This window comes from Cupressus sempervirens, chromosome 8 (genome assembly GCF_028749045.1).
Source record: "Cupressus sempervirens isolate cs-2001-9-10 chromosome 8, ASM2874904v1, whole genome shotgun sequence".
NCBI classification, from domain to species: domain Eukaryota; kingdom Viridiplantae; phylum Streptophyta; class Pinopsida; order Cupressales; family Cupressaceae; genus Cupressus; species Cupressus sempervirens.
The window spans coordinates 7,360,377-7,432,465 of record NC_143125.1 but is presented as its reverse complement, the minus strand read 5'-3'; the positions used below and the strand labels follow the sequence as shown (position 1 = coordinate 7,432,465).

The following is a 72,089-nucleotide window of genomic DNA, read 5'->3' as shown; positions in this document are numbered from 1 at the left end:
AGCCACAAAACCTCCTGACTAGCTAGCACAGCTACCCTATACTTTGCCTCTATAGATGATAATGCATGAGCATGTTGCTTCTTGCAAGACCATGTGATAAGACTAGAACCAAGATAAAATGAAAATCCAAAACTAGAATTGCAATCATCGATATCACCAGCCCAATCCAAGTTTGTGTAACCAACAATGTGAGAATCCCTTGATGTGGTGTATACCATAATATGTAGTGCCCTAAATGTACCTCAAGATACATTTGGAATCTTTCCAATTAATCTCATATGGATCATGTGAGAATTGAGAGACAAGTCCAATCACAAAGGAAATATTAGGACATGTGTGTTTCAAGTACAACAAACTACCAACAAGTTGTTTGTATAAAGTGGTATCCACTGTAGGAGTAGTGCAAGTGGTAGACAAAACAATACTTGACTGAAAAGGTGTGGGAGAAGGCTTGAAATCAAGCATGTTGAATCTATGCAACATATTAAGAGTATACTTCTGGTGGAGTATGGCTATCCCATTATAAGACTAAACAACCTGTAGGCCCAAAAAATAGTGCAGAAGTCCAAGGTCTGACATCTCAACTTGTTCTCTCAAGGCTTGCTGAACACTTTGTATCATGGAGGGTGATTTACTTGTAATGATGAGATCATCTACATAAAGGGCAAGTATCAATAAGTTAGCCCCATGACGCTGAATGTAAATTGTAGGATTGGAATGACACAGAGTGAACTGTGAATCAAGTAAGAAGGAATCCATCTTCTCATACCAAGCTCAAGGGGCCTATATGAAAGCATATAAAGACCTCTGAAGCTTCCATACCAATGAAGAATCCTTCACAAAACCATGATGCTTCTCCATATAGATCTCCTCATGAAGGTCTCCATGCAAAAAGGTACTTTTCACATCCATTTGAAAAACTATCCATCTCTATGAAGTTGCAAGAGAGAGTACAAGGCAAATAGAATTCATCTTGGCAAAACATGGGAAAAGGTCTCAAAGTAATCAATGCCCTCAACCTGTTAAAAGCCCTTTGCAACAAGACATGCCTTGTACCTATTAATATAAGCATTTGCATCATACTTGGTACAAATAACCCATTGACACCGAACCAACTTTCTTCCTTTTAGAAGAGGACAAAGATCCCATGTGTGGTTCTTCATCAAAGAAGAGTACTCCTCATCCATAGCCCTATCCTACTCTAAGTTTCCTGTCACCTATGAAAAACTTTGTGGATCATCTAAAATGACATGACTTAGGAGGCTAGTACTAGAAGTCTAAGCATGAGTGCGACAAGAATCTTTATGATCACCTGCCATAGGTCCTGCTACATCAATAGTATCATGAGCCCACTTGGACACTCACAGAACAATTGGTGGAGGTGGTGAAGGGAGATCAATATCAAGATCTTCCTCAGTGATCTAGGTGGATCTTGAAGACCTAAAAAATTCAGCCCACTCAAAATCTCCCAAAATTGGCATCAATGTATAGAGCATGGCAAAACATTCCTGACACAATGTGAAGCGCATCAAGAGAAATCTGTTTGCTCAAGATATGCTTGGTTAAAGGTTTGGTCAGACATGTTGACCAAAAAGGTGAAATTTGACCATCTCCAAAGTGGTCAACAATGGATTTCAAATTGAAAAGCTCATTGAAAGCTTTCCAATGGTGTTCATTTTATTAAAAAAAATGGAGTCCGTATGTGAAAGTTATGGTGGTTTAAAGTTCAAGATAAAAGGTGGGATTTTGACAACATCATCATTATGTCATCATGCTGACTTGGAAGATTTTGGAAAAAAAATTCCATATTTTTTTTGGGGTTTGGAGGGGAAGTTGTTTTATTTAAATATATAACTCCCTCTTAATATATTTTTGTCATTATGATCCCTAGAATTATGGAGGTGTTAGCTTTATTAGTTTTTATTGTAAGGCTTATAATTATAAAAGCCAAATGGAGGTTATTTATTTGTTTAGCCTTAATTTTGGATGGGTTATTATATTTTGAATATTATAATGTAAGTCCAAAATGATAAAGGCTATTATTTTCAAGGATAGTAGTAAAATTGGGAGATTTGGGTTATCTCGTTATTTTAAATAAGGAAAATAGTAATTATATTGGTTATATGGCTTCAAGCCAGATTTAGTCAATATCAAGTATAAAAGGGGAATTATTTTCCTTTGAAGGACAAGCTTAGAGAGGAGAAAACTCTAAGGAGGAAATTCTTGTAAGAAGAGAGAGTATTCTTATTTCTTAAATTCTTGAAGAGTTATTTTACTCTTGATAAAGAGTTTTGGGGAAGTGAGAGTTTTTCTTGTAAGTAAGCTAAGTGGTCTTTTGAGAGATAAAACCTTGGTGAGTTCCGTGAGAGAGTTTTCATGACTTTTAAAGTCATTTTTGTAAAGGCTTAATGCCCATTGAGAGAGAGTTGCAGTTTTATTGCTTAACATTGTAAAAAGTGGTGAAGGAGCTAGGCATGAACATGTTGCTTGCAAGTTCCTGTCATCGCAGTTTGGAAGCGAGTAGCAGACTGTAACTCCATGAAAGACCATGGTGATGTATGAGTTTTGCATCATAGTAATGGCATCAATCTTGCAAATTTGCAGATCTAGAGACAGCCAAATTTTGGTGAACTCCAAAAATCAAATCCTTTGTCTCTTGTTCTTTCTAATGCATGTTTTTTCTACTTAGTTATTTTTTGCATTTTAAAGTATTATCTACCCAATTTACAAGCAACATCAGTATCGTTCTTCATTTTAAATTTGTATCCTAATGAATCTTAAAATTCTAAGTGATTCATAACAAGGATTTTATAGATCAAGCTTGGTATGAGAGCTAGTCTGACAAGTTGCAGGTTGTGAGATACTTGGAGCAAATTCAAGAAAGGTGAGCCAAGATGACTTCACATAAGGAAAATTAGTTTCCTATTATCTTTGATGTAGAATTTTACAAGGTCTTTGTGGAGATGAAAGCCAAGGTTGATGAAATGTACGAGGAATGGAAGTCTGAAAAAGAAGGCTTCTTGAAGGAAGCTAAAGATGTAGATTCGCTGAAATCTCCTAATTCTGTTTATTTTCTTCCTTGTTTTCTTGGTGATTCTCATAAAAAATCTCAAAATGTTGGATTGAGGTTGTTAACCAAGATGGGAAACAAAGGAAAGGGCCTTGGAATTCATGAACAAAGTATGGTTGAACTTGTTAAGGTGAAAGCTATACCTCTTGATGCAAGGTTGGGGGTTGGTGAAGGAGAATGCCCCCATGTAGTGGATGCAAATAATTCTCTAGATGAAGAACAATCTCAAAAACAATCTGACGGAGGCAATGACACATCATCTTCAGGCAGTGGTGACACATGCAAGATGTCTAAGAGAAGAGCAGACACAGATTCTTCTCGACATGCATACACCAAGGGTAACCATGAAAGGTATAGAAAGCTTGGTAAATCCAATGTTTCTTTTGATTTTAAGAAAGTTGGCAACATAAAAAGTTTATGGTTTAGAACCATGCATATTTTGTGGGTTGAATAAACATAATGTTGCCAAGTGTTGGAAAAGAATGGCTTTGTACAAGAAGGTCAAGTCAACTAGTAAAGAGACAATGCATCAAGATCCATCTCCAAAGAAAAAGAAAGAGAAGGGAAAGAAATACTAGATATTGAAAATGCCTTGTGCTTATTGCAAACAAGATAGACATCAAGAATCTCATTGTTGGAAACTTCATTGAGAGCTTCGTCCAAAGAAGGAAACAAAGAAGATTGCAGTTGATTCTTTGTTGGTGAACACTGGGAAAATGAAGAGGCTCATTCATGTGAGAAAAAATTCTTCACTTATGTCTGCAAAGGTGGGAAAGCAAGGTGATCTGAAGCATGAAAATGATGTAGTTGCTTGTATGCCTAACCATCATGTGCTTCAGGGATCATCAATGCCACAACATGAGGATTTTTCATGGAAACCTATTACAAGGATTAAGAGTATTGTTAGCTCATTTTCATTATCATCTTTGTATTTGTTAGTGCTGCTAATGTTTTGTACATGGATAGTAGTTGGGGTAATGAATACAAAAAGATGTGGGAAAATGCAAATGGGTAGCAATGTGATTGCAATTTTCATAATTATTGTACAACTTTTTGGTGAAGTAGGTGCACAAATAAGGTGGATAGATACTGGACAAGTGGGAAAGTGCTTCTCTCACTTAGTGTCTTATTAAGAACCTTTTGGAGGTCCAAAAGTTCCTTTAGTGGGGAGGAATGATCTAGGTGGATCTTGAAGACCTATAAAATTCAACCCACTCAAAGTCTCTCAAAATTAGCATCAACGTATAGAGCATGACGAAACATTCCTAACACAATTTGAAGCACATCAAAAAAAATCCATTTGCTTAAGATATGCTTGGTGAAAGGTTTGGTCAAACATGTTGACTAAAAGTGTGAAATTTGACCATCTCAAAAGTGGTCAACAATGGATTTCAAATTGAAGAGCTCATTGAAAGCTTTCCAACGATGTTCATTTTATAAAAAATGGAGTCTTTATGTGAAAGTTATGTTAGTTTAAAGTTTAAGATAAAATGTGTAATTTTGATGACATCATCATGATGTCATCATGCTAACTTGGAAGATTTTTGAATTCTCTTGGAAAAACAATTCCATATATTTTTGGGGGTTTGGAGGGGAAGTTGTTTTATTTAAATATACAACTCCCTTTTAATATATTTTTGTCGTTATGATCCCTAGAATTATGGAGGTGTTAGCTTTATTAATTTTTATTGTAAGGCTTATAATTATAAAAGCCAAATGGAGGTTATTTATTTGTTTAGCCTTAATTTTGAATGGGTTATTATATTTTGGATATTATAATGTAAGTCCAAAATTATAAGGGTCATTGTTTTCAAGGATAGTAGTAAATTTGAGAGATTTGGGTTATTTGGTTATTTTAAATAAGGAAAATAGTAATTATATTGGTTATATGGTTTCAAGCCAAATATAGTCAATATCAAGTATAAAAGGGGAATTATTTTCCTTTGAAGGACAAGCTTAGAGAGGAGAAAACTCTAAGGAGAAATTTTTTGTAAGAAGAGAGAGTATTCTTATTTCTTAAATTCTTGGAGAGTTATTTCACTCTTGATAAAGAGTTTCAGGAAAGTGAGAGTTTTTCTTGTAAGTAAGCTAAGTGGTCTCTTGAGAGATAAAAACTTGGTGAGTTCTGTGAGAGAGTTTTCATGACTTTTAAAGTCATTTTTGTAAAGGCTTAGTGCCTATTGAGAGAGAGTCATAGTTTTATTGCTTAGCATTGTAAAAAGTGGCAAAGGAGCTAGGCACGAACATGTTGCTAGCAAGTTCCTATCATTGCAGTGTGGAAGTGAGTAGCAAACTGTAACTCCATGGAAGACCATGGTGATGTATGAGTTTTACATCATAGTAATGGCATCGATCTTGCAGGTTTGTAGATCTAGAGACATAGCCAAATTTTGGTGAACTTCGAAATCAAATCCTTTGTCTCTTGTTCGTTCTGATGCATGTTTTGTCTACTTAGTTATTTTTTGCATTTCAAAGTATTATCTACTCAGTTCATAAGCAACGTCATTATTAATCTTCATTTTAAATTTATATCTTAGTGAATCTTAAAATTCTAAGTGATTCATAACAAGGAGTTTATAGATCACTCAAAGGATGCATAATCTTATGGAAGAGTAGAGGAAGTACTAGATAATGAGGGAGAAGCTAGTGATATTGGCTCCATCTGAGGATAATACTCATCAAGCTGAACATCTCACTGAAACAAGATATCTGTGGAATCAGGATCAACCAACCTATACGCCTTCACATCCTCATAGTAGCCAACAAAGATGAGTGGTCAACTATTCTTCTCCATGGCTTTTCGCTAAGCATCTAGAATAAATGCCTAAGCCTCACTACCAAAAATGCAGAAAGTAGAAACATCTGGCTTGACACGATTCCAAGCCTCCTCAGGAGTCATGTGTTACAATGCCTTGTGAGGCATCTGATTCTGAATATAACTGGTGCAATTGATAGCCTCAACCCAAATTGAAGAAATCATAGCTTGAGACTATATCATACAACTGGCCATCTCTCGTAATGTCTTGTTCTTTCTCTCTACAACTCCATTCTACTGAGGGGTATGGGAAACTGTGAACTGATGCTGCAAACCATGATCAGTACAAAAATATCTAAAAGACTGATTTACATATTCCCCCCATTGTCACTGCGTATGCGCTTGATAGAAAGACCAGATTGCTTCTTGAAAAATGTCTTAAAGATTTGAAATGAATCAAAGACATCAGACTTGTACTTCAAAAAGTACACCCATGTGCATCTAGAGAAGTCATCTATGAAGGTGAGCACATATCGAGCACCTGAAAAAGATGAAGTGGGAAATATCATAAGATCATTGTGTATCAACTCCAATGGTACCTTGGCACGTATGGATATCTACCTGCCAAAAAATAATCTATGATGTTTTCCAAGTGCACAAACTTGACACACATTGTTAGTATAAGAGATTTGAGGTAGCCCAATCACTAGCTCTTGTGTACTCATCTGCTATAGATATTTGTAGTTGACATGGCCAAAACACTCATGCCAAAGCTTTCTCACTATGTTTGCATGAGCAATGAGAGAAACACTTATAGAATTGGAGCTCTCAAAGCCATCAAATTGATATGAGAATGGAGATCAACACTCCCAGTAGAAACAACCAAGTCAGGATCATGGAGGTCTCGAATAACTACATCATGTGGTCAAAACTCAACTGTCTTTCCATAGCCAAAATGAAAAATCTGAAAGATAGACATGAGGTAAATTGTAGAAATGGTAGGAACCAAGAGAACATCCTTTAGTGAACCACCTTCTAAAGAGATAGTTCTTGAAATTGTGACTGGAAGTTGTGTAGAATCACCAACTGCAATTTATGTAGTAACACTCTAGGCAAGTGAGGTAACCAAATATGGTGAGTGTGTCATATGGTGTGAAGCCCCTAAATCAAGAATCCAAGTAGTTGTAGAAGACAATTCTCGTGTAGAAAGAGCATGTTCTTTCCCTGAAGGACAAGGTGGTGGCTTCAGAGAAGTAATAGTGTGTTACTGCATGGCCTCCTCTAAAGCCTAATGACATTTCCAACACTTGGAAAATGGATGTCCTTCCTTGCTACAAAAATGCAAGGATCACCTGTGTACTTCTTAGTCTTGGAGGAAGACTCACCAAACTTAGAAGATTTACCCTTCTGAGAGGGTTTTTTAACATTTGATTTAGGAGTAGGCTTGGAGGAACTCTCACTGCTTGTTGAATCTATCTTGCGCTTCAGTTTCTGCTTTGGCTTCCCTATAGATGTTTGAGCAACCAATGCATGTGTCTTTGAGTTGATGGTAGTATCCAAATGCTTAAGCTTAGACTACTCTCTAGTCAAGTGATCAATAAAGACCTCAAAAGTGGGCATGACAAATCTGTGAGCCAAGGCATCCATAGTGGAATAGAAGGTAGAAGAGAAAATCTAAAAGTTTCCTTGAAGCTTTGATAGAATTAGATAAATGCACTCTTTATCTGTCTTCTATTTTACACATCCCTATAAAAAAGTTCTCTACTATTTGAACCTCATAAGAAAGTCCTCAATAGAGAAGAAATCATTGGGTACAAGAGAAGTAAGCACTACCTCAATCGAAAGTGCTCTAAACTTGTTGATGGTGCCAAACAAGTCATTAAACTTGGCCCACATTTCTTGAAGAGTTGAATACTCATCAAGATGAAACTATAAGCTGTGTAAAATACTCAAAGAAATCAGACCCATGGCTTCACCTATCTTATTCTTGTGCTACAATTTCTAATATTGACTCTGAAATATTGGTTGCACTGTATCTAAATAAGACCACAAACCCTTTGAACAAAGAAGCCATTGCATATGAGACTTCCATGTGTGATAGTTGTGTGGGATTAGAAGTACTAGACAAGAAGAGGTCTTGATCATTTTTTTAAGAAGGGGTTTTAAAGTTTTATGATATGTTGATATTATAACATAAAATAATGAAAAAACACCCCCCACAATGCAAAACATCAAAGCTTAGCTTACAGAAGGAATGCGGATACAAGAAAAGAGAAAAATATCTTCAGATGTGTATCACAAATACCTATTATAAAATACTAGTGAGATGACAAAGAATTTGGAAAGTTCTTGAGAAGAGCTTTTCGGTGCTTTTTTAGGATAAAAAATAGAGCTATAACAAACAAGTTCCCCAAGATTGAAGACATCATCAGACTTCAAGCACAAAATTAGGTACCAGATTGGAAAAAAATCCAAAAAATACCTATACCATTGTCTTTGTCTCTAAATCATCTTTTCGACACTTCTTTTGGATTGAAAAAAGAGCCTCGTATGCTCAAGTTATAGAAAAAAATTGAAAGGGCCACTGGAAGGGCAATGTTTTTTTTAAAAACCCCAAAATACCTGCCAAGGGCTAAAGAATTGGCCCTCAGGTCCCCCATGTGACCATGGGATAGCTAGGGAGGGGTGGAGGTGGCCCGATAGCTGCACTCGGGCAAAGATGGCCTGTGCTGGAAGAGCACAAGTAGCGGTGGCGAGGAGGGAATCAAGAACCAACTAAAATATACCAAATTACTATCTCAAATTTTTAGACTTAAGGGTTATGAGGAGGGACCATTGATTTCAAAAACACAAAGGAATATGTACCAAAATTTAACACCTTTACTCTTGGTTACTTACAATAATTATCAACTTGCAGACGATGCATTCCAAAACCCTCCTATCAGGTGTATGAGGGTTTTAAACACACAAACACATGCCTCTCTAAAACATTGAAAACATTTGGAATAAGACCAATGCACAAAATAAAAAATCTTTCCTTAATTAAACTACCATTACATATGTTTTCCTCACAATTATTAATTGCACTCTATGTTATACCACCTAACTCTCCCTTAGAACTTTTGGGTGCATTCTAATTGCACACACCGTGCTCTTCTCTCCACAATCGTTCCTCTACTTATCACCATTGGGTTTTATATACCCTCTAACACCATTTAAGCCACCAACTTATATCTCCCCAGACTCTCTCCTTTCCGCCACCTTTCTAACTACCTCCCTTTATTTGCTTTCATACCACTAACACTACCCATCCTTTATCCTCCATGGTTTGCGACTTTCCCTACCCTTTACCACCGATGCTGCCATCTTTCAAACTCTCCACCACCTTTTTTCCTTTATCATGTTCTTTTTCTCATTGCATAACGACTTTCACATTCTTCAAAAGTTATGACACCTTTCACTATCCTTTCTTTCCTTTAGTTATTGGGTTGCTTCACAACATGCAACTAACTTCCCAATGAAAACTCCCAATCTGCATCCATACTTCAACAAAAAGAAGCATCAAGGGTTCACGAAATGGATCCTTCAAGAAAATCCTCTCTTTGACATCAACGCCAATGATCGTTACAACTTCTTCATACCAAACAACGTGCTTTGCATCCTCCATGTTGTCGAAGATGAAGGTATTGGCATGTAGCTTTAGTTCGACCACCTTCTAATCATTGTGAACCAATTCACTACTCTCTAACTCTCCATTAACCAGAATTGTGTTGCCCATGTCAACAACTAAATCAACACTAGTAGTTTCTCCAAGAATCTTCTGAACACAAGATTCTTCCACAACCGTCTGCTCTTCACTAGCATTGATTTTCTCTCCATGTCCTTCAACTGGAAAATCAACAAAAAGGATCTCTATCCCATCATCGTCTCCACATGCTGCTCAGGCTTGAATCAATTCTAGTAGGGTGAGAGTATGTTTCTTCCTCTCTACAATTTCCTCCCGATGTTTTGTTAATGTGTCCCTCATGTCTTCGAGTGTCTTTCTTCTTTCTTCCATCTTCAACTGTTTTCTTTTCTTAATGCATGGAATCTTTTGAACATGACATTGCCATAACCAACACAAACCAGATCTTCCATGCTCTGGTACCACTTTGGTGAGGAGGGAATCAAGAACTAGCTAAAATCTACATTTACCAAATTACTATCTCAAATGTTCGGACTTAATGGTTATAAGGAGGGACCATCGACTTAAAAAACACAAGGGAATATGTATCAAAACCTAACACCTTTACTTTTGGTTACATGCAATGATTATTAACTTGTAGATGACGCATTCCAAAACCCTCCTATCAGGTTTATGACAATTTTAAACACACAAACGCATGTCTCTCTAAAACATTGAAAACATTCAGAATAAGTCCAATGCATGAAATACAAAATCTTTCCTTAATTAAATTGCCATTACATATATTTTTCTCACTTTTATTGATTGCACTTTATGCTATACCACCCGACTCTTCCTTGGAGCTTTCAGGTGCATTCTAACTACACACCCCATGCTCTTCTCTCTACAGTCATTCCTCTACTTATCACCATCGATTTTTATATAACCTCTAATACCATTTAACCTGCCATCTTATATCTCCCATGGTTCTCTCCTCTCCACCACATTTCTAACTACCTCCCTTTGTCTGCTTTCATGTTGCTAACACTACCCATCCTTTATCCTCTATGGTTCACGACTTCTCCCTAACCTTACCACCGATGCCACCATCTTTCGAACTCTCCACCACCTTTTTTCCTTTATCGAGTTCTTTTTCCCATTGCATAATGACTTTCAAATTCTTCAAAACTTTCGCCACCTTTCATTATCCTTTATTTCCTTCAATTATTGGGTTGCTTCACAATGTGCAACTAACTTCCCACACCATGCGCACCACCTTTCCTCCAAGAACCAAATGAAATCATGACGTTCTTGCCACCTTTGATCACACTATGCATCGTGATGACATACACATCCTCCTCCAAAACTAACATACCATTAACTTTCCCATCTAGTTACATTCTACTAAAATAAACATGGTCGCCTTTCATGGCATAAGAAAACATAGACTAACCTACTCAAAATAACTTACTAAGGCATATTACAATGAAAAATAACCACCCAAACCTATGTAAGCTACCGATGGCTTGGTCACACATCGTGCCCATGAAATGGTAACGTCGACCATGATATCTAATTGTATAATATCACCAATTTTGTAATGCACCTACATTAGGTGGCTTGGCAAAGCTAGGGTGGTTGGCGATCTAAAGGCCACAACAGTCATGCTGACCCTCTGCAGTCACTGTGGCGGTTTTGGTAATCGTTGCAGTTTTAAAAAATTGTAACTGGCTAAAAATACAAAATTTTAATTTTTTTTTTGCTATTTTCTCTATTGCGAGTGCATTTAGAGGTCGTACGACCCTATTATGCAATTTTTTTTCCCTCTTAGGTCACTGTTGTCCAAAATCAACAAACTTTATATGAAAGTAGGGGTTTTGACACCTTTTGAATCCAATAGTGAGGTCTATTTTGCCTCAAAGTGCTCCAAAAATTAGAGACCATCCTATTTTCATAGAAAAAATGCTACATCTATTATGTTAAACCCTTGTTCTTCTTTTTCTCCAAATACTAAACAAGCTATAATAGATCCGACTCTAATACCATGAAGGATTTGAGCAATACAAATCCACAAAGCCTAAAGAATACCTGCATGTAAGAACTTGTCACAGATAAGAAAAAATAAAGAAGAGGCAAGGGTTTTGCTCTAAGAATATACAAATTGTATTATCAAACTGAAAGAATGAGAGATATTTACAAAAGATTAGTCCTTATAGAAGGAGATCGAAAAAGCTAAAAGGGAAACCCTAAGAGGTAAATGACATTTAATAATTACTAATTAATTATTAAATGGAAATGCAAAGTGCATAAGGTGAAATCTTAAGAAGGGAGTAAAGGTAATTTAATAAATTAAATCAAATTAACGTTTTACTCTAGCATTATCTTTAGGGATGCCTCTATGATCATTGTCCCAATTAATTCAAGAAATCTAAAGACGTTGTCTTTCTTAAAGAAGTCAAACATCTCAGAAATTGTTGTTCTAACTTCTCATTATTGTTCCAAGTAAAATATGTTATTGTTTCTCTTTGAAATTATCTATCCTTGAATTTATAATTCTATGGCTTAACTTGAATGCCAAGTTTTATTAGAATACAAATATTTGAATGTCAAACATCTTCTATTTGGATAGAAGGGTTGTGTCTCTTAAATAATGACAGGACATATTTCTTCTACTATTACATTTCTTCACAACTCAAATGAATCTTTAGACACTATGCTTTATGTTTGTCTCGTGACTATGACATGCCAATAAGAGACTATATCATAAATCTCTTCTTATACATATTCATGCCCAATTTCTCGTTGATTATCTTGGATTGCTTAAGTGCCTGGAGTTTGTGGATGGTGGTTTGTTTTGTGTAAATGTTCTTATTTTCCAACATAGTAACACTTGTGTGTCTCTGGTGATTTTCTTCTATATTCATTACATCGTATATCTTCTTTATTTATTTATTTATTTTTGTTTTATTCAGTGTATGGTGACTTTGATTCTTTTATAATTGATAACCATTTGATATGGCTACCATGAGTTTCTTTCTTGGTGTTTTGAATATTATAGACTTCCATGAATCACCATTGTTCCAAATATAATTTTTGTCATTGAGATAATATTAAAGATTTGAATGCTTGAATGCTTACTTTGTTTCAAAATACCTTCTCCAGACAAGGAATGGCTCCACTGTGTTTGGTAATGGCTTGGACTGATGTTTCTCCTTTCCCAATTGATATACCAATATTACTTTGTGTTGAAGTTTGACTCTATGTTTACTTTTTCTACTTTTTCATTGTCAAAGATCATTACCAAGGTGTTCAAAAATCTTATTGTGCCTTAGAGGATGTTGTCAAAGCACTACTCTCTTGTATGTGTATGGGATCAATCTTTCCATCAAGTTCAACAATGATATATATGTTCATACTTATACCTTCGATATTGGTGATGAGGAATCTACTAATACTCTTGTCCATGCTTGTAAAAACCCTTTGATTTTTATAACAATATCTCCTTCAATTTTGTAAAAAATAGAGTCCCATCACCATTCACGAAGAAGTCTCTTATGGATGTAAAAACATAGAATTCCATACGCCTAATTTGAGAAAGATTTCATTCGAACAGTTCCTGATATATTTTATGCATCATCGAATTCATACTAGGTATGCGATACTTCCTTTTGATTTTACCATAAACAAAATTGTGTTCTGTACACATTACATATCTAGGTTGCTTGGCAAATGAATTGGTAAAACTCTTCAATAGGAACAACAAGATAATTCTAATTCAAGCTATAGGTACAACATATTGTCACATCAACTATATTCCACCATCTTTTAGGAAATTCCATCTAACTTCATAATTATGATTCAACTTGTTTGTATATTAAGTATGCTCACAAAAATATTTCCCTCTTCAGCATTCAAAGGTTTAATTTCCATCATCAAGTTCCATCTGCCAGTCACTATGTTCATTCCTTTTCCAAATTATACAAGATGCTGGAACATCTAGATTTTTGTTTGTGCCAACATATGTATTTCCATAGTTAAATTTATCAGAAATGGCAGAGAAAATATCATTATTAGCATGGAGTAGATCCTTGTCCTGAGTATCTTGAATGAAAAATGGAAATTGACTTTAGTCTAGTAAGGTAGTTTCTTCATTTTACCCCAAAGTCCTAATTTTACTGATTAAACATTCTGATGCCATAGGCTGAGCAAACTGTTCCTCTAGAATCAAATGCATTCCCCTTTAGGAGAATATTTTCTACTTCTACTATCTCCTTGATATGAGAATATCTTTTGTTAGCAAGCTCTTGATTATATCCCATAATATTGGAACCAATCGATTCCCCTCAACTAATTCATTTTCAGTCTCAATCTCCAAACTATATTTATCATACTTGGTTGGTTGTCAAGCTACGACTATAATGGTGGGACATGGAAGAAATAAGACCCTTGCTATAGGCATAAACCTAGTCCAAAGAAGGAAATGGGGGCTAAAAATTCAAAAATTTGGGCTCCATCACACATTAATCAATATTCAAATTACATTTGCAAGTTGACTCTGATACCATGTTAAATTCTAGGATTGCTTTTGCAAATGTAAAATCATGGCCATTGTTATTGATGATTTCGAAATGCAGATTGAGGATTCATAAATATGAGAGGAGGAGACATGTCTCATGAAGAGACAAGTCTCTATAGTTAATCATCATTAGTTAGTATATTAATAATATAAATAACCATGTATGTATGTATAGAAGAATATTTATCATCAATGATGAATCTCATGATCATATAAATTTGACTGAACTAAAAACTTAACATGAAAATGGGTCAAACCTTAGCTAATTAGAGCTGGTGTGAATTAGGTGTTGTAGTTCAAGAGTCCTTATTTCTGAAAAGTGGTTATAATAGCAATTAGGTCTATGGTTAAATCATTATGGGAAGGGGTTGCCTAAAAATATAATTTGTAATTGTCTTGAGATGATTATATGTAATAAAATGTGAAAAATAATATAATTTTAAGAGTGGTCAGCCTCAAGGGTTAGGGTTAAATATCTAGCTAGAACCTTTTGGTGCAGTGGAAAATTACGTATATAAGGCTCGTAGGGTTGTCTAGGGAAGTTATGGGTGGTTGTTTGCAGGTCTATCTTGCTAAATATTGTAAGGAAAGCACCCATGTGGCTCTCCATATTGTATTTCTAAAATCTAAAATTCCATACTTTTGGAGAAAACAAGAAGTTTATTTTGTGCTCTGGCAAATTGTTGTTGTGTCTCTATTTTTGTTATCAATTTTTAGTATTAAGAGGAGAACCCTTCACCAAGTGGTACCAAAGTAGGATTTCCTAAGTTTGTAGAAAAATCATGGACTGTGAGGCAGTTTGCACCAGGATCATTGTTTAGGGTTTCAATGGAAAGCATGGAAATGCCTCCACGAAGGGAACATGGTGAAAGAGATGAAGTTGTGACACCTAAAGAAATCCCTCTAGAGGCAAGTATGAGCATTGCAAGAAGAGATTCACAAGGGAACGAATTTGTAAGGAAACTCAAGTACGAAAACAACTTCCTACACTAATCCCTTAAGGAAAGTATTGTGCAAATTCTTTTAAATCCTTATAATTTCAGATTCGATATTATGTAAATAATACTATTGCAATCTACCATGACTATAGAAAATAGATAAAGAAAGAAAATACATAAACACAAAGATATGCCGGTGGGGAAAAACCTCACCCCTCCAAAACCTGCGCAATGTATTATCTTCAACACAAAGGTTACAATACACTTGCAATGCAAGTTCTTTCAAGACACAGAAGACTAATTCAATAGCAACCAGCTATATACTTTTCTTCTCTCCTATCTACAACCCTAAAAGTGCTTATATAATGCACTTTCCATTTTTAGGGCAACTTCCAAAGAATAAGTGTATTAGGGTTTTACCATTCTCCAAAAAAGTAGGAACCTAGATGGAGACTCAAGTGTATAGTACTTGATGACCAATTGTCACATGTCTTACTGTCTTCACCCATCATCAAATCTTCCAAAGATAGCTCTTACGCATCATAGGAATTCGTCATAACCATTTCAGTCATGATCTCCTTACACACAATTCAAGATGTCGACACATGCAAGTGGTGTGACATATCAACATGCCAACTAGACACGTACACGCACACTTAATTACATTATTTCCAAAAAATACATTTTCAAAACAAATAATAAGAATAGGAATTATCCAAGGTTGAGACACCTTATTCCTAACAAAATCTAACAATAAGAGATGAAAATGAGGAGGAAGCAAAGAAAGAAGGAGATGTTGATCAGTAAAGGAGAAGACAAAGTTATAAACCAAGAGGAAGAAAGGTATTTTGGGGCCATTTCCAAGATTGGGAAAAGGGACATGCCCACATTTTTGGGAAATCTTAACCTAGAGGAATTGATCGATAGGATCAATGAATTAGAAGAATATTTCGAGTATAACATTTTGAGGATCCTAATAAGGTCAAGTTTGTGAAGGAAAAACTAAAGGGTCATATGAAGATTTGGCGAGAAGAGATTAAATTGGAGAAAAATAGAAGAAGGGATAAAATCACTAGATGAGATCAAATGGTGGATAAATCAAAATGGCAATTCATTCTTGTTGATTATGAGATTGATCTACTAAATAAAATGCAAAGGTTGAAGCAACAGAGAAGATCTATTTAGGAGTATATAGAAGAGTTCTACCGAGTCCTTATTAGAATGGGCCATGCAGAAGCTGACAAGGAGAAGGTTGTTTGTTACCTTACTGGGTTGATGCCAAGTATTCAGGAAGAGTTGAGTCTTGTTAGAATGACCATTATTGAAGTTGCATACTAGTTTTCCCTATGAGTAGAGGAAAAATTGAACAAGAAGTTTGAGAACAGGCAAAGCAGAAGAGGTCGCAGTGGAAGATCCATCTTAAAATCTTATGGAGGCTAAAATGAAGATTAGAAAAAGAAGGATGAGGCTAGTAGCATTTAGAACTAGAGAGGAAATAATTTCAATCATATCTATGATCATAATAATAGAGATTGGAGAAGAAAGGGAGGAGAACAAGGATTAGAAAGAGGTGGCTTCTGTAGAACATGTTTTCACTATGGAGCTAAGCAAGTGTTCCACATATGGATGAAGAAGTTAGAACATCACATTATGAAGATGCTAAAAGATGAGAAGTCCTAGTTAACAAAAGAGTCCTATTGAGTGGTGAGAATGAACCTGAGTAAAGCAGGATCTTGTTTCACACTAGGTACAAATGTGAGGATAAGTGTTCTGATGTGATTATCGATAGTGAGAGAACTGACAGGTTTTTTTTGAGGAGATGGTCATAAAGTTAAAGCTTAAGAGGTAGAAATACACAGTCCATACCAAATTACCTCGAAACAGGATGACCGCACAGTCATGGTCACTAAACAGTGCCTAGTCAAGTTCAAGATAGGGAGCTACCATGATGAGATACTATGTGACATCATGCAAATTGATGCATGTCATATGTTTCTGGGAAGGTTGTCGCATTTTGACATGCGTGATGTACATGATGGTCATGTAAATACCTATTCTTTGACAAAGGATGGAGTGAGGCAAAAGCTAAAGCCATTAAAAGATAGAAGAAAAGGTATGTAGTAATGTAAGAATATTTTTTTTTGATGGAAGAAAGTTCCTAGAGGGTAGGAGGCATGAGAAAATGTATTTTTATTATAATTCCAAAAGATTGTAAAGAGGAAGTAGAAGATGTACTTGCAAAAGTTGCAGATTTGTTGAATGGATTTTAGGATATTGTATCCGACAATGTGCTTGATGGATTACCACAAGTAAGGAATATCACTCATTAGATGGACTTGATTCTAGGAGTTAGTTTTCCAAATAAGGCAACACACATAATGACACTAAGAAATAATGAAGAGTTGAATAGACAAGTGCATGAGTTGTTGCAAAAGGGGTTAATTTGAAAAGGTTTTAGTCCATGTGTTGTGCTAACAATATTTACATGAAACAAGAATAGAGAATGGAGGATGTGTACAGATTCAAGGGCTATCAACAAAATTATAACCCAATATAGATTTCCCTTATTGAGGATGGATGATATTATGGATTGTTTGAGTGGAGATGTGTATTTCAAAAAGATAGATATGAAGAGTGGATATCACTATATTCAAATCAGAGAAGGAGATGAATGGAAGACTCCCTTAAAGACAAAAGAGGGATTGTATGAGTGGTTATTCAAGCCTTTTGGGCTAACTAATGCAATAAGCACTTTCGTGCGGCTCATGAATAATGTAATGAAAGAATTTATGGGTAAGTTTATAATTTTATACTTAAATGATATTATCATCTTCAGTAAGACATTGGAGGATCATATAATGTGTATTTGTAGGGTGTTTGAGAAGTTAAGGGAAGTGAAATTGCTAATTAATTTGAAGAAGTACAATTTTGTGAAGGAGTTAGTGTATTTGGGATTTGTGGTTTCAGTAGGTCTAAAAAAAGGCCCAAAGAAAGTGAAGGTTGTTCTTCAAGGGCTTACACAAAGGAGTACTACTGAAGTAAGATCTTTTCATGGTTTGGCTAGTTTTTATAGAAAGTTTATTAGTAGTTTTAGCGGTGTCTATGGACCCTTGACTGAAACAATGAGAGGGGATAGGAAAGAGTTTAAATGGACTATAAGAGAAGAGAAGAGTTTTGAATTTTTAAAATGGAAACTTATAAAAGAACCTATTTAGCACTTCCAAATTTTAATTAACTGTTTCAAGTCGACTGTGATGCTAGTGGTATTGCAATAGGAGTTATTTTGAAAATTGAGTCAAGAAGGTAGACCTATTGCTTATTTCAATGAGAAGTTAAACAATGCCATAAGAAAAGATTATGTTTATGATCATGAATTTTATGCTATAGTTCAAAAATTGAAGAAGTTGAGACACTATCTTCTTTCTAAAGACTTTCTTTTTATACTGGTCATCAAGCTTTGTAATATTTGAACAATCAAGAAAAGTTGAATCAAAAGCATTTCAAATGGGTTCAGTTTTTGTAGAGTTATACCTTTTTTTTGAAACACAGAAGCGAGAAGTCTAACAAGTTGTAGATTCTTGTAGGATACAACTTTTTCTAAGGGATGTGCATATTGAGGTAGTTGGGTTCAAAGAACTCAAGAGTTTGTATTCAGAGGATCCTAATTTTGGTGAAGCTTGGAAAGCTTGCACATAACCTGTTACTCTAGACAAAAGTAAGTGGTTTGATTTCATCATCTATAATGAAATGCTATTCATAGGAAGTGAATTGTGTATTCCAAAGAGTTCTATGAGAGACAATCTCATCAAGGAAAGCCATAGTAAAGGATTAGAGGACATTTTGGTCGAGATAAAACTATTGCTTTGGTTAGTGAAAATAATGAATGGCCACAGTTGCAGCAAGATGTCAAGAAGTTTGTACAGAGTTATAGAGCATGTTAGATGGCAAAAGGAGAAAAGCATAATAAAAGATTATATTATCCTTTACCTGTACCAAAGAAGCTGTAGGAGGATATCAATATAGACTTTGTTTTTGGTTTACCAAGGACTCATGAGGGTATAATTCAATTTTTGTGGTAGTTGACAGGTTTTCAAAGATGACACATTTTATTCCCTATAAGAAGATCAATGTTTTAGTTCATGTGGTGGAATTATTTTTAAGAGAAGTGGTGAGAGTGCATGGTCTAACAAGGAGCGTAGTTTCAAATCGAGACACCAAATTTGTTGGGTATTTCTAACACATGTTGTGGAAGAAGTTAAAGACATATTTGAAGTTCAACTCATCACATCATCCACAGACTGATGGACATACATATGTGGTGAATAGGAGTGTGGGGAATTTTTTAAGATGTTTGGTTGGAGATAAGCTAACAGGGTGGGATTTGATTTTACCATTGGTAGAATTTGCATATAATAATTCTGTTAATATGAGCACTGGTAAATCACCATTCTAAATTTTATCTGGAAGTAGTCCCAAAAATGCTTCTGAATTGAGGAAGATGGACAAAGGGGAGAGAAGTGTTGAAGTTGATGATTTTGTAGAGAACTTGAGAACATCCATGTGGAGGTGAGGAAGTACATTACCAAGATGAATACATAGTACAAGGCTAAGGAAGGTGAGAAAAAAAGGCATAAGAAATTTCAGGTTGGGGATGAACTCATGGTTCATTTGAGGAAGCCGTGATTTAAAGAAGCTTGGGCCATGTAAAATAGTAAAGAAGCGCGATTCAGGAAATGTCTATGAAGTAGAGTTGCCCACTAAACTAAATATTTCACCAGTATTTAACTTTTCAAATCTAACAGAGTATCATGAATGGGTTGTTGAAGATGAGGTCACAAAAGCTCACTAGAGTATTCTGGCAACTACTTCAACTACAAAGGAGATTGAGGATATACTAGATAGTTGTGCTGACAGGAGCACAAGGAACATGGTATATGAAGAATATTTGGTCAGATGGAAAGGACAAGCTATAGAAGATTCATCATGGTTGACAAGGGAGAATGTTAACCATCTTGGTTTTCCTTTGAACACCTAAGACATGACATGGTCACTTCTCAAATTATCTAGACATCTAATGAGGAGTACCTTGGGTGTAAGGGCAATCTAGCATCACCCAAAAATATTTTTGTTTCTATGTTTTCAATAAGGGTGTTTTAGTGTAGAGTTCCTATTTGTGGAAGCTTGCTATTTTTAGTAAGTTGGTCATACGAGCTCAAAATGTTCTAATTTCATAGGTGGAGGTTCATCTTACATATATCAGTCTGCTAGTTGAGTTTCATTGTGATATTACATGTATGGGTGAAGTTATTGAGGATTTTTGGTATAAAAAATTTGAGCTCATTTTTAATGCTTTAGAGGCTCCAAAAAGGGGGTCAAACCTCGACTGATTGGAGCTTGCATTGTTAGGCATTGTAGATCAGGAGTTTTCATTTATGAAAAATGGTTACAACAACCAATTGTATCTACAATTAAAATGTTATGACCTTCGGAAGTTGGGCTACCTAAAAATATAATTTGTAATTATCTTGAGTCGATTCTATGCAATAAAATGTTAAAGAAAAGTAAAATTTTAGGAGTGGTCAACCTTAAGGGTTAGGGTTAAATGTCTAGAACCTCCCAAGCGGTGGAAAATTGCCTATATAAGGAAGGCTCGTAGAGTTGTCTAGGGTAGTTTTGGGTGATTGTTCACAACTCTATATTGCAAAATATTGTAATGGAAGCGTCCATGTGGCTCTACAATATATTGTATTTCTATAATATGCAATTCTACACTTTTGTAGATAGTAAGAAACTCATTTTCTTTTCTTGAAAATTGTTGTCGTGTCTCTATTTCTTTGTTTGTGGTATTAAGGAGAGCACCCTTCATCAATTTGATTGAAACTATAAAAAAGTAACCTCTTCTTGGAATATGACTATTCTTATACAACTTTGCAAAATACGCCCCATGACTCAAGATGGGGGTCTATATGACTTGGAAATGAGGTACAACTCAATATAAGGGCTTATGCAATTGAAGGTCTAATACAACTCTAATAAGTGTTTTATATGACTCGGGGTATAAGATACGACTCAACATGGTCTATGATTTTTTTATGTCTGCCAGGATTCTACCACTGATTTTCGTGTTGAATTTGATGCTTTTTAGTATGATCTCATATAGCTTTGTTCGTTTTGATGTTCAAAAACATACACACATAACAGAAAGGCACAACTGTTTAGTCTCTAAGATCCTTAAACACTATTTTTCTCAAAAACAATATTTTCAAAAAAGTGCTTTTACGAGTATAGCATAATGAAAAGCATACTGAATTTTTTTTATCCCTCAGAGGTTTGGTTATAATTTTCAAATCATTCTGTCTACCATGGTTTTTGCCAATGATAGTATTTATTTATAGTGGATAGGACAGGCTGATTTTTCCTTGTGTCCACTTTGAGTCGTTGTCACAGCAAGGTGAGTACTTTTTCCCACCACAAGAGGCTCTCTAAGGTGTAAGCAAGAATGTAAAATTGAATTTTCAAGTGCAAGCCAGGAATTATGATCACCTCAATGAAGTGAGAGCATATTATACTATTGAATTTGAAATTCTAAGCACATCAAACACGCATTAATCCAGCTCTTGTGATTCTATTTTTGTCAAATGAAACCAAGAGTGCCTATGGAATTGCCAACCCAACATGAGACAAGAGTATGTTTGGGTTTCTAGTCACCTCCAAAAGGTTAGAGCATGATCTCCTAATACTTCGATAGGTCCTTTAGATACTAACCAATCAGCTAGATGCCTAGAAAATGAAAGCAAATTAAGCATTAAACAAAACGTTTAGTTGATCCTCCAAGGCAGCCTTTAAGGAAAATCATTAGTAGTTTGGGTGTTTTATGTCTTCAACGCCCTGTGTTTGGTTATTTCAATCAGCACGCTAGACAAATAAATATGCAACGTTAACATTAGTACCAAAAATAAATTAAGAATTCACCGAAAATTGCTCTGATTTTTTGTCACAGAGTCATACGATTTTCTCTAATACCCCATATGATTTAAGACTAGCCGTCATACGATCAATCAAACTGCATACGACTCTAGTCATAGTCCTATACAACTAATGATTTCATACTGTTAGGATAGGAGTAAATATGATTCTAAAAACACCATACAATTCAAGATTACATGTTGTACAGACCTCTAATTAGGCAGAGACCTGCATGCATAGATTTTGTTAGAATTTTATCAAAAATAGGACATTAAGCCCCATGAAGTTTGTTGTACCCCTTATCCTTCAAATACAACACTTCACTAAGCTACTTGTATATGAAATCATAAAATGAAATCAACAAACCAATCGAGAACTATGTTTTCCTGAGTTTCTAGGACAGGGACTGTAGGGATGGTTTTTCTATTCCGGGGACGAGGGGGACGGGCAGCAAACATGGACGACTATACATAGAGAGAATATCTGAAAATATAGAATATATAGGAAAATTTGCATATATACATTACATTCATATGATGACATGGATAAACCATGCCATTTAAACATCATAGAACCTTAATATATAATATTTCCATAATCAAACTCAATGCTCAATATTCTATGATGTGGTCATATTTTGAAATTATTGTCAACGTGTATGTAATATTAAAATAATAACACAAAATTCTAAAATATACCCAAGAACATAATTTAGAATTCATTTTCAATAAGAACAAAAACAATAACCCACCTTTCAAATTGAAACACACTACTATCATTTAATTCTGAAACAACACTTGCAATTCATTATAAGTGGACTGATATTAATACAAAAAAGTCCTCTATAGTTCTGATCATGATATAGGTTTGTTACAGTAAGACAATATCTTGATGCAACTTCCAATATTCACCATATCTTCCACAAAGGATTCAAATCAACCCAAGGCCAACCTAGCACTGATGCATTGCCAGAAAATGACATAAGGATGCATGTTCTAGGTCTATAATGCACTTTTCAGACTTTCCCAACACCTTTCAAATAGTTTGCTATATGAGAGTGTGTAGCGTGTTTATAAGTCATTATTAATTCCACGATTCTTAACATAAGGTTTTCAAATACTAATCAAAGGGCCCCAAGTAGCAGGAATTATTTGCCAAACTATAATAAGTATGTTAGGGTGAACTTGGAAGGAGGGGTCACTTTAAAATTAAAAAAGAAAAATATTTTATAAGTGCTGATGTTGTCTATAAAATCGGGGATGCCTAGCCATCCCTGGACTTCCAAGGCGTCTCCAATCATCCCGGGACCTTTAATTTCATCCGTTGGAATTAACTTCTTTGTGCTTTTGTGAGTTGAGTGGATAATAGGACAATTAATTAGTTCACTTTTAATTAATATCACTAGCCATGAATTTTTCAGTTTGATTTAATTAAATAGACTACTGCTCTCTTTGATTATTACTCCTTGATGCTTGATTTTTGATGAATTATGTAAGCAAATTGATTAAACTCACACAATTATTTCTAGTATTTGACTTGGTGCATTGATTAGGATTTTAACCCTCCATTAAGATTTGGGGAAATTCCATTGATGTAGGCCTTTTGATTATACTAGCCCAATTTAAGGTGATTACAATTGCGATAACAATTTTTCTAGCTTGAAACTAAAATTGCATTGAAAATATAAAGCTAAAAATTCTATATTTTAATAGTAGCTTGAATACTTAGAATTTTCCCAATATAATAACAACCCAATTCCTTAAGTAACCTCCTATTATCTAAAATGCTTTGAAAGGATGAATATCAACAGTAGATGAGTTCTTCAACAAAAAAAAAAGTGCAACAAACTTTTATCAAATCCTTACCCAGCCCAAAGAGAACAACTTTCAACTGAGTAATTATAATATAAACCCCACTTGCTAAAGAAGAATGACTGCAACCAACAACAAGTATCCTCCAAAAATTAATCCTAATCAAAAATTAAATAATTGTCAAACCCTTGATATAATCTGCAATGAAAGAAAATATTGACTTGTGGATGAAGCCAATCTCACAAGACAAACGTCAACTAGTCTTTCACAACCTTAAAAAGCTAAAACAATGAAGAATCTCCGTTCTCTGATGCCATACCAAAAAACCGTAGTTTCTACTTCTCCGTGAGAAGAGCACAAGCACAAACTTCACAGTTTCCAATTGTCAAAATAATTGAATGTCTTCTCTTTTCATTTGAAAAGCCTTATATATCTTCATTAAGAGGTCAATTTCCTTCATGTGTACTTTGAATCGTTTAAAATGATATAAACGGTTTTCCTTTCAACTTTATTGAATGCTTTAATAAACAAACCTTTAAAGCAACAATTTTAATAATCATTTTAAAACATACTTTATATTTACTTTTTGACTTTATAAAATGCACAAATAAATGGGTCTCAAATATTAAAATCATTAATTGCCCTTTGAGTCACTTAAATAAAGGGTCATGGTCCCATTGAATTTTGAGTGCGAGAAACTTATATTATTTTATTATCATTAAAATGACTTTAATGATAATAATTCATAAACAATTGTCAACTGATTAAAACAATTGAACTAAGAGATCAATGTGACGAACCCATCATGTCCAAGTGCCTTACTATTAAGAATATCATTGGATTTCAATGACACGGTTATTTACTATAAATAGTAAGCATGTGAAAATAAGTCTAGAAACATCAAACAAATGCCCAATTTGAACCAAACTTTGCTCTGAAGAAGAAGGGAATAAGAACTGCTAAAGATGGCCCTCTAAACAACCCCATTAACCTACGAGAGTTTGGAAATAGACTAATTTAATCATAAATCGCATCATCTAAAAAGTGGGACATTACATTGAGAAATGTAGTCCATGGTTTGCAAAATGTGACAACTGTAGCAAAAAATAGAGAAATAGAGGAAAAGAAGAGGTAAAAAAATCATTCCATAATAAAAGGAGAAAATTATAAAAGGCCCAATAACATATGAAGTAGGATTGCACAATCTCGCTATATTAAATGGTTAAATATTGTCTTATGACCAAGCTACATAGAACCACAAGTTCCTAAATGTTTTTACATAGTATGATCATAACACAAAGTTGCATTGAAAAATGAAATAAATTATACAGTGATAGGAAGTTCAAATCATCTTTAAAAAAATTTAGTCTTCCTTGACATACAAGTGTCCCACTCTTATGTACAATTGTCTCATCTACTTATGTAATGATTTCATGTACGAACAGTGACATTTAACTCTTGTATCTGGCATGCACTGTCGTCTTTATTATTAATTCATAGATTTAATTTGTCAAATACAACTATTGTATGTTGACTACTTCATCATCCCCCATGTTACTTGTTGTCTAGAAGTCAAATTTTTCTTTTGAGGATGATGAAGTAGTCAACATACAATGACTATTGTTCAATAATGTTGGTTATCCGGCTATGTATTAAGTGTTTATGAACATTGAGAAGTTACAAGTGTCGGTTAATGGTTTTGTTCCTTTTGGCAACTGTGGGGTCTTATAAATATATTGCATATCATCAAGAGGAATAGTATGATGTATTAGGATAAACTCCAATCCTTGGTTGTTCATCTCATCTACTTATGTAATGATTTCATGTCTGAACAATGACATTTAACACTTTTATCTGGCATGCATTGTCGTCTTCATTATTAATTCATATATTTAATTTGTCAAATATAAGTAGTAAACAAGTCGAGACACGACTTCTTTTGTTATAGCCAAGGTAATTCAAATAGATTATTGGCATGTTTGGACTAATTTGTGATGAGTTCTCAGAATAAGAATTCACTTGAACACTTCAGATCCTGGGTAAGGTAACATTCTCTGTTTGGGGTAGCTGGATCTTCTATCACTTAGCCCATTTACCTCCAATCTTCCATCTTGTCATGTTGTCATCAATAATTATTACCCTTTTATGACTGATCAAGTATAAAGTACAAAACCACACTACAAATACAAACGTTTGCAATATGAAATAGGAAAAGCAGTTGATGCTAAGAATGGGTGCAGAACAATTGATGTTTTATAATTTTATTTTAGATAAATGACGTCCCGTTGCCCAATAATTAGTACATGAAGGACCCTGTATAAATCAACGAGCCTTCCCTGTCTATGGAAGTGCTCTACTTTTTCTGTTGCTGCATTTCCGAGGAACCCCAGCTACATATTTTGTTTTAAAGGGGCATTCCTAACTTATTTTTCTCCATCCAACTTTCCCAGTACATTGAGAAACTGCTATTCAAGTGATAAATTACAAATTCAAGTCGACAAATTTGTGGGATGATGGAATTACTTTTTTTTGGATATGCAAGCACCTCAAGGGTTGCATGCAAGATAATTAAACAGATTGCTTACTCACACAGAGGATCAGACTGCAGTACCATAGCTGACGACGCCCATTCCAATTTTAATAATACACTTCTTTTTTCCCAACCATCTGGTAAAAAGATATCCAATCTTGAACGTTGCTTGCCTTATATCCAATCATCAAAAATCACATGGTAACTTGAAGGATTATCTTTGCTGCTCATGCAAGTGACGTGTTATCTTATCCCTTTGAATTGTCTGTTCTCGTCCTTTGTGTAACATCAGAGTTCAGCTTATGTGTTGTTTCATTCAATGTGTCCCGACTATCAATTTTGAGAACGCTCTCCTTTGATTCAGATGGGCTTTTAGATGATAGCATTGATGATTTCTCTGGAGATGACCCAAATAACTGAACTGTGAAGCTTCCACCTGAATAAAAGAGTAATATTATATTAAATAGAGGTAACTGACTAATACTCCCTTTTGTGGTGGTGCAAAAAGCTATGGATATAAAATATGGATGGCCTTACAGAGTTGCACATCTGACCTTAGATTGAGCCATAAGGTACGGAATATAGTTTATTATAAACTATAAAGTAAAATGTAGACTAGCAAGGTTCATTAAAAAATTAAATGTAGGCTGGAAAGGGTCTTTTTGGATTTTGTACTCACCTAGAATTAATACAGCTCCCAGCCAGCCTGTTGGGCCCCACCTTTCACCAAGTAGAATCCATGCAAAAGCAGCGCCCCAGAGGGGTTCTAGACCATAAATTATGGCTGTGTCTGTTGCTGAAACATCCCGCATTGCTGCTAGCTGCAGAAATTGTTATCCACCGTTAGCATGTAAACTAAGAAGAGGAGATATGTAACAAATTCTGTTAGGAGTGGCAATTCGGTAACTTACCTCTGCCCATAAACAAAAACCAGTTGAGAAAAATCCTGTATAAATTATTGGCAGCCAAGGAAGAGCAACCAAGTTTTGCAGTGAGACCGTCCAATTTACATTCTCCAAATGCATGAAATTGAAATTGAACATGTCATTATCCCACCAGTACCAGATGGCTGACACAAATGCTATAACAGAAATCTGTACAATAGAGTCAATTTTTCAGCCTTTGATGTGTTACATCAAGCCTGAGTTGAAAGTATTCAAACTAAATTTGCTTTTGTATTCTCAAAATTACAGCATGTTCTAAAGTACCAAGAAAAGAACAAACCTCGTATCCAAGAAGACCAAGGTATTTGTCTGTCCTTGTATTTCTAGAAAAATGTTCAGTCCGAAGCATATGGATACCAAAAAATATGGCACTCAAAAGATTCCAGAAATCCCCAATCTGTAAGTGAGAAAAACATGGGATTCAGCATCATAGCTGCATTATTTTCTAAATGAGCGCAGCAATATGTGAACCAATCAGTATGATAACAATTTAATCGACTCATATTGTTCGTTCACTGTTTTCTACCATTATCCAGGTGAACCATATGTCAAGCTTACAGTAATGGGAGATCCACTTGATTCAAGGAGGGCAATTCCAAGAAGGGCCACTGTTGCCCCAGACCATGTAACCTTTGGTATTCTTGCTCCAAACAGACCATCTAGCAAAGGCACAACTATTACCTGTTCACAATGGTAAACTCTTTAGGATGTTGGTGCAAAATTTTCTGCTCCAATTGTGCTGGTAATGACTTGGCACAAGCATCCATTATAATTTCATGCTAAAATAAGAAAATGAGATAAGAACCAACTTGCAATATTAATAGTATCATTAATCGTTTAATATCTGCTGCCAACAGTAAGTACTGAAGATCTTACAGTTAATGCTGCAATAAATGAAGAACGGCCTGCATCTGAAGTGAGAAGTCCAATACCCTGCAAAAGATAGCCTCCACTGACCCAGAGTCCTAATTCAAATCCTGCCATACGAATTCCAACATCTCTCCATGTTTGGAACATGAATGGTATAAATGGAACTGTTGCTACTGTAAATCGAGCCACAGAAAATAATGATGGATCTACAACAGCTTCTACTTCTTTTATGACAGTAATATTGCTAGCTGTGGAATAAGACATTAACAAAGATAAAATCAGAAGGTGAGCCTGCAAACTTGTGAGCCTCAAATAATCTAATCATTGATTTGTTTATCTTCTAATATCTATTTTTTGTCACATATATTAGAGGTAATAGTCACTTAAGAAGAAATAGAGTCATAAATCCCGAATCATTCAAATCATAATGGTGCAAAATCAAAGATTTTGAAGCAACTGATCAAGTGTTAAATTCGGCTTAGCCCAAATCTAGAAGGAAAGGATTACATTCACCTCGAATGCAAGGGTTAAATTAGGTCAGCCTAAATCTAGAAAGATTAAATTTTGCCTCTAATACAAGTAGTAGAAAGACTAAAGATTTAATGTTTGCCTCTAATAAATGTAGTAAATCAAGTAGTAGAAAGATTAAAGAATTAACTTTTGCCTCTAATACAAGTAGTAAATCAGGTCAGCCTAAATCTAGAAAGATTAAATTTTGCCTCTAATACAAGTAGTAGAAAGATTAAAGGTTTAATGTTTGCCTCTAATAAATGTAGGAAATCAAGTAGTAGAAAGATTAAAGAATTAACTTTTGCCTCTAATACAAGTAGTAAATCAGGTCAGCCTGAATCTAGAAAGATTAAATTTCACCTCTAATATAAGTGTCAAATTAGATTGGTCTAATGGATGGTGTATGTTGCAATTAATGTTAGTATGTTTTAAGACAATCTTTTGCCTCCGGTCATTGTATGTTTTTAGACAATCTTTTGCCTCCGGTCATTGTCTTTGCTAGGTTTATTTGTGACATAGTTTCTTTGCATAGTAATTTGTAAGAATCTTGCCTAACTACTCAAAATCTTTATTGTTGCACTTACTTTTCTTTCATCCTCTTATTTTATTTTGTATGTTTGAGCTCAATTTTTCTCTTGTTAATAGTAGGATGAAATTTTATTCCCATTAACCAATTTTGTTTAGTTGTAAACATTCATGTAGTTTTTTCTTTCTTTGCAGAAAATGATAAAAGATACTGCTCACAAAATGCAATTACAAGGAAACAAGTTTTCTAGCCCATGGTAACAAAAAATCTTTCTTGGGTACAACTTGGAAAGTTGGATCTTTTCAATTATTGGAAAAAAATTAAGGTAATGGTTCAGGAAATAATCACTGCAGAAATTTTTAGAATAATGTCTACATAATATCTTGTTTACAATTATTATAATGGTCAAAAAACAAATCTTGTAAATATTATAATGTGTCTAATATTGTTATTATTATTCTTCTTTTGTTATTAGAATGTTTCTAATATTGTTGTTATTTTTTGTTGTTAGAATGTTTCTAATAATGATTGTTTCGTAATAGAAGCATCATTGTGTCGTTTATATCTTCTAGATCTTTGACATCAGCTGGTTGGGCTTTGTTTGGGGTTTTTCCTGCTAGAGCTTCGTCAGTTGGGTCCTAGTCGTCTATTGGAGCATCTCTGTCTTTTTGGACCTAGTCATCTTCAGGAAGGAGCTGAATACGGTGGTCCTCTGGACGAGAAGGAGGTAATCCCACAGGTTCAGCAAATATACCAGAATACTTGTCCAAAATGTGTTGGAGATCGGCAGGAGTGCTAGAGACTGCTGATGGCTGCATCTGAATGGAATGGAGCTGAGCGATGACACCATGTGAATTCTTCTTAAGAAGTTTTTCCATACGGTGTGAACTGATGATGCTGAGAGACCCTGGTTGTAAGCCTTTCAAAGTGTGTTGGTGCCCCTCGGCTGAAAACTGCATCCAAAGTTCAGCAAAATCCCAGAGAATGGGGCCAAGAGTGCGTAACCATTGAGCACCCAAAACCACATCACAGCCACCTAAGGGTAAGGCAAACATGTCAGAGCGCATGTTATAATCTCCAATAGAGAGACGCACATTGCGACATTTCCCTTTACAAGGTAAAGTGCCCCCATTGGCAATCATGACTTCAAAGTTAGAGCAGGGATGGATAAAGCAATCAGCCTGTTTGGCTATTCGTGGATCAATGAAGTTATGAGTGCTACCAGAATCAATGAGTATAGTAAGAGGGATCTTCTTGAAGAAACCCTGGACCCGCATGGTTTGTGGAGTAGTGACTCCTGCCAAAGCATGGACAGATATCTCTGGTGGAGCTTCTGGTGAAGGAGGTTCAGGCTGGTGAGGCTCAACCTCATCATCCACTGTTTCCTGAGCATCTACATATTCTTCCAGTTCCGGTGGAGAATCCACATCCAAGAGATAGAACTTTTGCTGAACACATCTATGGCCCCGAGACCATTTCTCATCACAATTATAACAAAGCCCTTTGTCTCGCCTGACTCGCATCTCTGTTTCAGACAAGTGCTTGATCGGAGTAGTTCTGGGAGCTGGTATGACGGGAGGGTTGTGAGAACCTGTATTTCTGAATGGAACAAAATTAGATCTGGAGCGTTGTAGAGCACTAATCTTGTCTTCCGCTAACTTAGCCAACCCAAGGGCTTCCATCATTGTAGTAGGTCGAAACATTTTGACTTCTGAGCGAAGTGCATCCTTCAGACCACTGACAAAACAACTACGAAAGAATTCATCAGACAAGCCCTCTGTGTAATTAGCTAATTTTTCAAACTCTGTCTGGTATTCTCTTACAGTGCCTGTTTGACGCAGTTTAGTGAGTGCTCCTGTGAAATCATCAAAGGAACTAGGGCCAAAGCGCTCCAAAATGAGGGTGCACAATTCGCTCCACGTTGGGCCTACATTAGCCTTGATGTACCAACGGAACCATTGAAGAGCTTCATGTTCCAAATGAAAAGATGCAAGGGAGACTTTGTGGTTATCCAAAGTATTATGCAAGCTGAAATACTGCTCTGCCCTATAGATCCATCCAGTCGGATCAGAACCATCGAAGCATGGAAAATCAAGCTTTGGTCCACGGAAATTGCCAGAAGAGGACCCAGTATCTCCTGAATGGTTTCGGCTCATGGCTGACTGCTGAAAGTTAAGACCCAGAATTTTGTCATCCAGATCTTGAAGTTTGGTTTTGAGGGATGCAATTTCCTCTTCCATGATTTTTGCTCCTGAAGGCCACGACAGAAAAAAATTTGATGTAATTTCCACCCAGCGAGCCCAAGAGAGTGCTCTGATACCAGATGAGAAGAACCTCCTTATAGCAATATCGTGAGAATGCTCGAAATAACAGAATACAAAGTGATAGCAGAACTCAGAATGAATCTACTGATCGCAGGCCACTTCGAGGGGGTAACCTCCTTTGAGCAAGCTCAATACAATAAATTCGTCCGTGCCCATCAAGGGCCTCAACCTATTCTTATATACTGGGTACGATCTAGAAAAGTAATACTACCTATGCATGTGGGATAATAAAATATACTCACGGGACGACTTACAAAGCATATGCGTCCAACAACACTACTCTAACAAAATAAACAGAAGGAACACACAGGTTCCTAACATCGATACCAGATGAGAAGAACCTCCTTATAGCAATATCGTGAGAATGCTCGAAATAACAGAATACAAAGTGATAGCAGAACTCAGAATGAATCTACTGATCGCAGGCCACTTCGAGGGGGTAACCTCCTTTGAGCAAGCTCAATACAATAAATTCGTCCGTGCCCATCAAGGGCCTCAACCTATTCTTATATACTGGGTACGATCTAGAAAAGTAATACTACCTATGCATGTGGGATAATAAAATATACTCACGGGACGACTTACAAAGCATATGCGTCCAACAACACTACTCTAACAAAATAAACAGAAGGAACACACAGGTTCCTAACATCCCCTCTCCCTTAGAAAAAAGCTTTGTCCTCAAAGCTTAAGGTGTGGAAATTGTTGTTGAATCTGAAGAAGGGGTTCCCAGGTAGCATCCTCTGGTTGCATGCCATGCCAAGAACTATGTCAACTGCCTGGACTGGTGAGCTGTTGGGAGTGTAGGGAAGGAGCACTGGAGGTGCCTGACCATAGACTGCTTCATATGGAGTCATTTTAGAGGCAGTGTGGTAAGAGGTATTGTACCACCATTCAGCTAAAGGGAGCCACTTGGCCCACTGATGTTGTTGTTCGGAAGTGAAGCAACGAAGATAAGTTTCCAAGCATTTATTGACAATTTCAGTTTGACCATCAGTTTGTGGGTGATAGCCCGAACTCATCTTCAGTTTGGTGCCAGTTTTCTGAAACAGTTCAGTCCAAAAATGACTGGTAAAAGTTGCATCACGATCAGAGACAATGGAAGAAGGGAGTCCATGAAGACGAAATATCTGGTCCATGAAGATTTGTGCAACAGAGGAGGCAGTATAGGGGTGGCTGAGGGCACAAAAATGACTATATTTCGAGAGACGATCAACCACAACCAAGATCACTGTCTTGCCACCGGATTTAGGAAGCCCTTCAATGAAATCCATAGAAATATCAGTCCAAATCCGTGTAGGGATGGGCAATGGTTCGAGCAAGCCAGGAAGGAGGGTCGTTTCACCCTTGTGGCGTTGGCAAGTATCACATTCAGCCACCATCTGTTGAATCGTCTGTTTCATCCCTTTCCAAAAGAAGTTTCTCCTTGCTCGCTCATAAGTTTTGAGGAAGCCTGAGTGCCCTGCTGAAGGAGAAGCATGGAGTTCATAAAAAATAGCCTGATGTAGAGCTGGGTTCTGAGGAAGCACTAGCCGACCCTTGTATCGAAGAGAAGCACCATCCCAAGAGTAATGTGGTATAGCAGAAGGATTATTGGCTAGCTGGTGAATGATTTGAGATAAAGAAGAGTCACTGTCATAGCCCTGCTGAACAGACGCTAACCAATTGGGAATGGGCATAGAAATAGCGGAAAGGGAAGCTTGATTATCAAATGTGCGAGAAAGAGCATCTGCCACAATATTCTCCTTACCCTTCTTGTAGGTGATCTCATAATCATACCCCATGAGTTTGCTGACCCATTTCTGTTGTGTAGGAGAGGATACCCGTTGTTCCAAGAAGTATTTCAGACTTTGGTGATCGGTTCTGATGCAAAAATGACTCCCTAAGAGGTATGGCCGCCACTTCTGTACAGCATGCAAAATAGCCATCATTTCTTTTTCATAAGTAGAGAGGGCTAGATTCTTACCAGAGAGGGCTTTGCTAGTGAACGCAATAGGATGGTCATCTTGCAGGAGAACAGCACCCAATCCATTGCCGCAAGCATCACTCTCAATAGTGAAGGGTTTGGAAAAATCTGGCATCGCGAGAACAGGTGTACTGCACATAGCCTGTTTCAGTTGTTCAAATGCAGTCTCAGCAACAGGGGTCCAGGAGAAGGCATCCTTTTTTAACAGAGCTGTCAATGGTGCTGCAATTTTCCCGTAATCTTTGACAAACTTGCGGTAGTAGCCAGTCAACCCCAAAAAACCTCGAAGGCTCTTGAGAGTTTTAGGATGCGGCCAAGTTTTCATGGCATCTATTTTTGTAGGATCCACCCGCACTCCATGGTGTGCAACAATATGCCCGAGATACTCCACTTCCTCCTGGCCAAACACACATTTAGATAGTTTTGCACAGAGTTGATGATCAGAGAGAAGTTGCAAGACAAGCTCCAGATGATGGAGATGCTCAGCCCAAGTTTTGCTATATATGAGGATATCATCAAAGAAGACCAGAATGAATTTCCGGAGGTATGGTCGAAATATGTTATTCATCACTGCCTGAAATGTTGAAGGAGCATTCGTGAGGCCAAAGGGCATGACTAAAAATTCATAGTGACCATCATGTGTGCGGAAGGCAGTTTTAGGTATATCCTCCTCATTAACCCGAATTTGATGATACCCAGAACGAAGATCTAACTTGGAGAAAAAATGAGCCCCATGAAGTTCATCAAGAAGTTCATCAACAACTGGAATGGGAAACTTGTCCTTTATAGTGAGATGATTAAGTGCTCGGAAATCAATGCAGAGTCGCCATGACCCATCTTTTTTGCGAACAAGTAGAACTGGAGAAGAAAAGGAACTGGTACTAGGGCGAATAATACCTTGCTTCAGAAAGTCACGGACAAGTATCTCGATTTCGGTCTTCTGATGAAATGGGTAGCGGTAGGGCCTGATGTTGGGCGGAACACTGCCAGGAAGGAGCTGAATACGGTGGTCCTCTGGACGAGAAGGAGGTAATCCCACAGGTTCAGCAAATATACCAGAATACTTGTCCAAAATGTGTTGGAGATCGGCAGGAGTGCTAGAGACTGCTGATGGCTGCATCTGAATGGAATGGAGCTGAGCGATGACACCATGTGAATTCTTCTTAAGAAGTTTTTCCATACGGTGTGAACTGATGATGCTGAGAGACCCTGGTTGTAAGCCTTTCAAAGTGTGTTGGTGCCCCTCGGCTGAAAACTGCATCCAAAGTTCAGCAAAATCCCAGAGAATGGGGCCAAGAGTGCGTAACCATTGGGCACCCAAAACCACATCACAGCCACCTAAGGGTAAGGCAAACATGTCAGAGCGCATGTTATAATCTCCAATAGAGAGACGCACATTGCGACATTTCCCTTTACAAGGTAAAGTGCCCCCATTGGCAATCATGACTTCAAAGTTAGAGCAGGGATGGATAAAGCAATCAGCCTGTTTGGCTATTCGTGGATCAATGAAGTTATGAGTGCTACCAGAATCAATGAGTATAGTAAGAGGGATCTTCTTGAAGAAACCCTGGACCCGCATGGTTTGTGGAGTAGTGACTCCTGCCAAAGCATGGACAGATATCTCTGGTGGAGCTTCTGGTGAAGGAGGTTCAGGCTGGTGAGGCTCAACCTCATCATCCACTGTTTCCTGAGCATCTACATATTCTTCCAGTTCCGGTGGAGAATCCACATCCAAGAGATAGAGCTTTTGCTGAACACATCTATGGCCCCGAGACCATTTCTCATCACAATTATAACAAAGCCCTTTGTCTCGCCTGACTCGCATCTCTGTTTCAGACAAGTGCTTGATCGGAGTAGTTCTGGGAGCTGGTATGACGGGAGGGTTGTGAGAACCTGTATTTCTGAATGGAACAAAATTAGATCTGGAGCGTTGTAGAGCACTAATCTTGTCTTCCGCTAACTTAGCCAACCCAAGGGCTTCCATCATTGTAGTAGGTCGAAACATTTTGACTTCTGAGCGAAGTGCATCCTTCAGACCACTGACAAAACAACTACGAAAGAATTCATCAGACAAGCCCTCTGTGTAATTAGCTAATTTTTCAAACTCTGTCTGGTATTCTCTTACAGTGCCTGTTTGACGCAGTTTAGTGAGTGCTCCTGTGAAATCATCAAAGGAACTAGGGCCAAAGCGCTCCAAAATGAGGGTGCACAATTCGCTCCACGTTGGGCCTACATTAGCCTTGATGTACCAACGGAACCATTGAAGAGCTTCATGTTCCAAATGAAAAGATGCAAGGGAGACTTTGTGGTTATCCAAAGTATTATGCAAGCTGAAATACTACTCTGCCCTATAGATCCATCCAGTCGGATCAGAACCATCGAAGCGTGAAAAATCAAGCTTTGGTCCACGGAAATTGCCAGAAGAGGACCCAGTATCTCCTGAATGGTTTCGGCTCATGGCTGACTGTTGAAAGTTAAGACCCAGAATTTTGTCATCCAGATCTTGAAGTTTGGTTTTGAGGGATGCAATTTCCTCTTCCATGATTTTTGCTCCTGAAGGCCACGACAGAAAAAAATTTGATGTAATTTCCACCCAGCGAGCCCAAGAGAGTGCTCTGATACCAGATGAGAAGAACCTCCTTATAGCAATATCGTGAGAATGCTCGAAATAACAGAATACAAAGTGATAGCAGAACTCAGAATGAATCTACTGATCGCAGGCCACTTCGAGGGGGTAACCTCCTTTGAGCAAGCTCAATACAATAAATTCGTCCGTGCCCATCAAGGGCCTCAACCTATTCTTATATACTGGGTACGATCTAGAAAAGTAATACTACCTATGCATGTGGGATAATAAAATATACTCACGGGACGACTTACAAAGCATATGCGTCCAACAACACTACTCTAACAAAATAAACAGAAGGAACACACAGGTTCCTAACATCGATACCAGATGAGAAGAACCTCCTTATAGCAATATCGTGAGAATGCTCGAAATAACAGAATACAAAGTGATAGCAGAACTCAGAATGAATCTACTGATCGCAGGCCACTTCGAGGGGGTAACCTCCTTTGAGCAAGCTCAATACAATAAATTCGTCCGTGCCCATCAAGGGCCTCAACCTATTCTTATATACTGGGTACGATCTAGAAAAGTAATACTACCTATGCATGTGGGATAATAAAATATACTCACGGGACGACTTACAAAGCATATGCGTCCAACAACACTACTCTAACAAAATAAACAGAAGGAACACACAGGTTCCTAACATCTGGTAAGGTCTCAATTGGGTCTTCAGCCCCTCTTTCTGGTGAGATTAAGAATGGCAGTATCTCGGGTTTGAAAGTAGACCCTTCCCTATTTCAAACCCTATCCAGATCCCTATGGATAAGGTTGTGGTTAAAGACATTGAGCTTGCCTCCTATTTTTTTCTCACCATAGTGTGATCTGCCACTTCAAGAGTTTTGGTCACGTCTTCTTGATTTGCACAGGTGGATCTCCTCTCATTGGGAACCTATTTTGCCTTGTATGGTTCACATGTTCCCTATGGCCAAGGAATTTTTTATTGCTAAGGTCAAAAATGTTGATGATAGAAAGTTGATTTTGTGGAATCGTTGTTTCACTTGGGAAGATTGTTTTGCGCTGATGGTGAAACCGCAGTACCCCGATTTTCCCTCTCTTCGAAAACCTTTAACAAGGTTCCGATATGGGTGAGGCTCCCCTATCTTCCTCTTCATATTTGGGTTGACTCCCTGTTGGAAGAAGTGGGAAAGGCTCTTAAAGATTTCTTGATGGTGGATTGTAATGTCCCCTCTTTAGTTCGACATGACATTGATCATGGATTTTGCCTATTCCAGACTCTCGTAGGCAAATGGTGTGGAGAGAGAGTCAATTCTGCAGATCAGATGGTCATATCTTGCTCTTGAAGAAGTGTTAAGAGGTTATATTTTATTATTATGTGTTATTGGGGCCTACATGTTATAATTTTAAGTTGAGTTGCACTTTTTATTTTATAAAATTACTTTATTATAAAAAGTGCATTATAATGAGATTTTATAAAGGATGTTTCTAGAAGTTCTACCAACTTCTTAGAAAAGTGAATAAATAGAGGGCTAGGCCTCTCATTTTGGACATGCTTGGATTTGAGATTTCTTCTACTTCTTCCATTGTGGAGCAAATTTGTAGTCTCTTGGGTCTGCAAATTATTATTTGATCTTTGGGAACGAATCACTCCTTTGGATTGGCGACTTTGAGGGTGTGAAATATCACCTGAATTGTTGCATTTGAGGAGTTGGTAATTCAGCCATCTCATTTGGACTTCATTGAGATTCAGTTATAAGGGTTTACTTTGGTTGGAATAAGGGTTTCAGTTGTGCCCTAGCATTTGTGGATTGATTAATAGGGTTTGAAGACACAGTTGTGCATTATTTTCAGACTGCCAATCGAGGGTTTGGACCCACGATTTTGCTCATAACTCCTAATTGGCTTGACGGATGAATTTCATATTTTAGGGGGTTATTCAGCAACCCTAGGCGCCCAGATTTATTGCTTTTGGAGTGACAAAAAACGCTGCAATATTTTTATCTAGCAGCCGTACCAGGCCGTACCTGTACGGCCCTGTCAGTTGGGCAGCAGCAGCAATTTTGTGAGTCGGTTTGGGGCAGATTGTGAAGTCTTCATGTGGCATTAATTCAGCATTCATATCCGGCAAAATTGGAGCTATTTCAGGTGCACAAACTGAAGTTTTGATTGCCAAAATATTGCATGTTATGGATTAGAACAGTCAGCACTGTCATTGCATAAATAGTTATTTCCAGTCATTAATAACTGTTGTAAAAGTTTCGTCATTTGCATTCCAAATCTGAACTGGGTTATTGTTCATGTCATAACATTGCATTGTCAAGAGCTTGATGTATTAGAAGTGCATAGTTGTGACAGTCTCTCATTGTAATCAGTTCTATTTGCTGTCATAAAATCAGAATTGCATTGGACTTCATATTTGAGTTTCATATTGTCATCTATCTCTTAGATTGGTAGTAATATAATTTGGAATTGTTGTTCATACATTATTGGCATCATATATTGAGGTTTCGTTGTACAACAATTAGTAATATTGCAGCCTTATTCGGTTACATGCCAACTGTTTGACAAAATTCCTAAGTCCAGTTTGAGGGTTTCAGTGGCCTTTATAGTAAGGGTCATTACAGTGGTATCAGAGCTATAAGTCCTGCCATCCTGTGGAGGTCTTATAGGGAATTTGGAACAGCTGGATAGAAGAGAAAGTGTTTGACGAAATGTCAAAACACTAAAATCAGAACATTTATGTTTGAGCATGCGACAGAGGCTTTATAATTTCCGCAATACCAAAGCAAGACAAGATAGGATTTCAGACCTGCAGAGCGAACAGTCTAGCTCAACTGTACAGGTGGACATAGAATCCAGTCATACAGACACAGGGGAGGTATTCTTTGATCAAGACTATGACTACAATATGGATAGAGGCGGGAATGCCGGTCCAGATCAGCGAGAGGAAAGATTTTTACAGTTATTAGACGAACAAAGGGCACAAGAACAGAATCAGAGAATGGAGCTTATGATGCAGATGATGGCTCGTCAAATGGGGTTGAACGCTAACATAGGTGGAGGAAATAATCAAAATGGTAACAATCAGAATGGGAATAATCAGGATGGGATACAAAATGGAGACGAACAAATTGGGAACAATTTCGGTCATGCACCCCAGCAAGCTAAGACAGTGAGTTCGAGACCTATGATTCCCACGTTCCTTCCTAGAGCTCCAGAGCAGCCAGTACCAGAACCCCAGATCACTGACATACAGGATCAGCTGAGGAGAGATTGGGAAGCAGGAGGTCCAGATTTTACAGCTGCAATCACCTTTAGAGAGTATATGGATGTGCGGATGAAGCATATGCCCCGTGGACATGACAGGACTCAGAGCTATGAGCTACGAAAGAAAGTAGGGAAACTTCAGTTACCATATTATGATGGCTCGGGGAAGTCTACAGCAAGAGCTTGGGTTCAAAAACTTGACACATACTTTCAATTGAACCCTATGTCTGAGGAAGAAGCTATTAAGTATGCAGCAATTCACCTGGATGGGTTAGCACACGAGTGGTGGCATCATGGTATGATCACTATGGGTCATGCACACATTACCTCATATGTGGAGTTTACGGAGAGACTGATTGAACATTTTGATAAGAAGGATCCAGAACTCCATTTCAAGGAGTTAGCTCAGCTTAAACAATGGGGATCATTGGAAACATACATTTCAGAATTTCAGAAACTTGCAGTGTTAGTAACAGATGTATCTGAACGGAGGCTATTGGTTTTATTTATGGATGGGCTAGTTGATCCGTTGAGAGGGTGGATTAAAGCTCTCAACCCTCCCACTTTGTAGGAAGCCATTAAGAAAGCTCGTGACATGGATTCCTCTTCAACTTCTAAAAATAAATTCCAGGCAAAGAGTTTCCCTTTAGGAAAAGATAGGGATAGGAAACCCTTTCATAGAGAGGCACAACTACCTAAGGAGGAAAGTAAGAGGTTGGACAAGGAGACACTTAATGACTTGCGTAGGAAGAAGCTATGCTTCTATTGCAAAGGCCCGTATGAGTATGGCCATGACTGTCCTATGAGGCCAAAAGGGAAGATCAACCGAGCAATGTGGGCTTATTACGAAGGCTCAGATTCAGATAGTTCAGAACATCATGATGAGGATCCTGATGAAGCAGAGGGAGAGCAGGAGATAGACAGTGCAGGGCAACAGCAGGGAACAGAGCTACATTTACAGGAAGCACGACTGTCTAGTATCCAGAGAGAGGGATCTTTCAGACTTCGGGGAGTTTTGGCTGGGCAGAAGGTTATTACATTATTGGACACAGGTGCCACACAGAATTTCATTGATGCACGATTCGTGGAGAAGCGTGGACTCATTACTGAGGAGTTCGTGGGACTAAGAGTCAAGGTAGCTGATGGATACACTCTTCGTTGTGACAGGATGGTACAAGACCTACCTTTGCGCCTGAACAACTATGAGTTTAAGGCGGACTATCATGTGGTCAACATGGGTGACATGGATATAGTACTTGGAATGCAGTGGCTACATTCATTGAAGGTGGTTACCCTGAGACTAGAGGACATGGAGATACAATTCGAAGTGAATGGTAGGACTCATGTGCTTAAGGCTATCCGTAATGTAGACATCAGGACTATCTCATTTAGGCGGCTGGAGAGATTAACTAGGCATAATGATATAGAGTGGGCAGCAGTTTGTACTTTGACACCTACACAGGAGGAGTAACATAAGACGGAATATCATCCTGATATTCAGAAATTGAGGATTAAGTACGAAAAGGTATTCAATGAGATTCCACCAGGCAGGCCACTGGACAGAGGCATTGAGCATGTTATTGAGCTGGAGGAAGGTGCTAAGCCTATCATGATCACACCATATTGACACCCAAAGCGACTCAAGGATGAGATCGAAAGGACCATCGAGGAGTTGCTAGCTATGGGGCACATCCGACCAAGTAAGTCACCTTTTGCATCTTCTGTTGTTTTGGTAAAAAAGAAGGATGGAACTCTTCGGATGTGTGTTGATTACAGGGAATTAAATAAGAGAACCATTAAGAACAGGTATCCCATTCCTCGCATTGATGAGTTGATAGATGAATTGCATGGGGCTTGTTATTTCACGAAAATTGATTTGAGATCAGGATATCACCAGATCAGAGTCCGTGAACAGGATATTGAGAAAACTGCTTTCAGATGTCATTGTGGGCACTTTGAGTTTGTAGTCATGCCTTTCGGCTTGACCAATGCACCTGCCACTTTCCAGTCCACTATGAACAGAGTTTTCCACCATCAGTTGAGGAAATTCGTGCTGATATTTTTTGATGACATTTTGATCTATAGCCGATCATGGCAGGAGCATCTAGAGCATTTGGAGACAGTGTTGAGCATTTTACAAAAGGAGTCCTTGTATGCAAAAGAGTCCAAATGTGACATAGGGATGACCGAGCTGTTATATTTGGGACACATTATTAGTGCAGATGGAGTGCGGATGGATCCTGAAAAGATTTGCGCTATTGTTGATTGGCCTCCACCAGAGGACCTTACACAGTTGAGGGGGTTCCTTGGTTTATGTGGTTTCTATCGCAGGTTTGTCAGTGGCTACTCACGACATGCAGCTCCCATGACAGATCTACGGAAAAAAAGGGGAATTTGTGTGGACTCAGAAGGCACAGGACTGTTTTATGAGATTTAAGGAGATAATGACTACGTGCCCAGTTCTAGCATTACCTGATTTCACGAAGCCATTTGAGCTTCAATGTGATGCATCTGGAGAGGGAGTACGTGCTGTACTTATGCAGAATAAGCACCCCATAGCTTATGAGAGCAGGAAGCTCAGAGGCCCCGAGCGTTCATTCAGTATATATGATAAGGAGATGTTGGCCATCATGCATGCTTTGGCCAAATTCAGACAATATCTTGTGGGTAGCAAGTTTTGTATTAAAACTGATCATAACAGTTTGAGGCATTTCTTGGGACAGCGGGACCTGAATGATCGCCAGCAAAAGTGGGTAAGTAAGTTGCAGGCATATGATTTTGACATCTCATATGTCAAGGGAACTCAGAATGTTGTTGCAGATGCTCTATCTCGAAGGCCACACCTCACTCTTATGGTTCAGATATCAGAGGATTGGCGACACTTGATTATAGCCGAGTATGCCAGGGATACATGGGCCTCCGATATAGTGGAGGGAACAGTGATTGATACCAGATACACACTTGTAGATGATTTAATCATTTACAAGAACAAGATTTACCTAGTCCCAGGATCAAAGGTTAAGCAACTGATTTTGAGAGCATTTCACGACTTACCGACAGCAGGCCATCCCGAGTACTTCAAGACTTACATGTCAGTTCGAGAGCGGTTCACTTGGAAGGGGCTGAAAGCTGATGTTTTGCAGTACGTTCGAGAGTGTCTTGTTTGCCAACAAAACAAACAAGAACACAGCTATCCGACAGGGTTCCTACAGCCACTTCCGATCCCTGACAGGAAGTGGGAGTGCATCTCCATGGACTTTATCACAGGTTTGCCCAAGGTACAAGGACGGGATTGTATTTATGTGGTGGTAGATAGATTAACAAAATATGCTCATTTCTTTCCTATCACCACTACCCACTCAGCAGCTCAGGTGGCAGAGGTTTTCTTTCGGGAGGTTTTCAGATTGCACGGATTGCCTCGGAACATTGTGAGTGACAGGGATAGCCGTTTCATGAGTCATTTTTGGCAGGAGGTATTCCGGTTATGTGACACGGAGCTTACACCCAGCACTAGCTATCACCCACAAACCGATGGTTAGACGGAGATTGTGAACAAATGGGTGGAAGGGTATTTAAGGAATTATGTGGCAGCTCAGCAACGAGCTTGGGTCAGATGGATATATCTCTGCGAGTATTGTTACAATACTACATATCACATCACTATACAGATGACACCCTTCATGCCACTTTACGGTTATGAAGCACCTAGTTTCTTGGATTTGTTGTTGGGCGACAGCCGGGTACCCAGTGCAGGAGAATTATTACAGGAGAGTAAGGATATAGTTGCTACTCTCAAAGATAATATTGCGAGAGCTCAGAACCAGCAGAAGCAGTATGCAGACCAGAAGAGGACTGAGCGTAGTTTTGAGGTGGATGATATGGTTTACCTCATGTTGCAGCCATACAGGCAATCTACTCTTAAGAAGAGTGGTGCAGAGAAACTCAAGCCACGCTATTACGGACCATTCAGGGTTATCAGGCGAGTTGGTGAGGTGGCTTATGAGTTGGAGCTTCCGGCAGACAGCAGGGTGCACAATGTGTTTCATGTGTCCCGCCTCAAGAAGGCGTTGGGTCAGAATGTGGTGCCTTCCGCAGTATTACCTCCTTTAAACGATGAGGGAAAATTGATTTTAGTGCCAGAATCCATCCTGGAGAGCAGAGAAAAGCAGCTTCGCAGAAGAGTGATCAGAGAATACTTGGTTAAGTGGAAAGATCTACCTGTTGAGGATGCAACTTGGGAGGGGGAAGCTATTTTGCAACACCTGGCGTTAAGATTGCTTGAGGCCAAGCAATTTCAGGAGGGGCGGACTGTAATGTCCCCTCTTTAGTTCGACATGACATTGATCATGGATTTTGCCTATTCCAGACTCTCGTAGGCAAATGGTGTGGAGAGAGAGTCAATTCTGCGGATCAGATGGTCATATCTTGCTCTTGAAGAAGTGTTAAGAGGTTATATTTTATTATTATGTGTTATTGGGGCCTACATGTTATAATTTTAAGTTGAGTTGCACTTTTTATTTTATAAAATTACTTTATTATAAAAAGTGCATTATAATGAGATTTTATAAAGGATGTTTCTAGAAGTTCTAGAAAAAGTGCGTTATAATGAGATTTTATAAAGGATGTTTCTAGAAGTTCTACCAACTTCTTAGAAAAGTGAATAAATAGAGGGTTGGGCCTCTCATTTTGGACATGCTTGGATTTGAGATTTCTTCTACTTTTTCCATTGTGGAGCAAATTTGTAGTCTCTTGGGTCTGCAAATTATTATTTGATCTTTGGGAACGAATCACTCCCTTGGATTGGCGACTTTGAGGGTGTGAAATATCACCTGAATTGTTGCATTTGAGGAGTTGGTAATTCAGCCATCTCATTTGGACTTCATTGAGATTCAGTTATAAGGGTTTACTTTGGTTGGAATAAGGGTTTCAGTTGTGCCCTAGCATTTGTGGATTGATTAACAGGGTTTGAAGACATAGTTGTGCATTATTTTCAGACTGTCAGTCGAGGGTTTGGACCCACAATTTTGCTCATAACTCCTAATTGGCTTGACGGATGAATTTCATATTTTAGGGGGTTATTCAACAACCCTAGGCGCCCAGATTTATTGCTTTTGGAGTGACAAAAAACGCTGCAATATTTTTATCTAGCAGCCATACCAGGCCGTACCTGTACGGCCTTGTCAGTTGGGCAGCAGCAGCAATTTTGTGAGTCGGTTTGGGGCAAATTGTGAGGTCTTCGTGTGGCATTAATTCAGCATTCATATCCAGCAAAATTGGAGCTATTTCAGGTGCACAAACTGAAGTTTTGATTGCCAAAATATTGCATGTTATGGATTAGAACAATCAGCACTATCATTGCATAAATAGTTATTTCCAGTCATTAATAACTGTTGTAAAAGTTTCGTCATTTGCATTCCAAATCTGAACTGGGTTATTGTTCATGTCATAACATTGCATTGTCAAGAGCTTGATGTATTAGAAGTGCATATTTGTGACAGTCTCTCATTGTAATCAGTTCTATTTGCTGTCATAAAATCAGAATTGCATTGGACTTCATATTTGAGTTTCATATTGTCATCTATCTCTTAGATTGGTAGTGATATAATCTGGAATTGTGGTTCATACATTATTGGCATCATATATTGAGGTTTCGTTGTACAACAATTAGTAATATTGCAGCCTTATTCGGTTACATGCCAACTGTTTGACAAAATTCCTAAGTCCAGTTTGAGGGTTTCAGTGGCCTTTATAGTAAGGGTCATTACATGGATGATGACTCATCAGTTATTATGCACTCTACTTATGCCCGAATCCTGGTAGAGATAGACATCTCTAAGGGGTTGCCAAAAAAGATTAAGTTAGAGCATTCTAAGAGTTTTTGGATTCAAATATTGCACTATAAAGGGCTCCCCTTCAGATGTAGGAAGTTCTTTAAAACACGTCATCTGGCAGTCCAATGTGGATTAGAGAGGGCCAAGACAAAAAAGTCTGCTTCTTGGTGGAAGGATGCCTCTTCTAAACATTACACTTTTGTTACAAAGAGTTTTTCCCAAATTGTTGCACATGAGTCTGATGTTGGAGTGAACCTGCTGATTTCTTTTCTGCTTGAATTTTGCCTGCTGGCACCACCAGTATTGTGTCTTTTGGAGATGGTTCTACTGGTGACTCTTCTACTGGTATTGTTCTCGTCGTATCCACTGGTAATGCTCCTAGTAGTTCTGCTGCTATTGCTCAAGATAGCTCTGTGCTGGTTAATGTCTTCGGATTCTTCTACACAGGCTATGGGTAGTGAACATGCTGGGCTCTCTTCTTTAGCTGGTGATGCTAGGCTTGGTGTTTCTCCTTTGCTGGAGGACGCAGCCTAGGTTGTACTAAGAAAATTTCTATTGCTGGCACTGTCAAGCATGATGTTGTTGTGACTATTGTCGTTGGTTATATCCAACAAAATGATGATGTAATTCCTCCGATGAAGAACCCCAATGCTAGTCCTCTCCATAACTCTCATGTTGTTTGTATTGTGGCTAGTTATTGTCTTGTTTTTGTTTTGGGATCTTAGGCTTTGGTTTCTCAAGAGTGGCAAGATAAGGCTTCTATGGTGGAGGGGTGGATCCCAGCTATTGGAAAACACCATAAGAAGTCCCCTCCTTATTTCGACATGACATTGCGCTTGCAGAAGAAGGGAGGCAAAGCAAAATTTTAAATTTTCCTCATATCTTGCAGGTTGTGGGTTCCTAGTTTTAAAACTCATTGGGCAATTTGAGCTTTCTATTTAGTTAGTTTCGTTTGGTCTTGAATACTATTGTCCTTTGCATTATTCCTCTAGTTTGTCATGGGTTGCTAGTCAGTGTCTGCTGGCAGCGTTTCATTGTGGGGCTATCCTCGAATATCTTTGTACTCTAAAGGGCTTTGGGTCCCTTCAAAACCTGTTTTTCAGTTAGTCAAAACATCATCTTTGCAAACTGTAAATGAGCATATTGTTCATTCATTAATTCATTCAAGTTTTTACCTACATTCCCCGGGACACCCCCCCCCCCCCCGTAAAGTTTCTGCAAATTCTGATAATAATAATGCTGATAAAGTACTTTCCTTATGTAGCAACTGATCTTCAAATATTCTGGACTCAATATGATCGATCTAGGAAGGTTTGAATTAAATTTGTAAATTGTTATATATCTCTGCAAGAAATCGCTGAGGGCAGATTGCTAGGAGCAGACTTGAGATTGTATTGTGTGTTTTCTATCCACAACCTTACCCCCCCCCCCCCCACTTTATAATAGACCCAAGGGACTTGTCCTTTCACAAACAAACCCCCTTGCCTAGGTCGGCCATGTTTGCAAATACAACCTTTTAATTCAAATTGGTGCCCAAGAGCAAACTAATGGTTAGTAAAACTAACGACATTAGTTAGGTTAAAAGATGCATTTAGTCATCTATTAGAGATCGCCGATTTGACTAAAAGGGAGCAATTGCAAACAAAACAATTTTTTCAAAGAAGAAGCATGCTTTTCAGATCTGTTCGATCAAAGAAATCAGAACATTAATTTATCACAGTTACTTTGAGAATTAACACCCCCCCAACAAAAAAAAATCAAGTTTCAGAAACAGGAATGTCCCAAGGACAGGTACAGGAGGTCCCCTTGCCATACCCACTTTGCCAGAATGCCAAGGAGACGTCCCAAAAACTCAGGTACAAGGGAGAAAAAAAGGGGGGCGCAATCGTCCCCGAGACAGTTGGGGATGGCACAGACGTCCCTCGACCATCTGCCCCCATGATTTGCACAACAAGAAAAGGAAAAAAAGTTTTAAATTTGTTTTTTTTGGCTTTGACTTGGATGCCTAGTGGGCCCTGCCTCCCCAACAGCCCTAAAAGGGCAAAAACGACCATATTAAGCTATTGTTGACATTTGTTTTGGTTTGCATGTGAAGCTTGAGTTTATAGCAGCAGTTGGGATTTTCATTTTGCTAGACAAGGTGATTTGCTTGATTCCAAGAACTTGTGTAAGGGTTTGAGCTTCCTCTATTGTGCACCAAGTATGAAAATCTTTATGCTTCCATTTTCCATTTTTAAACAAATTTGCAGCTTGAAAAAGTCTGATTTTTTTAATTTTTTCATTCTTTCAGCCCCTTTTTTTCTCTCTCAACCCCGAGTTTCCAGGACGTTTCCCTGACATTCTCGCAAAGTGGGTATGGCAGGGGCGTGTCCCATACCCGTCCCCCTATCCCCGTTTCTGAAACTTGGTGTTTGGGGCAGGTTGGGGGGGGGGGGAGGACACGTCCCCGAGGAACATAGCTTAATCTTCTATCATGATAGAATATCATATGATCGATATCTAAGTAGATCATGATAGATTGTATCTTGTAGATCTATATCAACTGAGAGATAGATATTGTCAAATAGATAGCTATAAGTTGTATTGTACAGATATATCATGGCAGATTAATATCTATGGACAAACCGTGATTATAGTCCCTATGGTACGTATTAATGAGAAATACCTGTGCACATAGCTAATGGGAATCTTGAGTACTTGGTGAATATCATGACATTTGATATTCGTAGGCCATTATTCAGAGTACTCGGTAAATATTAAGAGAGTCGATATTTGTGGGCCATTACTCCTGATATCATTATGGTGGATATTTCCAAATAAAGATATATGTGAACAATAACATACAATCTGATAGTGCATATCTCATGAGACTTGAGATATGGCATGGTGTACTGTGAGACTTAGTATTGGAGACACCATGTCCAAAAGTTTTCCTTGGTATACATCATGAGACTTGATGCCAGTGCACGTACCAAAAAAAATATAAGTATGGTGAATATCTACTTGTGGATATTCATAATTATACCATACTTCAGATAATACCGTATGGTAACATCTAAATGATGAAATTCATATTGTTCTCATCATTTTCCTCAGTGTCATATTGAGATGATGGTTCTCTCAATCTGCTAGACAGTATTATATGTTGATCAAAATTCAAATTGACAATCATCCCTAGCTAAGAGAGAGTGTTAAAGTGATAGCTTCAGTCGGATTAAATTGATCATAAGTGAAATTATGATTAATATATATATTGATGATTACTGTTATATTATATCATAATCATAAGACTGAATTGGTTGACCGATTACATATCATTAAAATGCACTTTGTTAATTCTAATTAACATGATAATATTGGGCTTTTATTAGCACCGATCACCTTGCATTAGAAGTGCCTCCTAATAACTATCGGGCTCTGATTAATATGTGCTGATTACTATATACAGATCAGTCATTATTAATACTGCTTAACATATGTTATTACCGTGCAATGGTTCTTTGCATTAAAGGTGACTGTTGGGTGACAGGCCATGTCCTGCGTAGGGACATTACGTGGCTGTAGCCACATAGAGACATGTCCCTACATAGGGGATGCCTCTTCATTATATATTTATATTGAGAGAACTGCAGATGGAAAATATATCAGTCACAAAATATAATTACAGATGCAGTATATCAACTGTAATAAATCAGATTCACAGAAAGTATAATTCAGAGCATTATTACATCATTACTGTGAAGAAATATATCTATATATATACAAATATATCTGCACAACAGAAGAGTTTAGAAGTGAAAATAATTAGAGTAAATACTTACAAAGAAAAATACAGCAGTGTTACTACAAGCTAAGTCACAAGGTTCGAGTTCGAGTTCGAGTTCGACAGCTATGAAGTTCGGATGAAATTCGACAAGGCAAAAAAAAAAAAAAAAAATTCGACATTAAATTCGTCTTATATAATTTTCAAAAAATAATATGTATATGTCATTTATTTTTAAATGTTAGTATAAAATAAAACTTCAAAGTTATACAATAAAAATATTTTTAAATTATTATAATAAAAATATATTAATAATCATAAATAAACACACAAAACATTAATATATTACTAATAATAAAATATCCATATAATATAAATGTTTCCTAAAAACAATACATAAAATGTTTTGCTTTCATAAAAATTAATTAAAATATCATATAATATAAAAACACCATATATTATTAAAAATGTTGAATGAGATCCTAATAAACACTAGTAAACTTGAAACCTAAAAAATAAAATCAAAACTTTATAAAGATATTCCCTTCCCGACTGTCGCCGACTGAGCAAGTTTGAAAATGGCGGAGCTGCTGTGGGAGATCGCTGGCCAAGGCTGAAACAAAGACGAACAACAACAAAAGATAAATGGAAATTTCAAGAGGCAAAAGATTAACCGTTGCCGTTGAACTGGATAAACAACTGCCAAACTTCAGACAACAACAACTGCCAACGTTTGGACCTTCAGAAATGCTTTTGACTGTCAGACGCAAATTAGATACGTCGACCCTTATGCAAAACGACAAGGTGAATATTGCCGTACGAATTTCTTAACGAATTTTATGATTTTTTTTTCATTTTTTAGGGGTTCGCCGAATTTCGAACTTGAAGCCGAAAATTCGGCGAACCCTGTGACTAAGACTACAAGCACAGTGCCTCTTCATATTCATACCAGCCATAAAGAGAGATATATATTAATATATATAAGAGAGATTAGGTCTATAATATATTGATATGGATAGAAAATTTGATATCATATCAATTTGGAGATATATATATATATCCTCATTATAATAGAAAGTAATATAATAAGATATCTACCTAGGAGAGATAATATCTATTATGTTCTAATTAAGATAATTGAGATTAAGATTCTAAGTTATCAATATCACCTAGATTTGATAACCTTATCTAAGGTATTTATCTATGTTACATACAAAATTTAAAAAGACATACATACGCTGAATCTGATCAAAACTTCAACGGTCCAATCTATGGTTGTCAAAGGACTGTTCCAAAGAAATTTTGGGCTGAAGTAGTCAACATTATCATCTATCTTCTTAAACCCTCTCCTACTGTAGCTGTAAATAAACAGACTCCAAAAGAGGCCTAGTTAGGTCGTAAGCCCAGAATCAGTCATCTCAATTTTTTTGGCTCCAGTACCTTTGTTTGGACCCCTAATGCTAAGCGTGCCAAGTTGGATACCAAGAGCCAAAAAACTAATGCTAACTAGCTACAATGATAATCACAAACTACTGACTAGTTGACATCAAGGAAAATCATCTCATCTTCGATGGTGACGCAGTCTTTCAAAAGGAACAAGAGCTATTTCTGCTCTCTCCTCTAGTTATAGATTTAGAGGGTTAGCATCTCAAGGCTGAAGCCTCATGGCTTGGGTGTTCATCTTCCATTAGATCCACTTGATGGGAGGGCTCTAGTTGTTCTTGTTCTTCCATCTCCACCATTCCTTCTCTTTTAAGATCAACCAGACATGCAGCTATACCACCTGATTTTTCTCAGGATTCATTTGATCTTCTGTTCGATGAACTTGCTCCTATTGCACCTCTTGCAACTGATGTTGGCACTTCGACTAGCCTAAATGGTGGGCTAAGACAATTGGTGATTTTCACAATGATGAGCCCATCAAGACTAGAACTACTAAAAAGAAGAGCAAACCTTCTGATTCTATAGAGATGAAAGAGATACCTGAGTGGGAAGAAGTTATGAAGACTGTGCATCATATCTTGTTGAAAAACAACAGTTGGGTTATGTCAGAATTTCCTTTAGGGAAGAAACCCATCAGATGTGAATGGGTTTACAAAGTCGTATACAATGTTGATGGTACTGTAGATTGGTACAAGACTCATCTCGATGCCAAAGGTTTCTCTCAGTGTGAAGGAATTGATTATGAGGAAACCTTTGCTCTGACAACAAAGATGATGATCATCAAATTGGTCCTCTCCATGACAGCCCAATGTGGCTAGAAGCTAGAAGGTTTCATCAAATGGATGTCAAGAGTGTCTTCTTGAATGCAAATTACACAAAATTTACATGGTGCAACCTCCTAGATTCAAGGTTGTCCGTAAAGAATACCAAGTACTCAAATTGATGAAAGCACTCTATGGCCTAAAACCGTATCCTTAGGCATGGTACATGAAACTTGATAAATACCTTACAAATCAAGGTTTCTAGAGGAGTCCTTCTTACTCAAATTTGTATGTCAAAACTATTGGCAATAACATCATCCTATTGATTATTTGTGTTGATGATCCAATCATTATTGGCAGCTTGACATCTTTGATTTAGGGAACAAACAAAATTTATACCATTCTTTTGACAGGAGCCGACTGGAGAATTTAGCAAAGGCAGAGAGACGAAGTGTAATATACAGAGTAACGAGAATCGCCATAAAATCGCTTGAATCGGCGATTCGGCGATTAGATTCAGCAATGGCGATTTTTTTGGAGTCGGAAATCGCCATTGCCGATTTCTTCAAGTGAATCGCCTGAATCGCCGATTCAAGCAATTCAGGCAAAAAATCGCATGAATCGCCTGGAAAAATTGGCAAGAATCGCCCGCGGCCAATAAAGTATAGAGTTGTAAAATTTTAAAAAATTGCTTGGTTTTTTTACTTTGTTTTTGACCATTTCTCTTTGTTATAACCCTAAAGGGCCTTCTATTTATTTAACATGAGTAGAAGAGAGGAAAAGTGAGAGAGAAGAAGAGAAAAGAAAAGCCATAGGTTTCTAACCAGCAAGAAGAAAGAGCACAAAAGAGATCAGCAATCCATTTGGGGAGGCCATCAATTGCATTGGGAGCATTAGGGAGCCAATCTCAACACTCCTCAACTCATTTGCAAGAGGTAAGTGCTTTTTTTTTTTTTTGCATGTTAGTGTATTATGCATTTTTTGTTAAATTTTTATAGTTTTCAAGATTTTTAGTTTAGATCTTGAATGTTCTTTATTTTTACTAAGTTGCAAACTAGGGTTTGTTGTTTTGTAGCTTTTATTAGCTTCAAACTTTGATATTTTACATATAAATTTTTATTGCAGCAGCCTTTGCTTTCATTTTTTGCAAATTCGCAATGGGTAGAAAAGATGAATGTTGGAAATATAACGAAGAGTTTCCTGGAAGAACCAAATATCAAACAAAATGTATTTTTTGTAAAGAAAAAATAACTTCTGGGGGTATTTATAGATTGAAATACCACATTGCTGCTATACCTGGACACGATGTTACAATTTGCACTCACCAAACTCCTGAGGCAAAACGCACTTGCTTAATGGCATTAGAAAAAATTGAAAAAGACAAAGCCAATAGGAAAATGCAACTTGAAGGGTTAAGGGGTATTGGCTCCCATGTTCCCGCATCCACATCTGCAGCCGCATCCACATCTGCATCTGCATCAGCTTTTGCATCTGTAGGTTGTGTTGGAGAGGGTTCTTCTAGGCCTCCTTTTTATCCTAGTTCTTCTGCTCGTGCTAGTGCTAGTCGGTCACATACTGAGACAGAGTCCCACACCAACCTATTGCAGCCTAGAGTGCGGAAAAACAGAATGGATAGTTACTTTGTGCCCCGCACTACTCCTGGTTCCCAACCCACGCTTGAGGGCATGGGTTTGAACAAGGAAATTCATGATGCTGCCAGAAAGGAGATATGCAAATTTTGGTACTTTTGCAACATATTGCAGCCAGGTAATTGATTCTTTTTTCGTTGTTTTCTTTAAAGTTAAAATTAAAAGTAAAAGTAAAACTTTAATTATATTTACTTGTTTTATAATTTGAGTCTTTGACATCTAAATTTTTATTTGTGACAGGGCTCCTTATTGGCAGAACATGATAGACGCGGTTGCTATTTGTGGTCCGGGGTTTAAAGCCCCAACTGAGGCTGAGTTGAGCGGATACCTCTTGGATGAGATGGTAGAGGACATGAGGGCTGAGCTCGAGGAGAACCGAAAGGAGTGGATTGCAAAGAGTTGCACCATCATGACTGATGGTTGGACAGATAGGAGGAATAGAACACTCCTCAATTTTCTTGTATCCTGTGGAGGTAATTGATCATTCTACTTTCCTACATACATAATTGTAAATTTTGATTTGTTGAATGCTAATTTGTTGATGATCCATTTAATTTTAATATTCTAATTCGTTGTTTTGTTACTTGTAGGATATACCATGTTCATCAAATCCATTGATGCTTCCGCACATGTAAAAAATGCCACATACTTATGTGAGGCTATTGAGGAAGTCATAGCAGAGGTGGGAGAACAAAATGTGATCCAGGTGGTGACGGATAATGCAGCAAGTTATGTTGCTGCAGGTAAACTTTTAACTTTTCAAGTTTTGAAAATAAATTTATTTGAATTTTGAAATTTGAATTTCTAATTGACTTAAAATTGTTGTAGGTAAACTTTTGATGGAGAGGCACCCCACCATATTTTGGTCCCCTTGTGCGGCACATTGCATTGACCTCATGTTGGAGGAAATTGGCAAACTTGAGTTTGTCAAGTCATGTGTGGAAAGGGCAAAAAACATATGCAAATTCATTTATAATCATTCATTTGTCCTTAGCACAATGAGGAAGTACACAGAAGGCAAAGAGTTAGCTCGCCCAGGTATCACGAGGTTTGCCTCGAATTTCATCACCTTGCAGTCCTTGTTGACATCAAGGGATGAATTGAGGAGCATGTTTGTTGGGCGGGAGTGGATTTCCTCTTCCTATGCTACGACCACTGTAGGGATAGATGTGGCGGATTGCATATTTGATGAGGATGGTTTTTGGAAACCTGCTAGAGAAATCCTGCAGGTAAATTTATTGCAATTTAACATTTAGTATTTTACTTTTACTTTTAAGTTATATTATTTTATATTTAAGTTTTGACTGAAGTTTTTTGTTTTACTTTATATGTAGGTCACTGAGCCCCTTGTAGCTTTGCTACGAACTGCTGATGGGGAGAAGCCCTCTATGGGCTACATTTATGAGGGCATGGATAGGGCCAAGGAGGCCATCAGAGCCCAATATGCAGGAGTGCAGGAGAGGTATGGCCCTATTTGGGACATCATCGATAGGAGATGGCAGAATCAGCTCCATCGACCCATCCATGCAGCAGCTTACTTTCTGAATCCGGCATATCGTTTCCGTCCTGAGTTCAAGGCGGATGCGGAGGTTCTCACTGGCTTATACACAGTGATTCAGAGGTTGAGTAGCGATGAAGATAGCGCTGCTGCGATTGTTGAGCTAGACCAGTTCAACAATAAAGAGGGGCCACTTTTCTCTAGCAGGATGGCCATAAATGCTCAGACAACACTACAGCCAGGTAAAAATTAAATAATATATTCAATGTTCATGAATCTAGATTCTAATCTTAAAGTTGATTATGTAATTTTAGAGTTAACTTGTAATTTGTAAATGAGACTAATTGTTTCTATTTTCAATTTTTCCCTTATTGCAGATAGATGGTGGCAAATGTTTGGGGCCACAACCCCAAAACTTCAAAAAATTGCCATTCGTATTCTGAGTCAGCCAAGCAGCGCTTCTGGATGTGAGCGCAGTTGGTCCATGTTCGAGCACATCCATTCGAAGAGGAGAAACAGGTTGACAGTGCAGAAGTTGAATGATATTGTCTTTGTTCATTACAACCTCCGTCTTAGGATCAGACAGATTTTGGGCACTGACTCCTCTCCGATCATTCTAGAGGAGATTGATCCAGAATCAGAGTGGCTCACAGAGGTTGTGGATCCAGTCTTCACTGAGGAAGACCGTGTGTGGGTTGACCAGGTGGATATAGAGGCTGAGGCAGCTAGAGCACGTTCTTCAGGCATTGGTAGACGCACACGTGCACGCACAGGCACAGGCCCTAGCGACGTTCATGAGCCCATCTTACATGCGGGAGATATGGCTCGGCAGTCCTCAAGGACCTACATTAGACGTCTTGCTACTAGGCAGACTGGATACTCAGAGGCTGAGGCTGAGGCTGCAGCCGAGCTTCAGGATGATGTTGAGGATGATGATGATGACTATGAGTCTGAGGCTTGAGCTGGAGCCTTGTTTTTATATTTTGTTTACAGATATTGATACTGAATCATTGATAGACATATGTTTCAAACTTTCATGGATCTTCATCTTAGATTCTTACATACATTTATGATTTGATGTCTTATGGATCATCTTACATACATTCTATGATTTAAATCATTGTGATCATTTGATTTCTATTTACTTCAGCTAGCCTACAATTTACATTTTAGATAACATAGTTACATATGTGATGGATTTTATGTTCCATGTTTATGTATGTTAAGTTTTAACTTCTATTTGATGATGTTATAGTGTGTTTAAGTTATATTCAATAAAGGGTGCATGAAATAAGTTTTAAATTGTTAAAATCTTTAAATTTAAAGGGTTTTTTCAAATTTGCCGATTCATCGCCGATTCATTGCCGATTCACGATTCGATTCGGCCTTGCCGATTCCGATTCTTGTTACACTCGTTGGAGATAGACCTTGGGCTTTTGCGCTACTGCCTAGGTGGTTGTTGATGTGAGCTTTGTTCCAGTACAAGATGCATAATCAAATACTTGATGTCTCGAGGAGAACCCATCAAACAATCAATCCTCTCTTGATATAAGGTCATCACTCATGGTATACTTGCAACATAAGATCATGAAATGACTTCAAAGTTCCTTTCAATTGTGGATACTTGCTCAATGAAATAATGTGATTTGTTGGTAATCACTTAGGTGACTTAAGCTAGTTCATTCATTGGATATCAACCATTTGCACTTCTAAAGACTTGGCTTCACAATGTGCAATGAAAATCTATCCAACTTTTCCACTTCAACTCCAACTTAAACTTATAATGTCTATTTCTACTTTTGCTTCTAACTATGAATGAAAGGATCTTTCAAGGTGGGCTTTCATTGGCTTCATGTTCAGACGAATTGCCAGATTGGGATGAGAGGGTTTGTTGGCTTTGTGACATGGAGGATCCCCATTTACTATGAGATTAAAGGGATGTTTTATTGCATTTTCAGGGGGTGTTGGTCTCTTTCCTCCTTTGAGTATATCGATCAGCGATACCTAACCCTTTACCCTCAAGAGATCACGAGGCTTCGGGCCCACACCATTTAGATTTAGTTTCCTTTGAGACAGATCACAAGTCAGCTCATCACCTCCTTCTCAATGGTTTCCCTGACTCGAGGCACCAAGCGGGTGCTTGGTCCCCCTACCCCTAAGCACACTAGATTTGTGAGACCTTGTTGGAGATACTCTCAATAGAAGCTATCCACCCCCAACAGCTCTCAATGGCAGCATAGGGATTCCTCTCACTCTGGGCCATATCCCTCGGTTCTAGGTTTCTTCTCCGCGACAAGGCATGCTTATCTTGTTGCAAACGACAACACCCAATTCTTTGTTCTTCTATTTGTAGTTGTTTTTGTTTTCCCTGGAAACCATTTGGTGTTCCCGTTGTTGGCTAGCCTTTCTTTTTGTGCTCTAGGAGTCCCTTTAACCCTCTTTGTAGTCTCTTGTTGGACATTAATAAAATTAACTATCTTAGGTATTTTCAAATGTTCGATAAAAGTGCTGATATATTGCTTGATTTTTTCGTGGAGTTTTTGGCAATTCCAAGTTTTCAAACTTTTTTGGGTTGGCCGAGCTATTGTCAAGTCCGAACTTTTCAACTATGGCTGCAATAGTGATTATCCCTCTTGAAAAGTTTCTTTACTGCAAACCTTTCAACTTGACCATATTAATAAGTATGGGTTAGTATTTTAGCCCTAAGACTCATAAGTTCAGACTGTAAAGATAAAAAAAGTGCGTTGTCATTTAAATTGAAGCTTTGGAAGCATGTACAACAAGAGGCACTGGAAGCATTATTCCATGTGAACCTGTAATAACATTCTTCTCTTGATAATGGCATATAGCCTAGTGGTAATGCAGCTCATGAAGGTAGCTCATAGTTTACCCAAGTTTTCATTGTAAAGATATAGTCTACCAACCAACACTTCATTCAGAGTGGGTAATATATTTTCTAAACAAACACAAGACAAATTAAAGAATATTTTACTTGTTAAAAATAGATAAATGTTTAACTTCAATACTACTACAATGGGAGCACTTGGAACAACATGAGCCAAGTTCAAAATAAAGTGGAAGCAGTCAAAGTGTGTTTATTTGTTCTAACTACATAGGATTGGTTCTATACACATTCAAATTTGATAATGGGTCCCTATCACCTATAAGTTGTAGCAATATGACCTAAGTTGCCAATTTGGGTTTAAGGACAGATTTGGGTTCAAGTTCAGGTAATTTTTTTTCTCATTTGGGATCATGGGTGGGTTCGTGAATGTGTCTGTGTGTGTGTGTGTGTTATATATACAAAAGAATAAGAGAAACATGCATAATTGCAAAAAAAAAAAAATTCATAGTAAGAATATCTGTTGCTTGATCATTGATCAGTGCCAAATGCCAATAAACATTAAATACTCACTCATTAATCTATCTTCATGATCTTAAAGAAAATCATACATTGAATTACTAAATTGCAACATAGACTAGTTCATCAAATAATAAAGTTTGAAACATAATGATAAATGACAAGTGTTTAGTAGTTTATCAATGATCATAGTATCAAATGCCCTTCAAGGGTAAATTGGGTCATCAAAAAATGAGGGATCAATGGCTTCATCCCTAGCGGCAACTATATCTAGATCCTCATCATTGGAAACCAAACCGGCTTGACTAGTCCCAAATGGTGCCATATCATCCTCCTCCTCCTCAACATGAGAGATTAGATAAGTGAAATGATTTTATTAGGTTCCTTTTAGGGTTACATAAAAAAATATTTTTAAAAATGCTCTTTAAAATTGTTTTATTTCACATTTTGGACCCTACTGCCCCTGGTTCGCTTTGGGTTCTCTCTAGCGCGAACTCGAGTGAACCCTAAGTTCGAAATCTAGACCCTTTCCGAACCTGCAACGAACCCAGACTAATGTGGACCTGGACCCAAATCCAGGCGGTAGGGTCCAAACTTGGTAACTCAGAATATGATCGAAATTCAAATCCAAATTGGCACTAAGTAGGAACAATCAAAGTGTATGTATTAGTTTAGAAGATTGAAAAGATTTTTAGCAAAGCTGTATAAAGTTCTTAGATATTAATATTTTTAGTTGCACTTCATGATTTGTCCCCGCGTGTCTAAAGAATCTCTTTTCAATTGTTATGGACAATGGAATCTTGAAATCTCTACTCAAAAGATTGTTTGTATAAGTACTTAGTTGTAATAGTGAGGGCTCCTGGAACAATGTGACCCAAGTTTAGGCAAAAATGGTGGTGAGTTATAATTCTCAAAAAGTGTTTACTTGTTTACAAAATCATTATTATTTGAGTTCAACTTTAATAATAAACACCTCTAATGGTGAGTCCCAAGTTTGAATCCAACAAACAATCAATGGAACCAATCAAACCATGTTCACTTGCTTACAAGATTGTTTGGTATGAATTTTTTATAGTACTATCACTAAGAGACTTACAAGAGTATAATCCAAGTTCACTAAAATGTTAGTTGGTATGGCCAATTGAAGTGTATTTACTTGAATTGAAGATTGATTCCAGAAGTTTCTAGTTCTAAGGTTAAGATGTCACTTATAACATTGGAAAACAGGTTCAAATCTCTCTCACAATGCAATGCAAATATAGACATGGATGGTCCTTTATGTTAGCATGAATAAAGTATTTTACTTATCTAGTTCACTAAAAGGTTCTATATACATACTTAAGTTTGGGTCTTTAGGAATCTTTCTAGAAAGTCTTATTGTGATAACATCTTAACTTGTGGCATTTCATAATTGGCCTGGGTCATTTAATAATTGCTACTTTATATGTCTCATAACATAAGATTATAAATGTGACATAATCTTGATTATAACTTTCCTCAACCTTGTCTTAGGCTTCATATGTACATTTTATATTCTAGCAATCATTCAAGCATCCGTAATTAAGCAAGATATTATTGTCATTTTCTCTCTTCTAGAAGATAATTTTTGTTATGAAGGTGATCATGGATGTGGAGTTCAAAATTAACTCCTAATGGTATCGGAACTCCAATTCTTGAATACCTTCCTGGATCTGAGGGACATATTTTAGCTTGAAGAATTTGCCAGTTGCAATTTGGGGTTTCACCTTCAAGGCACTCAAAGTTGATTCCACATTGTCAGAGAAAATTATTTTTAGCTTTTTAATACCAAAATCAGACATATTGGGCCAAATCTACCAGGGTTTCAAATTGGTTGAAGTTTGTCAGATCAAGGAATTGTTGAATTTTATAAGCACTTTGGGCCAAAACAAACCCTATCATTGTATCCAAAAGGTCCAAAAACTTAAAGATTGCTTGTCAAATCGTTGAAATTTGACACTTCCATCCTGAGGGCATTAGAGGGTTTTTTAACCGTCAGAAAACATCTGTAAAGCCATATGGAACTGTGCTCAATCACATTGTACAGACTTGACAAGTTGCTTGTGTCAAAATGGTCAATAGAGAATCTCGGTAGCTTGGCATGTCCAGAAAGGATGTTTTGCTTTCTCAACATATTCAGTTTGGTCTATGCCACTGTAATTGGCCTCCTGTGTCACATGTATGATTCTGTCAACATTGTGTAAGCATTGACATAGGTTTAAACAAATTTCCTAGTTTTAATCAATTAAAAAATGTTTTAAATTACCACTGGCTTGGTAGTGCTCCATGCTGGTTTGCAAAGGCCAAATCATATCTACATCCAAGCGCTTATAAGCACCACCGCCGCTAGTGGTGGATAAATTTTCCAGCACTCTAGTAAATCACATGGGTACTCAAGGTCTAGTCCCCTGTGTGTGAATATTGTTCCTTTTTCAGAAATTTTACAAAGATTCGTAAAATTGGCATAACTTTTCAAAAACAAGTCAACATTGAAAAGTTGGATTTGTGTATTTTCTAGTGCAGTGGCTAATTTTTCCAAATTATGTTGTTCAGTGCTAGCATTTGTAGTTTGAAGTCAAAACACCATTCTTGGCTCCCTCACTTGTCACATTTTACCACGATCTCCTATTTCCACAATTCTTGTGGTGTTGGAACGTATTTGGGAACTCTTTCAAACCATCTGTTTAAATTTTCTAGTTCCAAACCCAAGTATATTTTATTTTCGTTCTTGTATGAGAGATGTCCTAAAAGATTTCTTGAACATCATGTCACTTAGGAAGGTGTTGTATTGATCAAATCACTTCATATCTGTTACAGATCATCTATCAATCTCTTGTTGTTTGAATCAAATTCTAGTGTCACTCCATTAAAGGGTTTTCCAATGTTCCGTCACAAAGAACAGTCAATCATTTCTGTTGCTTCATCACATTCCTATATTGCCCCAATAATTGTGAATTCCAGTATTTCTTGCCTTTGTTGTTAAATTAAGGTTCCAATGTTTCTTTCCACCAAGTTGTCTCATTGTAGGGAGCTGTATAGTCTCTCACTTTTCCTTCCTATGGAGGGATAATTCATTGTAATTCATAATGGATGTAATCCTTGAGAGGCATTACTGAGTCCTCCATCTTTCATCGCTTGACTGTATTTTTGGAGGAAAATTTTGTTCCAATGGGTTTTCTCCTTTAATTATTTGTGAAAGATTGCATTGTGAAGGGTACTTACACATAGCCCAGTAACTGAGACCCATGATAATCATTTTCAGCTTCATTCACCTAATAAATTAATAATCTACTACTCCCTAAGTTGCATTAATCACTTGATTGTATCTTTTATCTCTTTTGGAGAGGCATTTTGTCCCAATGCGTTTTCTCATTTACTCCATTTATGAGAGATTGCATTGTTAATGGGTACCTAACATGGCTTGGCAGTTGAGAGTCGAGACCATGATAATCTTCACCTTCTGTATCATTTACATAATAATTTACCACTCCCTAAGTTGCACCTAGGGGTAATTACATTGTTAATGGGTACCTAACATGGCCTAGTAGTTGAGACCATAATAATCTTCACCTTCTGCATTGTTTACATAATTATTTACCACTCCCTAAATTGCACCTAGGGGGTGAAATGTTGATGTTTAAATAAGATATTTTACCTATGTACCTCACCAGTTGTTCCTATTTACATAATTTACTTAGGTTATAGGGAATCTTTCCAAAAGGTCCAACTGTCATAAGATTGTATCCTGTCATGTCATAACTTGCACCTAGAGATAGGGTGTTGGTGTTTAAGATATTTTACCTAACTACTTAATTAGTAGGTCCTATTCACATAGTTTACTCAGGTTTTAGGGAATCTTTCCAAAAGGTCTGAATTGTCATAAGGTTGTATCTTATCTTGTAGCATTTAGTAGTTGTCACTTTAGATGTCTCATAATATGGAATTAAGACAAATCATAAACTTGTTCAACCCTATCCCTCAACCTTGTGTTTATTAACAAGGTCTTATATATATACATTTCATAGTCAATCAATCATTCAAGCATCCATAATCAAGTAAGCTATTCTTGCAATTTTCCCTCTTGTTGGTCATTTTTGTTTTGCAGGTAAACCTGGGGTATGGGGAGTTCACAATCAACTCCTACATTTTAAAGGATGGGAAATGCAAGTATACAATAAGGAAAAGTCTAAAAGCACCCAAAAATATCAGAATAAAAATCTAGTATGAATATGGACAGGCTTGCCATTTTAACACAAGATTATGCAGTTTATTCTAGCATATAGAAGATCTCCACAATCTTACAAGAATAGTTCAACATAAAAGAACTGAAATGGAAAGGCTTCTCAATGGATCATAAAATTATAGACAGCATTCTATAGCATATAGAAGTGACCTACTTTTTCTTAGAACATTAGTTGAACATAAAAATAAACAGCGTAAGAGTACGATTCCCAAAGGAACATTTAAATAAAAAGTGCATTCTAAAATGATCCATATTTACAGATCTTATGAATGCATTCCAAGATCATTATTCACTTCATTAATAGCAACCCATCATCACATCTATAATAAGAAAAATAAAACCCACTATGAAACAATTACATACCAAAGTTTTTTTAGAGTGAGTATTTGTCCAAGGGGTCGAGCTTTGGTTAAGCATTGAATTTTCAATGCAGGGACCCTAGTTCAAATACCAGTGGGATGTCTCAAGCGGAGTTCTGAGTTGTGATTCTTCGTCTTCCATAGTTGGCTTCTAATGCAGAGACAATTTCTAAATAAGTGGATTTTTAAGTTGTGACTAAGGGTTTTTCATAACTGGTTTCTAGTATGGTTGTTTGACTTTGAACTAAGCTGATGTTATCAGCTTATTCTCATGGTTATCCTCAAAAGAGCTTGTATAGGTCACATGTTGATGCCTCTATGAGCATTATATTTATAAACGATGGAGAGAAAGCTTGTAATAGTTGAGCAGCCCAACGTACAAGTTGTGAAATGGAGGGAGCACTAATTACAATGTGTACTATCCAGTTGTAGCATATGGTAGCAATTTATGATTGCAATTTATTATACTGGGGTTGTCTCCCTCCGACATTCAAAAAGAGTAGAATTAATGTAAACAGTAAAAATTGCAGGTTCGTTGCTTTTACAAAAGTGGGTCTATATCCCTCCACGAGAAAATAAATGGGAGATGATCAATAAAAAATTTACAATTTGATAGCTCCTGGGAAGGATAACTCCCCGGCGTCCAAACAAATTATGAAGAAAAAATAAATTTAAAAAAAGATCTATAGTAGCTTTGGAAGACCTGTATATTAAAAAATTAAATATAATGTTAAACCTTTTTCTAGAGTTGAAACCAGAGGTCTACTCTACTTACCATAAATAACAGTCAAAATGTTGAGCACCACAATACCAAAGATTTTCCTTGATGGAGAACCAATTTTCTTCCAAAGACCTCCTCTCTTAATCACCAATTTCACTTTCTTCTTCAGATCACTGGCAGATTCCACAATTCGACTGATACCGTCATCACTTAATTCATCTTCTTTCAGCTTCAACAAATCTGCAAATGCAGTTTCCTTCTGTTTTGTGAGCGCCAGGATTTCTTTCTCAGTGATAGAGGGTTTCAAAAGCCCCACCTCTAAAAAGGGTTTCTTATTTTGTTTTCCATTACTGAAAGACGATGATGAAGATTTAGAAGACGAGGACTTTGCAATAATGACAAATCGGAAGACACTGTTTTCAGTGGGTTTTCTTTGACGAGAATTACTGTTAGCTGAATGCCAGCATAACTTGCATCTAAGGCACGCAGCCATTGAAAGTCGAACTAACAAAAATAATCAGGAGGTCACCAGACAATAAAAGAAAAACAATCAATCAAGTTTACCGAAAGAATTTGAGCATATAGATGAAATAGGACATCAAAGAGCTGCTAAGGTGCGTATATTTCGACCGCAGATATTGAAGATGGGGACACTACCTTTTAGTTAATTTATTCCTCCCTTTCATTATTTCTGAAATTCAGCTTCATGAATATCTAGATGTGGGGTTTGGTTGGTTTGGGCCTACTCAGGATAAAACCATATGATGAATGTTTATAATGTTTTTATGCTGTTTTTTGTTTTGGTTTGAATACATCCCAACGATATTTTCCGACCCTGAGATCCCCTGGTCTCCGCCGCCTTCAGTGTGTTCTAAGGTGTATATATAATTTTTTAAATTAAAAATTAAATAGATTTATGTTAATATTGAAACTTATAATTTAGGAAGAATAATTATTATCTATTTCTATTAATTGGAGCAGCCTAGTAGTCTCAGCAGACAGTGAGGGTTAAAAATTGCATTGTTAAAATATTCTTCAAAAATTAAAAAAATAATATTTATTATAGGGACATTAGTTCTATATATTGTTATTCAAAAAATTCGGCAACTACTCCTAGTCGAATAAGCTGTCCTTAATGTTTGTAGAATATTTTTGTTGATAAAGAAACAAATAAAGTGATTAGCGATTAATACATTTTAAGTTGTTCAACAATATTTTTGTTTTTGTTTTTTTTTCTAGTGTTCTTTCACTTGTTTTTTAATCTTCATGGTAATTTGTTGAATAATTGTTTTGGTTATAATCTTTTATAGGTGTGTTGTGGTTTGTTCTATTTGTATTTCATTTCATTTTCTACACAAATATATTTGGGAAACTATATTCTTAGGACTTTATGTTTCTTTTAATACAATTTAAAATCTACTTGTCAACATTTTATTTACTTCATCTAGCATTTTCAATGTCTTCCACACACTTCTTATTTGTTTGAGATGGAATTCCAAATTTATGTCTATTAGTTTATTTCACAAGTCAATCAATTATCTAGTATTGTTCAAAAGATCACAATTTCTCTTATAGATCTAAAGGTTTGAATTACTTCTATTCAATTAAGGCAGAAGGCATTGGATTCTCACTAGGTGGCAAATAACTTTAAGATTCTCACTAGGTGGCAAATAACTTTAAGTTGGTTAATTTTACATCCAATACTGTTGCACTTTCTTCTCCAAGTCATTAATTTGGTTTTCTTATAAAATGGTATTTTAGAATAATTTTTTTATTTTAATTGCACTATATCACGTAAAAAGGGTGGATCTAGAGATAGTTACATCCTAAAGTTTAAACAAGGTAAAGTTTTGTATCCAAAGAGAAGTTGTTAAGCATCCAGAGCTATAGAACTAGTAATAGAACTAGGAGATTTGATACAAGAAATGAAAGCAAAAGGAATTTATCACAATTTGGATAGCCTAGAGCTTCTCTAGAATGGTACTATAGTGAAGATCAACACTACATGATTAAGACAAACCGTGACATCGTGAACAAGCTTTGCACAAATAAATATGAGAATCATCATGTATGTTAGTAATCTAGTTATTGCTACACTGGTGCACTCAGATAGGAATTGACCTTTATTGAAAGGAGAGGGGGAGCTTGGGGTACCTTAGCAACCATATAAGGAGTTGTGTCCCAATGATGTTGGAGGGCTTGTAAATGGTCCACTTCAAGTGCAAAATTATTTTCTTGCATTTATATATATGTCGACACTTTGGAACATGTCATAGATTTCAAATATAATATATGGTTGCCAATAGCACACAATTGGTAAAGAGAGTAGATTTTTTATCAATCTAGAGGTTAAAAGATCATTTTCCTACAAGAATGCTTGATTTGGGTATAATAGTGAGGTTTTCAAAGAAATCTCCTAGACATAGTATATGCCAACAAAAAGGTTAAATTGTAAATATGAATCCAATAACAAGTTGTTTGAGATATAAGAGAAACCCAAAATAGGTGTTTGAGAGTTCTACATGCCCATAAGAAGGGGTAGTAAAGTTTGGAAACACCTAAAAGAATCAACCTAGAGCTACAATGAGGACCTAGATAAAGAACACACAAAGCAAAGAGTGCACGCTTTAATCTAATAATGATCTACCAAACTTCCTAAAATCTATACTATCCAATACCAAAGAAAGATTCAAAGGTACTGTAACTAGTCAAGCATCACCTTTATAAACTTGGTAATTGATAAATAGAGTATTAGGATGGTCATTTCTATTCTTCTACCATGGTTTACAATTTCAAACCCTAATTTTGTGTAGCATTTTCATGAATAAAATTAATAGCAACCTCAAGGAATTTGAAATCCTAATTAGTGAATATGTGTGTGTGTGTGTGTGTACACACACACACACACACACACACACACACACACACACACACACACACACACATATATAGTACATATATAGAAATATGCATACATGTGTGTGTGTGTGTGTGTGTGTGTGTGTGTGTGTGTGTCTTTAGGTCAAGAAAAAACATTGTTCTCTCTATGGACAAGGATGATATGATAAATCAGCAATGCATATTTCTACAAAAGGAATGCAAGATGATGATAATGGTCGTGAATATTTATCATCCTTACTCATTTTTATCCATTCATATTTTTTTAGCATTTTTTTGTTTTATATGTTCATAGTTCACCATTTTGTGTGTGTGTGTGTGTGTGTGTGTGTGTGTGTGTGTGTGTGTGTGTCTACACACACACACACACACACGTATGTATGTATGTATGTATGTATACATACATATACATATACATATACATATGCATACACATACACATACACATACACATACACATACACATACACACACACACACACACACACACACACACACACACACACACACACACACACACACACACACACACACACACATATATATATGTATGTATGTATGTATGTATGTATGTATGTATGTATGTCTTTAGGTCAGGAAAAAACATTGTTCTCTTTATGGACAAGGATGATATGATAAATCAACAATGCAGATTTCTACAAAAGGAATGCAAGATGATGATAGTGATCGTGAATATTTATCATCCTTACTCATATTTATCCATTCATATTTTTTAGCATTTTTTTGTTTTATATGTTCATAGTTCACCATTTAGTGATCACAATATCGGCCTTTCAAATATAGTGTTGAAAATGCCTTTTTAAAATTAAAAAAATGATGGTCGAGAAATGCTAAACATGACATAAGTTTCTCACCGATCTTTGTTTTGATTATATAAAAACAGGTTTTAAAGGATCCAAAACCTTTAACAAAGTATCAGAGAAATAAGAACATAAAATTTTAGAGAACAGAAGGCCTCAAAGCCAAAAGAGAATTAGATAGAATAAGCCACAAAACAAGAGGTCAGAATACAACTATGCACTAAAAGACAGCAAAAGAAAAGCAAAAAGGCAACCTCCGAATAGCTACAGTGTCTTCAAAAGGTCCACTACTTGGTTTGATTAGATGTTCATATTTTCCGCAGAAGCTTTCATGTCATCCAACTTTTTTTCTTCCACTCCATTCTTCTTGGAATTAGCCCTTGTCTACTTGCTCGGGCCCTAGTCCTCATTCACAGCATGGGAGTCTTGGCCTTTACTCTGTTCCAACTTGTTCAACAAGGTTTTGAAGTTGTTAGCCACAGTCTTCAAAATAATGCAGTTTTGATCTGCCAATTTCTTGATTGTTTTCTCCATGTTACTCACTCTAGAATCTAGACCATCCATCCTTTTGTTGAAGATCTTTTCCTAATTGATCTAAATTCCTATTCTTAGTTTCAATTGTTGGCACATGCTTTATCAAATTCTTTACCTCTTTCACATTTCCAATGACCTCACAAAGTCTATCAATGTGTTGATCCAGAGTTCTTTCCTCCCTTGTCATATTGCTGAGCTGATCAAAGTCCCTTGATATATCCTACATTTTTTTGTTTTAGGGTACCAATATCCTTCATCATTGTCCTTGGGTTACCAATGATTCCCTTTAGGAACCCCTGATCATCCTCTTCCCTGTTATGCTCAAAGTAATCCTCATGCTCCCCCTATTTGTTCCTATCCAGGTCCACCTCCTTGATATCATTCTCATCACTCGCATCCTGAGAAAGCTCCTTTTTTAATTTTCTTTCTACCCTCTTAATTAAGAGTTCATCATCAAAGGGGACAAAATCTCTTTCATCATTCTTTCCCCTATTTCCTAAAGCCTTTCCCAACCTTCCTTTCTTCTCAAAACCCTTTTTCTGCTCCTCATTTTCCTTCCTTTTCTTCTTGGAAGAGCTTCCAAGATCACCTTTCTTCCTCTTCTTCATATCAACCTCATCCACCTCATCCTCTATTTCCTCATCAAATTTATCCTCAGAATCACTATCCTCAGTCTCATCATCAAACAATTTCTTACTCTGCCTGGGCCTATCCAACTTTTTTGACTATAGAAGGTTCATTATTAAAACCATTAACCCCTCATGGCAGGTGTGATCTCCCTCAGAATCATTTTGAAAGGCAAGAATAGAATTACCCAGAGATTGTCTGAGGTAAAAAGGAAAATGTATCCTAACCCTCCTAAAATGGTTAACCAACATGAAATGGTGACCATATATCTTAGTGAAATGACCATCTAAGGTAAGATACTCAATCTCCACAAACATAACAAATCTCCAGGTGTGCAAAATGGAATCGAGGTTAAGTTAGGAATTACCTATTTTCACTAGTTTGTTGCATTCCTTAGATGAGTCTGCAAACTCATCAACTGCTCGATCTGAGAGCTTCCTGTCTCGGTAGAAGTTAATGCCCTCTGTACCAAGCCCTATTGCTTCAGCTATGATATCTTCAAAAACCTCCATCCTTTGGTTTCCCACCAAAACACTCTCGTCTTTCCATGTTTTGATAAATTGTTGGGTAATTGCAGGGTTGCTTCCTTTCAATTTTTCCATATAACTAGCAAAAATTCCCTTGCTCCAGTATGTCCCAAATCTCACTCTTCTTCCTCCACTCTTTGCAACTTTCCAGTTCAAAAATTTTTTCTCCTTCCTCCTATCTTCTTGTCTCTAAAACAAAGATTCTCTCTTCTCAAAAAAATCCTCTGCAATAGAAAATCGAAGTTGAAATCGCAACCAAGGAAATTTGTGGGAAAAGAGACCCACAATCTGTGTGGTATTGAATGGTAATACACTGTCCTTCTCATAATAGCCCGTCACTTCCCAATTCTGCCCATATAATAATTACTCCTTACTGACATATTCATCATTAATGAAACATTTTTGCTTACTTCTAGCTTTGTCATGCTTGATCAATAAACACCCCTCAATAGGGATGATATAATTATGATTCCAAATTAACTTTTCATCACTCTTGCATGCCACATTAGCTGCCTAGTCAACAACTTGGTTCATTTCTCTATAGTTGTGAGTGACAACACAAATTTCAAAGGAGTTGATAAGATCTATGGCCTTACCTATAATATTATTAATAGTCCAAGAAGGATTAGTAACCTTATTAAGACAATTAATTATATTAACGGAGCCCCCCTAAAGCCATATATTATTCAAATTCAAGCTTTTAGCATGGCTGAGACCATAGAGGGCCACACTTGCTTCTGCCACATGGTTAGTTTGAACTCCAATAGGAATGGTCATTCCACCCACTCTATCCCCATTCATATTCCTAATGATGATACCACAACCAACAATTCTTGGGTTGCCCTTTGAGGCTCCATCAAAATTTATCTTATACCAGTTCATCAAAGGACAATCCCATCTTGCTAGATCCCTAAGGTTAGGACCATTTTGTACCAAACTAAGACCATTCAAATTCCAATTCTGAACCAAACATTCTGAGGTTATAGGATCTGATATTCTCAGTCACCATATTCTTAATCTTACATAATAACTAACCTAGATTAGTTTATATACCCCTAAACACGCTATCATTACGTTCCTTCCAAACGCCCCAGCAAAGGAACGGGAGAATAAAATCCCACAATCTCATAATCAAGGTATTAGTAGAGGGTGACTTCCAACCATTAGAAAAATCTTGAATAGTAGCAGGGAAAACTGTTAAGAATGTAACATGATAATCTCTAGGTCCATAGGTGTAGGTCGCACTTATTTTTCTAAGTCTAGATATCTTCGAATGGCTATAAATACTCTTAGTATTTCCTTTCTAAGGCAGTGATTTTTCAGACTTGCTTGTATTAATGCTAAACTAATAGTATATGTTAGTTAGTGTTTAATCTTAAATTAAGTCTTATAAAGTCGTTGATTTTGAGAAGGTTATGATAGTCGACCAAGTATAGGGACATGTCCTTTGAGGATTAGGTCTCTTGGTTTAGGTATTTAGATGGGTGTTGATGCAGTTTGAAGGACACACATAAAACTTAAGTCTGCTTCTTCAAGTATCCTCATCCAGCGAATTATAAATCAGTATTACTCCTCTTCAATCAAGATTGATTTTAGAAGTACTGGATCTGCATTAAACAAGGTGTTTACTTTCTCAAACAATTCATAATATTTAGAATATTAAGATATCATTCAAAACAATCAAAGTCTGATTCAAAGTCTGATCCAAAGTCTGGTCCAAATTTACAGAATTTGCAGAAACTTCACATGGTATCATAGCTACCATGTTATTAAATCTAGGGCTCTGCAAATTCAGTCATCAGATTTTACATATACTTAGTAATCTTCTCCTATCTTCTATGGCATATACAATCAGGCCCGAAGATAGGTTTGATAGGAAGGAACACTTTGAAGCTTGGAAATTTAGAATCTTAATGATTCTTGAAGAGAACAATGTAAAACAGTTCATTGATGTAGCATCCAAACAACCCCCAGTTGAACCTCACAAATCCATATGGACCAATGGAAATAGAAAAGCTATTCAAATCATTTTGGATGGAGTTAAAAATGATATTTTACCTATGCTTATGAAACACCAAACTACCTTCGATATGATGAATACATTACAGAATGCATATGAAGTAAACAATGCAACTAGGGTTCTTGCACTAAAAAGGCAACTGAATCACATCCAATTAAAGAAAGGAGAATTGATAAACTCTTATTTTCTAAGAGTTGCCGACATTAGAGATGAATTATCAAGCATAGGAACCATCATTAATGACACCGAACTAATGCTCATGGCCATAGATGGATTTCCAAAATCATGGGAAACATTCACACAAGGAATAAGTGCTAGAGATTAGCTTTCGGATTTGTTGGTGAACAGATTGTCTTTTCAATTATTTAATGAAGTCACTCTATGCCCAAGCTATCGAAAAACACAAAATGTTCACTACAGTTGAGAGAACTTCATAATATTTGGTTTTCTCTCTGCATTTTAAAGGTACAGCTTCCTTATAGAGTTTTCAATGAATTCAATTATTATCTTCGCACTTTTACTAGAATGCACATAAGGTTCTCTCACATACTCCTAGGTAGTGAGGTAAAAATTCATTTAAACAATAAAAAGGAAAATTACTCAAACTCTGCTTCTGTGGAACATCTATTCAAAGAAATGACTAATACCACAACTTGATATCAACCTCTCAAGAATCCTAGTTAAAACGAACTTATAGTAGGAACAACAACTGATATCTTGAATCAATAAATCAAAGTTCACAAAGTAACAATGACTTAAACACTTTGAATGCCAAGTTTCCAAGCCAAATCCAAGATGATATATATATATATATATAAACTTCCTTCATGCACATAGTCACTCAAAAAAAGTAAACATATATGCTATCTTTCGATCATTGGTTTTAAAATATCTATTTATCAAAATTTCTAGCTATCTAACTTCTAACCCCTAATTAGTTCAATGCCACAACATTTATAGTTTCATTACAGATCTGAAAAGCCTCCATCAAGACCCAACCATTTCGGTTTAAACAAGCAATAGCTATAAACAAGAAAATAGTTATAGAAACTGCTATCAAAAAGTAATTGAAAACAACTATCTAGTTCAAGCCTCATCACCGATTTTCTCTTCTTCTCCCACAGTTTGTTGCACCAACTTCCAGCTTCTGAAAACGTTCATGAACTCCTACATTGCGTGGGAATGCAGATTCTTTAAACTTAGCAACCTAGCCCTACACGCATCCTTTTTCCATTTGAACTCCTTGATCTTTAGACTATGATGTGGCATGAGGTTCTTATTAAGACATAGCATGGATTCGATATTCGCCAGCGTAGTGAAATCATTAGCAGTAGGCGATTCATTATCCCTGATCTTCTCAATGGATTCAATGAAGCTTTTAGTCAATGTTTCAGAATCCATGTTCCCATCTTCCAACTATAGAATCCCTGTAGGGTTTACTATATTCATGTCCTTAAGGAGTTCCTCATGCATCCCAACAATTTTGCTCTCGATGGCTTGCATTTCTTTGATTGCTTCCTTATAAATTGATTCTTTCCAACTCATGTTGTTTTTCATGATGAATAACATGCAAGGATCTACATTCTTTATTGGATTTTCATTTAAAAACTTAAGTACTCCAAATTTCTCAACTTTAGTTACTTGGAATACAACCACTTGGCACTGGCTCTGTTTAGTTTGCCACCCTAGTATAAAAGTTTGAATTTCT

At 37.0% G+C, this 72,089-nt stretch overlaps 2 protein-coding genes across 2 annotated transcripts; one reads left to right on the top strand and one right to left on the bottom strand.

The window, feature by feature from the left end:
• Nucleotides 1-26,011: 26,011 nt before the first annotated feature.
• On the bottom strand, nucleotides 26,012-63,834 carry LOC149541294 (uncharacterized). The gene is made up of 7 exons (XM_089796589.1): nucleotides 63,009-63,834; nucleotides 28,131-28,372; nucleotides 27,813-27,935; nucleotides 27,535-27,651; nucleotides 27,222-27,404; nucleotides 26,990-27,131; nucleotides 26,012-26,746 (listed from the first exon to the last, which is right to left on the bottom strand). The coding sequence occupies exons 1-7, from the start codon at nucleotides 63,445-63,447 to the stop codon at nucleotides 26,559-26,561; spliced, it is 1,434 nt and encodes a 477-aa protein (XP_089652715.1). The 5' UTR covers nucleotides 63,448-63,834; the 3' UTR covers nucleotides 26,012-26,558.
• Nucleotides 52,034-62,823, top strand: LOC149541295 (uncharacterized). Its single transcript, XM_089796041.1, has 6 exons — nucleotides 52,034-53,227; nucleotides 53,345-53,497; nucleotides 53,583-53,983; nucleotides 54,089-54,494; nucleotides 54,630-55,150; nucleotides 62,764-62,823. The coding sequence occupies exons 1-6, from the start codon at nucleotides 53,014-53,016 to the stop codon at nucleotides 62,821-62,823; spliced, it is 1,755 nt and encodes a 584-aa protein (XP_089652167.1). The 5' UTR covers nucleotides 52,034-53,013.
• Nucleotides 63,835-72,089: the final 8,255 nt, after the last annotated feature.

What these genes read in the sequence shown, in the direction of transcription:
- LOC149541295 (XM_089796041.1), top strand. Translation starts at nt 53,014, where the DNA reads ATGATAGACGCGGTTGCTATTTGTGGTCCGGGGTTTAAAGCCCCAACT. An exon ending in TTTTCTTGTATCCTGTGGAG is followed by an intron (nt 53,228 to 53,344) that starts GTAATTGATCAT and finishes TGTTACTTGTAG; the next exon opens with GATATACCATGTTCATCAAA. An exon ending in CTGCTAGAGAAATCCTGCAG is followed by an intron (nt 53,984 to 54,088) that starts GTAAATTTATTG and finishes CTTTATATGTAG; the next exon opens with GTCACTGAGCCCCTTGTAGC.
- LOC149541294 (XM_089796589.1), bottom strand. Translation starts at nt 63,447, where the DNA reads ATGGCTGCGTGCCTTAGATGCAAGTTATGCTGGCATTCAGCTAACAGT. An exon ending in CATTTTGACTGTTATTTATG is followed by an intron (nt 28,373 to 63,008) that starts GTAAGTAGAGTA and finishes CTTATTCCACAG; the next exon opens with CTAGCAATATTACTGTCATA. An exon ending in GGGAGCTGTATTAATTCTAG is followed by an intron (nt 26,747 to 26,989) that starts GTGAGTACAAAA and finishes TCTTTTATTCAG; the next exon opens with GTGGAAGCTTCACAGTTCAG.